General features: G+C 44.5%; 7 protein-coding genes across 7 annotated transcripts; 2 read left to right on the top strand and 5 right to left on the bottom strand.

Moving 5' to 3' along the window:
- Positions 1–3,219: 3,219 nt before the first annotated feature.
- On the bottom strand, positions 3,220–4,777 carry LOC128715636 (protein mothers against dpp). The gene is made up of 3 exons (XM_053810547.1): positions 4,508–4,777; positions 4,127–4,428; positions 3,220–4,009 (listed from the first exon to the last, which is right to left on the bottom strand). Exons 1-3 carry the CDS (start codon positions 4,775–4,777, stop codon positions 3,220–3,222), a joined length of 1,362 nt encoding a protein of 453 aa, XP_053666522.1.
- Positions 4,778–28,571: 23,794 nt separating this feature from the next.
- LOC128710734 (translation initiation factor IF-2-like) lies at positions 28,572–29,599 on the top strand. Its single transcript, XM_053805589.1, has 2 exons — positions 28,572–28,577; positions 28,652–29,599. Exons 1-2 carry the CDS (start codon positions 28,572–28,574, stop codon positions 29,597–29,599), a joined length of 954 nt encoding a protein of 317 aa, XP_053661564.1.
- Positions 29,600–32,975: 3,376 nt separating this feature from the next.
- LOC128715168 (polycomb protein eed) lies at positions 32,976–34,396 on the bottom strand. The gene is made up of 3 exons (XM_053810049.1): positions 34,322–34,396; positions 33,952–34,257; positions 32,976–33,875 (listed from the first exon to the last, which is right to left on the bottom strand). The coding sequence occupies exons 1-3, from the start codon at positions 34,394–34,396 to the stop codon at positions 32,976–32,978; spliced, it is 1,281 nt and encodes a 426-aa protein (XP_053666024.1).
- Positions 34,397–34,802: 406 nt separating this feature from the next.
- On the top strand, positions 34,803–37,948 carry LOC128715167 (U4/U6.U5 tri-snRNP-associated protein 1). Its single transcript, XM_053810048.1, has 2 exons — positions 34,803–37,741; positions 37,808–37,948. The coding sequence occupies exons 1-2, from the start codon at positions 34,865–34,867 to the stop codon at positions 37,946–37,948; spliced, it is 3,018 nt and encodes a 1,005-aa protein (XP_053666023.1). The 5' UTR covers positions 34,803–34,864.
- A 443-nt stretch (positions 37,949–38,391) lies between these two features.
- LOC128714767 (protein-glucosylgalactosylhydroxylysine glucosidase-like) lies at positions 38,392–41,010 on the bottom strand. Its single transcript, XM_053809648.1, has 4 exons — positions 40,925–41,010; positions 39,312–40,856; positions 38,754–39,241; positions 38,392–38,678 (listed from the first exon to the last, which is right to left on the bottom strand). Exons 1-4 carry the CDS (start codon positions 41,008–41,010, stop codon positions 38,392–38,394), a joined length of 2,406 nt encoding a protein of 801 aa, XP_053665623.1.
- Positions 41,011–41,748: 738 nt separating this feature from the next.
- Positions 41,749–44,258, bottom strand: LOC128714352 (protein-glucosylgalactosylhydroxylysine glucosidase-like). Its single transcript, XM_053809226.1, has 3 exons — positions 42,530–44,258; positions 41,991–42,466; positions 41,749–41,930 (listed from the first exon to the last, which is right to left on the bottom strand). The coding sequence occupies exons 1-3, from the start codon at positions 44,182–44,184 to the stop codon at positions 41,749–41,751; spliced, it is 2,313 nt and encodes a 770-aa protein (XP_053665201.1). The 5' UTR covers positions 44,185–44,258.
- A 611-nt stretch (positions 44,259–44,869) lies between these two features.
- On the bottom strand, positions 44,870–50,891 carry LOC128713981 (protein-glucosylgalactosylhydroxylysine glucosidase-like). Its single transcript, XM_053808855.1, has 8 exons — positions 50,701–50,891; positions 49,825–50,174; positions 48,283–48,618; positions 47,632–48,022; positions 47,322–47,566; positions 47,062–47,149; positions 45,052–45,734; positions 44,870–44,961 (listed from the first exon to the last, which is right to left on the bottom strand). Exons 1-8 carry the CDS (start codon positions 50,889–50,891, stop codon positions 44,870–44,872), a joined length of 2,376 nt encoding a protein of 791 aa, XP_053664830.1.
- Between the last annotated feature and the right edge of the window lie 19,972 nt (positions 50,892–70,863).

Here is a 70,863-nt window from a genome sequence, read left to right as displayed (position 1 = left end):
AGTTTTGCTTGTTTCATTATTAAGGGTGATTGTTTGTAAAGGTTTGCAATCTTTAATCTAACGGCAATGTTGAAGTTTTTGTTTCTGTATCTGTATACGTTAGTGAGTCCGCTTTTATGTGGAGGCCGGGTATATGTGTATGCTGCTTTAAATAACATCTTCTTTGCATTGTGTTTGTGTTTTCTTTTTATCTGCATGCAGCACGCATCTTTTTAAACATTTTCCTATCTTGGTAAATTTTTAGCGCAAGTCAATTTTAAAATATGAGTTATCATGTTTACATTTGAACCCTTGTCGGTTTGAATTGTTATCAGCGTTACAGGATACGTTATTCTCTAAGTGAGCAAAATATAGTTTAACATGTTCTGTTGCTTTAATGATTTGAGTAGATTTTATTTAATCTTCTTTTCACGCTTTCTATCATTTTTAATACAATTAGGGACCGTATTGCACGCATAGTGCCGAAGCATCACTGAGTGCTGGTCTATTATGTACAAGTTATTGTTTTGCGATTTAGTTTCCATATGCTTAGCCTGCTACATCATTTCTAATCGATCAAGATTTATGTGTTAAAGTTGATTGTTTCGCTTATGAGTTTAGTATACCTTCCTAAAGTTTATCAAATTATTCACACGTACAGACGCAAACACAATTCAAGGCACAAAGCACACACACACACACACACTTACGCTTGAGGAGAAACAATTCGCTAAAATACATTCGACACTCAATAGTTCGCCTAGTCCGAAAATATGTCGGTGCCAATGTTATGCTCTTACACTCCTTTTTTATTTTGCTAACCATCGTCTGTTTGCGTCTGTTTTTGCACAACTTTAAGCTTATGAAAATAAAAGTCTGTAAAGCGAAACAAACTACCTGTAGCGTGGAAGTTTAATGTTCCATCAATTTAGCTCTAAAACCGCTGGTATACGTTAAAAATATTGTTTTGTTTTTGTCGCAAAAATAAGGCGCATTTCTGTTACAAGTTGCTTGTTACTTTGCATGTACATCTGCATAATGTCTACAAAAAAGCACAAAGGCATTTATGCAAAAGGCCATTCTTTTCTAATATCTAACAACTTTTAACGCTTCTTACTCTCGTTGTCCTAACAAGGCATAGTTGTATCATTTTCTCTAAGCTTTTTCCAGTGGCACAATTGTTTATCGTAGACGAGCATCTTTTACTAGAAGCCTCTCGAAGTGATCGAATGGTTTTGTTTCAGGCGTCGTTTTGTGTTTAAAAAAATATAACTTTTGCTGATCATATAATATTAGTTCTTCCTGAAATTGTATAGGCACCTGCAACACGCATTATTTATAAGGCAAAACATCGCTCGCGATTAATCAAAAATTGAATCGACTCTTTCGAAGGCGTCATGGAGTGATTCCTAACAATTCATTAAACTTCACCCATTTCCATCGTGCCGATTACGTGTAGCAGCAAGAAAGGGGAACGAGGGAAAAAATTGTTTTGGTTCGGTGCCAAAATACTGAAAAAACCGAATGAAAAATTTTCAAAATAATTCAATTATTCCTGATTCTTTTTTCACTCTTCTCTGCCTTCGTGAGCGGTAAGATCTATTGGGATGTTAATTATTGCACTCATCCGATGGATTAAATCCCCAGTTGAGTTCAACCGGAAGCACAAGCAATAACGAAATATAACGACTGTCTGCATAAAAAAAAACATCAATTCTTACTCTGGTCTTACTTATGTATAATAAAACTTTATGAAAAGATTTATGATTAACCAAATATAAAATTGTTTAAATCGAACACATCAACTCTACTAGCAACTGAATAAACTTTGCTAACAACATAAAAAAGAAACATAACATAAAGACACACACACATACACACGGTAAGAGCATTTCTCGCTTACTTACATTTAAGCAAAACAAAATCAAAATTCAATGCTCGAAAGGTCGATTTCGATACGCCACTATAACCGATAAATTGCATCTTGCTATTCTTAAACATATTACTCAATGTAGTTGCACGATTGTTTGATGGCATCAGAATAATTATATCACGTCCTAAACTATCCTCCTTGTGGAACTCGTCTTTAAATAAATTGCACTCACATGACTTAACGCACATGTCGTTGAAGGTGTGGTAAGCAGGCACTTAACCATTGCGTGAATTCTGCATAGAGGCATACTCTTTCCTCTTTACAAGATCATACCGAGCGATTGATCATGTTTCCGGCTGTTAGCGGCACATGGTAAAAACATGCTTCACTTGCACACATGTTTCTCCTTTATTGTTCGTTCTTTTGGGACAAAATCACCCCACAGGTACTGCAGTCATTCTTCATTACTTCACAAACGAAGCTCATCATAATGACGTTGATCAGCATGTTTAAAAAATGTGTCTAAGTCCACAAAAATCACGATTCTTCTCGAGAGAAAAAAGGACAGCTTGTGCATCGCACAGCGCATCGTAAGTATACAGTAGCGTAACAACTGGACCATCACTTACACGCGATTTGAGTAATCCGGGTGTCTACATCATCTCCGTGGAACAAACCGGTAAAACGACGATGCGTCAATCTATTGTTATGTTCCCTACATACTACTTCTTTACTGTTCTAGTACAAAGAGCGGGCTAAAATGTATGCTTATCACGTATAAAACTAAACAGAATCTAACTTATCTATTCTGTCATCTGCTTAAAACTCAAGTTTAAAATAATGATTAAAACTTATAAAGACACTTATTAACACAATCCTAATCTAGCAGCGTTCGTTACATAGTATTCTCTCTAGCATTGAAATTACTCATCCTGTATCGAAATGATACACGTGAATGGTAGCGAACCCGTACTATACTAAACGAAACAAAGCGTCCACACGATTGATGTATCTAGCTTCTCGTAAAACAAATTGGATGCTTTTTGTGTAGTTTATAAGTTGCTCGGAAAACAATCACCCTTCTTTCTGAAGCTGCTGGTTTGCTCGCCCTAAGTCTGGTGAAATCTACTTGTTGCTTTTACCATGGCATTGACCAGCTGATTCATTTTCATTCATAATAACTACGATGCTATCAGTTATTACATATATCTAACGTATAATGGTACACGTTAGTAGACGGTATGTCGGTGTAAAGTGCGGCTTTGTTTCTTTCTCTGGAACCGAACTACTCACATATCTATCCGTTCCCAAACGATACCATCCTTAAATGTAGAGCAGGAGTTGATTTTGAGCCCCTTTCATCTTTCTTACGACACCGAGCTGATCGCGTTGTGCGGTGAACCCATTTGCATCAACACTTTATCGAGCCACTGCAGTGGCCCATGCAGGTGAATTTCGATCCAGCACGGTGTTGAAGTGACATCCTGTCGATGATATTCCGCTCCCCAACCCTTGACGAAGCTCATACGTATCGTGCACATCTTAGTCAGCTCGTACACCGCTTCGAAGCCGTGATTAACGGACTGTGACAGCAACTGTGCGAACTCCTGATTGTTGAAAATCTTTAGTGAGCAGCCGGGCGGAATTTTGCATACTGTGCTCGGATGGAACCCGTGATGATGGTTGCAGTTGCGGCTTTGTACAAAGATGGCCGAATCGGAGAGACACTCCGCATACACCTCACCACCAACGTAATACAGATGCACACCCTTGCCGATGTGGCGCCTTGTGTTTTCGATCGTGCTGTTACGATTCACATTACTCAGCTGTCCGAGGCAGAAGCGGTCCGAATTATTGGACGGATTTGTAAACCCGTCCACTATGATGGAAGTATTGGTGCAGTGGAATACTTCGCCAACACGGCAATTCAGCTCGTAGTAGGCTATGCTAGCCCAATAAGGTGGCTCCTGATAGCTAACCGGTGCGACCTCTCCATGCATTTGATTCGTGTCCATCTGGTTACCATCCTGCCCGCCGCTAACCGTATTTCCCTCCTCCGGTGGACTATAGGCTGGTGGTGGCGTCTCCGGTAGTGCACCGTACGGGCTCTGTGGATTGGAACTGATTGGTCCCGGGCTCGATACGGACGACATCGGACTGTTGGGGCCCATGTGCGAAGAAATAGGAGAATTAGGACCACCCCCTCCACCTCCACCACCACCGCCATTTCCTCCACCTCCTCCACCGCCGCCGGCGCCTCCACCGCTCATATGCGAGTTGTTGAAGCCCGTATTCGAGTAATTCACATTGTGCGGCATATTTGGCTCGTTCATCTGGTGGAATGGCAGAAGCGAATGACCCGGTGCGAACTCTGAATGGCGAGGCACCAATACAGGCGGCAGTACTGGGCTCTCGACGCGCTTGTAGTGATACGGATTTATGCAAACTTCTTTCTGCTTCGCGCTGAATGGATACTGACATGTTTCTAATGGTTTGAGCTCGTGATGGCTCTGTAGGTCGGGCCAACGCCATACCCGGCAATAGATCACGTGCGGCAATCCTTTTCGATGCGAAACCTACAATGCGATCGCGGGAATAATTAATATTCAATAAAAAAAAAATCTTGAGAAGAATCTACTACCGTTACGACCTTACCTGTAGTCGTCCATCGAGTGACCGCGGTATAGTGACACACTTGGATGGTTGTCCCGGGCAGGATAGGGCACGTTCGAGCTCCTCAATGGCGCCTTTTCGTTTCTTGAGCTTTTTTACCAAACTGTCCACTGCCTTTTCGGCCCATTTTTCCTCCTCATCGCCCTGCTTCCAACCGAGCAGTTTTTTCACTGCAGGGCTAGTGAAGGAAAACAGGCTGTTTAGGCTCGACATTGTGCTACTGCTCGAGGATTCCACATCGTCGGTGTCCATTGTGAAATAGTAATCTGGAATATATCGAACATATAATTAATTAACAATTTTTGTAATAATTGCATGATTTTATCAATTTAAAGTAGTTTGATTTCATTTCATTTTCATTCTATATAAGAACTTAAAATAAATTTGATAAATGGCGCCACCTTAGTAACACCAATCTTTAATCAACGGCTAATTAACATAAGAACGGGAGATCATTCGTAATGTGCAATCCATGTCAAAACATGCCACAGGGCACTGCGCGGCTGCACCCTTACATCAGTTGCATCAAAAATTAACGGCAAAGCGTCGGGAATCGCTTCCTATGCGATAAGAAAGTATCACTCATTCTGATTCGACACGGTGTGATTCGCGTAAACATCAACAAGCGAAAACGCTGTTTTTTTATTCTTCTTCTGATTATCATTGGCTTGGCGAAAGGAAAACACAACGCCAATTGCAAGCACTATGCAATAATCACAATCGTAAGTGCCCGCATATATATACATATTCATTCACAGCACACATAATCAACGGTACAAAAACTTTATCGATGATCCCGTGCCCAATAACGCTGGTCAATCAAAATGCACACATCCGCTGCGTGGATCGGTACCGTCCCGCTGCTGACGGAAACGCCGCATGTAACCATGATGGGCGAACGGAGTAAAACGGCGGCCTATAACAAGATTATTGTTTGTTTATTTGTTCCATGAAAAAGAAAACTAATTGAAAGCAAACAAATCGTTCACGAATGCGAAATGCACCCCGGCTCGCGGGTGAATGAGCGATGAAAGTGTGTTGGAGGTTGAAACTTACGCGACCGTTTTATTCGTTAAGCAAAATAAATAGTATTCGCTAGTCCGTGCTTAATGAGCGTCGGTGGCTATAAACGTAATTGGAAGATGTCTTTTTTTGCTATAGCGTCCTGTGTTGTTAACTAGTACGATGCATCTTCGATCTTTGCTCGCAAATCACCTTGACGATCCGTTCGAAATAAACCCAAAATTCTTATCTTTGCCCTTGAATTCAGCAACTCTTGTCACATTTTTCGTATCTCCGCCACAATTTCGCACGATCAGTCCCAATGTTTGCTATCAGCTTACTTGGCAAAAAAAAATCCTCACTTGTTGAACATTTCACCAGACCAAACATACTCTAAAAAAAACCAAAACAAAACCATATCGATCAAACACAAAAACCCTCCTTCCGTTCTGATGAACGCGATAATACATCGCTATCGTCACCAAAACGATCGCAGGCCAGAGGGGAAGCAAAAAGAAAATATTAAACATAAATTAGGTCGTAGCTCGTAACATCCCTTGTGGTGCAATTACGCAACACACGTACCGGGCGAGAAGAAAGCAGACACCTTTATTTATCTTATCGCAAATACGATGATGCCTTCGAAGCGTTGGTGCACGTATTTTGATTTTCTTTTTTTTCACAGAAAAAGGTGTGTTCACCTAATATGCGCATGGCGTGAGCAGGTCATGTAGAAGAGAAGTGAGAAAAAAAACCCATACACCATTATTCTACTGCATACAAGCACGTCACGAAATTACAAGCATGTCAAAAAACATCCTCCAGAAGGCTAACAGGAAAGAAGTCTTTGTGCTGCGATTCGAACTTAAATGATCATCGATCGAGCCCATGCTAACCTGCGTTTGAAAGCAGTTTAATTGCTGCACTAGATTCCAGGTGACAAATTTGTTGCAACTGAAATGCAATTGGTGCAACTAGTGCAGTCGCTGCGCGAGCCCCACACGCACGCGTTAGTTGAGTAATTATTGCCCTAAGAAGGTTGGTGTGCGCGCATGCTCTATTAACTGTTTTTTTTTTTTTTTGGTTCTTCTACAGCCGTTTCTAATTACATTTCATGTTGTCACGTTATGCTGTGATTAAACCGTTATTATCACAGTAATGGCAGGGTGGACTCACCATTAATAAAAAAGGACACACACCTAATTGTTGAGCATACACGTGGTAAATGACATTCGAAATTGAGCTACTTGTCTGGCAGAATTAGGTCCGGAATTCTGCAAGGTGTGTTAGAAGTATTTAAATATTTCAGTAAACCGAAACATCGGGGATTTAATCGATATTGTTTTGTTAAAAAAAAAATCTTACATTCACTATCCATAACCTTTAATTTATAGTCATGTTTAACTTGTTTCCACAGTACACACTCCCAGTAATTGCGGTGGGAAGGTTCCAATGCATCAAATCAAATCGTTGTACGCGCTAAAAAGCATTGCGCAGCTTACTCGCGAGGCGTGTGACGGGTTGTAAAATATCGATTAATAACTCGTTCGCAAACCTAGCGTAGCGCTTCGACCACTTCACTCATACGGGCAAAAAAAAAAGTTTGCAAACAGGTGTGCGGAACAAAACGCAATCTACCGTCCCACTTCCCGGGTTTAGCGGGCCCCGACCGGGTACACCAGGAGGTGGCAAACGAACAACCATTAATTCATGTTTATTGCTCTGACGGACAGATTAAGGCACCACTTTGTTTCTCACTAATCTGGGCGATCAGCAATAAAACACCCCAGAAGCAACGCACTGTTTACAGATGCAATTGATCGGCATTCGCAGAAATGCGTTAGACATTTTACGCAAATAGGTATAAGCCTTGCGATACACAAACTAGCTAAAAGCTTTGATAGGCAACAAGTTTTTTATGCATTGCAATTAACTCTAAAACTAAACTGTAACATTGTTTATACTAATCAAAAGAAGAAAATATTATTTACTTACTACTATTATTAAATTATTATTTAATTAAAAAAAACGTTGATATTTTTGATTGAAATTCATGAATATTCCACAATTGAATTGAGCAATTTGGGTGATATAAGCATTGTTTTGTTGTATGATTTGATGTCATTTTAATTGAAGTTTTATAAAGTCTCTTCCACAGAAGTCTAGTTGTCTAGCAAAGCGACTATTAAAAACTAAAATCGATCTCCAGAATATTCCCTTGATATCAATTTCCAATAACTTCGGCAAATTTTACCCAAAGAGAGCTTATAATAAACAATTTCAGATCCACCAGAGACCAAGTAAAGTCTTCGTGATTTCATTAGTCCTTGTCCATGTGTTCTTGTTAGTCCTTCGTTGTATTTTGTGTTAATTACCGTGGCGTTCAAACATACTGGTTCTTTACAAATTTAAGCTTGATTAAATGATTTAAAACTGTTTTATGGTTGAAGTTTAGTTCTTGGAAGATGCCTCGATTACCAACATGCCGGCCAACTTTAATTGCTCATCTGCTCTTGTGGTCAATGTACATACTAATATGTCGATGTATTAGAAATCTCAGAATAATCGTATACACCTAATACGTTTCCAAAAGATACCCATTGTCTTGAAACACCACCAACCAATCAATAAGTTTATGCAGAAAGAGATACCGATACATCAAGAAAATTTATGTTTGACACAGGCTGAAACATTAAACAATATAACGCATTCGCAGCTGAACGCAAACGACAACATACGTAGGCGCACGTTCGCCGAACGAGTAGTACTTGTTTTGTTGAGCATTTTGCAATTTTGTTATTCTGTGCGCCCTCTGGCAAGCATGATGTGGCACACATGTACAAGCTCAGCCATAAATATCAACACATCGGGACACACGTTCCTTCCAGCACTAGCCGATACATAAATACTGCCGAGAAAGGACACAAATCTGTTCATTTCCATGTGGGTTGGTGAAAGATCTCGCTGCAGATAGCACTGCTCTGGTTGTATTGCAAGAAGAAACATAAGCGCATACACATGTCCATACATTTTGCTGCGGAAGATAATGAATTTTGCACCAACATGATTTTATGATACGATTTTTGTTTTGCACTGTGCGTGGTACAAATGATAATGAACAAGGCATTCAAAAAAAAAAAGGAAAAATAAACTAGACTAACCATTTCCATAATTTGCCATCTCTGCCCCGGACGGTGTGTTGTAATCCAGTGAATGAAGCATTGATTTTTCTTCAATGTGGGACCGTTTTAACAAGCTCGAAATAATCTTCGTTTTTATATCAATTTATCTAAAGTACACTGTTTTAAGTCACATAGAATCGCACCACAAGTACACACAGATTAACGCTCCGTTTCTTCGAACAAATTTCGCCTTCCATCCAAAGCGTGCGATTTACTATAAAACGCCAACAAATGGCTCAAACTGTTTATACACACACTGTGCACCCGGTGGTCATCTGTTGGTAACACGCGAAAAATAAATCAGGAAAATTTAGATTGCCACTCGGTAGGATTATTATCACTTATAACAACCTTTACAGCCACGCTTCATCGAACCACCGAACCGAACGCAGTTCATTCACGTGATCGTGGTTCGTTTGATTTTCTTCCGAGTCTACCACGATCGGCAAAGATTTCCCACCCTGCGGGATACTTCTTCCGTGTTGCCTTAATCTCGCCTTAACAGAACAAGGCGAAACCATCACGATGATAATTGGATTTTACCTCGATCGGACACGGTGGGTCGCTTTTTTTTGTTAACCGTACGATACCGAACGCAAACGATGATGTGGACCTACGGTGATGATGATGGTGAAGATTATGCTAAGCATTTTTCTTTATTTATTTTTTTGTGAAGCGAAACCGGTAGCGGGAAAAATTCCACATTAGTTGCGCTCGTTAAATGAACGACAGGCGATAGGCTTTTGAAACGCAAACGTTTCAGAACATTTCATCCATTTGAACATTTATTGTAAACCTACAGCAAAACAAATCTGCACATAGTTGGTGGCCATTAGGGGACATTTTGTGACTAGCAAGCTTAGGCAACACCCTACAACCTTGGGTAAAACACAAGTAGATCGTATACAAAATAGCCATCTTGGAACAGATCCGGGGAGAAATGTCTAACTATCAAACTGTTAACAGATGATGATAAGCATATGAAATGACATGTTGTTTTGGTGGCCATTCGCACAGATTCATGGGAACCAAACCGGATATTGGGGGATGCAAAAACCCGAAGCCGGAATCATATTGGAAAAAAGGTCGTCTATCGCCCCGAGGCACTGGTTCAAAATCATAAACTTTATCGCTTCATTCGTTCAGGTTGTAAACATTCTATCTCAAGGATATAAAATTGGACGTTTCGAGCAAACGTAACACATCTTTGTTATTTCACATTTCACAACGTGTGCATGAGAGCTTAATTGATGTGCTGTACCGAACGATCATTCGTCCAACGTAATTAGATTTGTACCGCAATTAAAGGAGCACCACAACAACAGCATAACGATCTGTAAGCCACTTATTAACAGCGAACATAGGAAAGTTTTATTCTAAATAGGAACAAATTTTATTACCATCGCGGGTTATCATCTGTGGGAACGTTTGGATGGATCCATTTGCGTATTCGCAATAAATCAACTAGGTCAATAAGCTGCCAAACAAAGTGTGCCCAATCCGGGACTATTAGCGATGAGTGGTTATCATCAGCTGGTTCTCATTATGGAACAATATTGGAGCTACCGTACTCTTTCCATTCTGATCGTAAACCCCCAATGACCTTCCACATGAAGGATAAACATTGATAAGGTTTAACTTGTTGCAAGAAGAAAAAAAAAGTCAAAGCTGTTTACACAAAATAATAACAATAAATACATTAAATCAATTTTGGACATATTTTGCATCGTTGGTTGGGTTGCTTCTTCACTCCCATATTTGAATTACCGATTGAAATTTGCAATCCCAACACGCATAAAAAAAGTATACCAATTTGACTGATAATTTATGGCGCCACCCGAACGAGTCGGATTGACATTAGAACTCTTAAAAAGAGGATGTTCTGGGTAGAAAAAAAAAACCACACCACACGTTGCCACGCACTGCTGCAATTCGATTCCGCCCCACAAGTGTGATGATAAAGAACCAAGATTTGCGGTTTCCACCCCTAAAAAAAAAAAAATTCCGCCCGGTTGCCATTCGGAATGTGGAGCCCGCGAAGGGTGAAGATGATTTATGGCCGAGTTCGGAAATCATCGTCGTATCGCGTCGTGTATCACCAACCCCAAAATGCCCGGACGGCAGCAGTTCGCATTTTGCGCATATTGCTACCAATTAGCTAAACTGATCGTGATTTACTTTCCTAAATGCTCTGTTTGCCACTGGACTTGGTTGGAAGCCGCCCGAAAGCACCATGATTAGAGGGAAGGTAACGTGTCGAAAAATCGAATTAGAATTGAAGATAACTGGGGGCCGGGAGCAGCACATAAATTGGCACACATTTGCAACGGTATTCCGAAGAAATGATCGATGAGCAAAAGCATGATTTTACAAAAAAAAAAATGTAACAACAATTTTAACTTCGTTCCGCGATGATGGACAACAGGAAATTTCAAGTGCGAATATAACGAAAAGGTTAGAATTTATCAACTAGAATGGCTCAAACAAGAGGCCACGAATAAGTATAAAATAAGGAGTTTCAGTGTACTCTTTCGCCCGTTTTTTTTTTGCTACATCGCGAAACATACTTCTGTCCGCTTGGCACCCGTCGTTTTATGCACTTTTTTGCCCGTCCGTTTCTCTGCTGGCAACTTTAGCTTCGTTTCACTCGCCCTGATCGTACGAGAATATATCTAATGTCAATATGAAAGGCAATCAAAATAAACAAATCCGTTTCCACCACTAAGCGATCCACCAGGTCCAACAGTTACTTCATCACCTCCTTCTAGCGCAACGAAGCGCTGGATGTGATGGGGGGGAGGGAGGGACGGCGTTATGTTATGTTGTTGCTGCTGTTGCTCCGCGTTTACGATACACAAAGTAAACAAATATTCGGCTACGCAGCGAAGACGCTGACGCCGACGACTCACTACCAAGCGACCCTCGTGTGGCTCTGGTTCTTTACCCGTCGTCCCGCCCAAGATTGTTGCCGTTGTACTAGGTGAGACGCACTACAAACATGCACCGAAGTACGTACACAACTGAACTGATTGCTACCTTTCACACATCGGAATCGGAACGCGATCGGACGAAGGTGGACGAATGGTGGGGAGTTGCGGATAGAAATAGGCGCTCAAGAATCGAATATCTGTTCTAAATCACGTTTTGATGCGGTTCGAAGATGATCGCCTGGTTGGGGGAAACATGTTGGAGAAGCCCTGGAAAATCACGGAACGGGCGAGTTCTCGCAGTTGGCAGGGGGAACAGAGAAGCAGAGTGAACGTGTGGAACCGCAAGAACGGCATCAGAATCAAACATTGATGATCGATACCGCGCGTACAACCCCAACACGCCGACTGGCAGTGCGTTGGCGCCAGAGTTACACCACCACCGACCGAACGACACCCTCGGCCCCCCTCCTCCCCCCACCGAAAAGGCACACACCACGTACGTATCGAATTCAAGAAGCGAGAGAAGAAAATGAACGCTCATTCTTCACCGATCGACACCATCATCATCATCAGCCATGATCGTCATCATCGCTAAAGCATGCGTTATTCCGCTCTCTCCGAACCCCAGTTGCGGGTTATTACAACGCCGAAGGTGGAGAACCGCTAATCGATTTCGCAATATCGAACACCACAGCACGAGTTGGTTTTGTTTTTCGCATTGCTTTGATTCGCGAAACTAATCAGAGCGCATTTGGGTGTTTTCCGCTTCGATCCCTCTGCGATCAATTCGAAATATTCAGCCAAAACTTCACATGCAATTCCATTAGCGTAAAGGTTGGATTCTGGAATTTCACTTCACCATCACACCAGCACCGACACTAGACGCTCCCCCATCCATCGTCCATTGATTGAACTTCAATTGAAATCCATTTCTACGCAATTTATGTCGATGACTTGAGTGGCCAGATTTGCCCGTTCGCTTCTAGTTTTGCTCGATAAACGTAATGCACTTTAAAATCCGTTGATGTATTGGCATACAGGGAACGAAACGTGGATAGATTCGCTGTTGGCGGTAAAATTTTTACATTAACAAACGCAACACGGCACGGCACAACATCTAACAGCGAACAGAGAACGGCACACACGGCAAAAGCGACGTTTACGCAGCGCGATCGAATCGAGAACTGATTGGCGTTAAACGCTGCGCGCAGCCGAGAAACAAACATCGGTCGGCGCGCTCGTCTTAGTCGTCGTTCGATTTCTTCGCCATGCCGTAAACAACACACAACCGAACCGAACCCGCTTCGCCTTCGCGGGGTTCCCGTTCTTACCCCGTGCTTCTCCGCAGGGCGCGCTTTCTTTCGCGACTTTACTCTCACTCTTCGATTCGCCCATTTAAACGCGATCTACGCGGGTCGCGTACGATCGATCACGCGTGCGAGGAACGAAACAGCGTCAAGCAAACGGGAATCATGGGCAATGGAAGATCCCGTGAAGTTCTCCCCTGCGTTTGACGAGTCGCTTGGGAGTTACCTGTTTTAAGTTTGAGCGATCTTGAGGAGTCTCTGGTTTATAACGGAAAGCATCCACATCCGTCCATCGGTGGTTCCGAACGGACGCACAAAAAAGAAAATAAAATGCACACTTTACAAAAAGAGAGCTCTTTACTTCCATCCTCTCCCTCCGCAATCAGATCTTTCGGTCGTTTTTTTTACTACAGAAGAGTCATCGTTCGCATTGGTGTCACTCTCATATTTTGAATGGTTCGACGGTGGTATATGCTTTCCCGCGTCCAATGGTGTGTTGTATGGGTGTTGTGTACGATCCCAAAACAAGGCTTATAAAAGCGCGATACATGCTAGAATAAAACCGCTGCAATCCCGTTAAGATTTTCAAGCGCGTCAAGGTAAAGGAATTTCCGGTCCGATCAAAACACTCTTCGCGAAATCAATTATGATGGTATGCGCGTTGAAAATGTTTCTATTTTAGTACGCTGGCATTTGCACTTTTGAAGATTCTTTTCCAATGGAATAGTATAACAGATGCATTAGTATAACAGTAATATATTCAATTCTGATATCCAGATGTTAAGTTACTGAACACATTCGCCAAGCAGGAACAAGATAAATAAAGTGCCAAAATGACTTTTCCAGCGATTGAAGCTAATTTAAACACTTTTACTTCTCAAGCAATCAAGCATTATAACTCTCATTGGTTTCCTTAGGGCAAGTCGAATATATTATTTACATAATTGGACATAATTTAGTGAGTAGCTGGATAGTCTGGCATTCCTATTTTAGGGAAAAAAAGGATAAGAGCATATAATAATCCTCTTCTAGAACTCAAAAGAATCAAACAAAAAAACACTATCAAGTTGTGGTTTATCCATTGAACTTTAACTTATTTTTAGTGTTTTGCCAAAGCTATTCATGTGTATTTTTAGTGGAGAGTCTTTCAAATCATGATTCAATTCTCTGAATATTCGTGATTGCTCATGGATTTAGTTTAGAAATTGAGATATCCTCGAAGAACTATAAATTTCTGAAGATTCAAGTGCACTGAAATATTCATTAAACAATCATTCTTCTAATAGCAATTATACTAGTTTATAACAAACGTAGATTAATGTAGATAGAGATTCATGAATCTCTGACGAATCATAAATTTCTGAGGTCTCATGATAACCAGCATAATTAAAAATACGAATTTTTAGTTTTTTAAACATGGAAACGACTTTAAGGTTTCAAAAATATCCGATAAAAAGTTTAGATCAATATACCGACAAATGACGAAGTCCATGTTAAGTGCTCCATATTAAAACGTTTGCTAAAACGTTTCCGAAATTTCTCGGAGACCTGGGAAATGATTGACATTTTCACCAGATGCTTTACACACAATTTCCTAGTTCTTGTCAAAGGGTTTAATATTTAAATTTATATCTCTTTGTTTTATGATATTTTCCTAACTTTACTCGCGCGCCGTTCAGTTAATTATATAAAAAATATAAATAATAAATAATCTTCTTTCTACAAATGTTTCATGTTTTGAAGTTTAGCTGAAATGTTCTTGTAGATGTATCAAGTAGTTTTTCTCAGTAGTTTATCCCAAAAAGCCCTTGTTTGGAGGTTCTGATTTTCCTTCATCCCCTTAAGTAAATAAAATCCTAAAAACCTATACATCTACGAAGGATAATTCAAATTAACTAATCCAAATCCTATATGAGACACAAATAAGGCTCGTGACTCAAAAAAAAAACAATAATGAACCACAATATTCACAAAACGCTACCCTCAGAGAACACTTCCCCGCATCAAAATCAAAGCACGAACCGATTACGCTGATGTAACAGCAGATACTCCCTTTGCATTCAGAATCCTTCTCGCCGATGTACAAAATATGTATCAACAAAATCAGTTACGCCAATGCGCAAACCATAATATTTTGCAATTCGATTTGTTCTTCCCTCGGCGAAAAGCCACAGAAAGCAAAAGGTTGAAAAGTTGAAACGAATCTACACGATTGCGGCTGAAGGGGTTCGATTGTACACTACTGGCTGCTGTCCGCCTTCGCGTGTTTATCATACGCCATGTTGAATCGTTTTTGCACTTCGAGCATTCTCGCGTGGGCAGAGGGCCCCGCTGCACGCAAGAGCATAGACATAGAGCAATAATCATCATATTGCGAGCAGCTCCCAATCCCAGATCGCGGACTGGGGCTACCATCATGGTGCAAAAAAAAAAACACTCATACATAGCTAAACGCTACAGAACATAGGAAAGGCATAAGGCACCGCGTGCGCTAATGGTTGGTCGGATCTGTGTTAGAAAAACACCATTCTGTTTCACCTTTGCAGTGTGCACGATCGGCACAATGCCCATCAGCATATGTGCCAGAATACACACGAAACGATCGTTCTGTTTCGTCCCGGACAAACTTCGAAGCCACTTTATCTGTGCTTCATGATCGATTTGCACTCAATTGTGATCCCACCCCTCATGTGCGCGTGGGAAGAAGTAGGAAGAAAAAGTAGATCTAGGATCGTGATCGACTATGGAGCAGACGCGGCTTACGGTGCTATGGTTGCACAGCAGTTTCATTCTGGTGTTGTTTTAACTTTCGGCCTGCATGAAATGCATTTTCTTGCTATAGCATCTCTCAAGGGACTAAGCAGACGACGACTTTATAAAGACTATCTATTTTCATCTAAGTTTTAAATTCGATTATTGATCCGTTTACATTAATTTTCTTATAAATGGAATCATATAAACGTAAGTTCTTGTCTTTAAATTGGATTTTAGTTACTTTAAAACCAGTATTCTAGTAAATCGAAGCCTCAAAGACATGACACCGGGTATGAGGAATAAAAAGAAACTTTATTAAACAATTTTAATTTACTAAGGTAAATGAATTCATCGCACGTTTGTTAAACACCAAACGAAAGCATTAAAAAATGCCCAAAGCAGCAAAAAAAATTGTCAACTATGAACATATTCTGATCAGACGGAGAATAATTTGCTGTTATTCAATCTCGATACCACAGTTTGTCGATCAGTTTATCGATCCATCAACCTACGACACATGTTATTGTAGTGGTGATCTTCGGTTTAACAACGAGTAGCGTTGCATCCCAGACGACAACGCATCGAATTTGAGAGCTATTCTCGCGCTTGGTACCACGATCGCGACGTCGTCTACACACCTTTGCGTCACATAACGCATAAATCACAAACGCACATCCACAGCAGGTCCGCGCGCCCGGTCTAGCGGTGCCGTACGCGTCCGTGCATAAAACGTGCGTTCACATCACATTTGATGCACATCCTCTCCATTTTGTGCTGCCCCACAGCAGCATGCACGGGCAAATGACGAATGTTGTCGAAGCGAAAAATGGACAGCGCGCAGCGTAAAAACAGAACCATACAGAGAAAGCAACCAGACTGCCACGGAAGGGCAATCCCGATGTAATGGAAGAACGATCAGCAACACATCGTTGTAGATCGTGTGTAGAACGGACGGAGGGACGAGTGTGTGTCCCACCGGCAAACATATTGCTGGCGACACGGCCCGACCAACAAAAAAATCAACCACAGCGATGTCACAAACATTATGCGCGGGGCAACCAACCGAACCAGTCAGTCATAAACCGACAAGGCGCATGGCGCTAACGATGCAGCTCCGTTGCTCGCTGGCCAGCGTCCGCAAACGATGAGGTCAATGATATTGTTGGGGACCGCATGCAAGTGCACGTTTTCACACTAAAAAGGAGTCATCCTCGCCAGCAGACGGTCGACGATTTTTTTTATTTTCCTACAAGTTCAGCATACATATGCAAGCATGAATATATCGAAAATATTCGATAAATCAAACCCATCCCAATAGAAGCAAATAAGGTGGTGTTGTCAAAAAAGAAAGGATGCGGACCATTTCGAAACTACACGAAGCTTGCAAGTACGATGTGTGTTTTCACCCAAACGGACAGCATTAAATGCATTTTGGTAATAACTGACACCCTCCGCAGAATGTCAGAAGTTCCATAGGAGAAATTAATTTACCGGTACGTGATCGGCAAACAAACGCCTTCCTTGGGGTACGCAACATTACCTTGAAGGGTAAGAGATACTAAAAACTACCAACATTCACAATTCAGTACGATACTCAGGAGAGAATGCATCATGTAATTCGTTCACTCCGAGTATCCATGAGGTCTAATTTTTGTTCATTTTCACCTAAATTGGTTCTCATTTTTAAGAACCCGGCCTACTCTGGTAATGAACAAGTTGAACTGTTATACACAGAGTGAGATAGATCGTTCCTGCTTTGCACAGAAAGTGGCTTTTGTATAGCTGTGGAGTTGAGTTGAAATTTATTTTGTTATATTTTTTATATCGAAAATTGCGTACAGGGAGAAGAAATATTTGAAAAATATGAAGTAAATCTAATCTATCATTTTCCGTTTTTCTTTTCATTTGAGCATTCTCAACGACCATTTCAAAACTAATTAAATTTGACGAAATAAAAAACACTCATCATTAATCCGTAAGCTGCGCAGCCAGGAGCGAAGAGAATTCCCTCAAAACTCAAAACTTCAGACCATCAGTCTTGAGTGTATTGAGTGCTGAGAAAAACCTGGCTCATCTACAGAAGGCTCGAGAATTTTTGAGACTCCATTTGACAGCGTAGGCCAATTCATTTGAAATATAACCCATCAACGTATAATTTAATTTCGAAATTAACAATACTGAAATTTAGATTCTTTTAATACGAAAATGAACATAAATGAACTCAACTGTCAACCACTGAAAAAGTTACAAATTTTACCAACTCAATACAGAATCAGATATCTGAGCAGAGCCTCAACTTGGTTCTAATGCCAACCATTCTCCGTTAAATGGTGTTTGTTTTCGATCCTTATTAATCAACCCGTTCTTGTAACTTTGTTACTATTAATTCACCTTTCTTTCCCAACCGACCACCAGTGCGTGTGATGTTCCGATATTGCTTCCTAATCCGGCACAAATTAACTCCAGCTCAATTATCTGGCGCCGCTCCAGTGGCTCATTGAATCACGCACGCACCCTGGCGTACCATTTTTGTGCGACACCGAACACTTTTCTTGGGGTGAAAGATGCGGTTCCAACGAAATGGAACATCCACGATGATTGATCGTCTTTCCGCCCCCAAGGGGCTACCCGTTTTGACCGTTTAAAGCCTGCGAGTCGTACGTATGCATGAGCACCGCCGTACGCAGCGGCGCAGCAAGAAGGTGGACAAGCCCGGTTCGCGTCTTCCGAAGGCAGGAATGCATATCGAGAAGGTGGATTTATGCAGTTTGCTGTTTTTGGACCCGGCGCCAATAAAACAGGTCAGAGCGGGAATTCGCCCTGATATCAGGTACGCGCGCACGAAGCATGTTTCGTGATACAATTCTGGTTTCCTCGGATACAATCGCTTATGTTGGACACGCCTCCAAAACAACCAAATCGTTCGATATTTACAGGGCAGTTTACGAATGATCGATAAGTATAAAAATTGTAATAATCCGGATGATTGTATCTGATGAAAAAAATGTTTACCAAATTGCTAGTTTGATAAGTATGTCCAAAACTAAAACAATAATACAAAAAAGCATAAAATTTTGCTGTTCCTAACATCGCAAAAAAAAAAACGCATAATCTAATCCTCACTTCGTAAATTTCATCCATTTTACTCGCATGATCGTACATGTTATCATTAAAAAATCATCGCATCTTAAGCACCGACACTAAATGATGCCTTTATCGTGTCACGTAAGCGCATGGACAAATGGGAACATTAGACCACAAAACCCGCGCCTATCGCATCGTATCGCGGTCGCGTGGCACCACCGATGCATCCAACGGGACCACCGACCGACCGGGGTGTAGAAGCAGTGGGCATAATAATCGACCATAAACGATACGATCATGATGATCGCGCCATCGCAACTAGCTGGCTGCAGTGTGCAGTGGTGAATTGAAGGCAGCGCGTGAGGGGGAGGTGGAGAGCGTAAGGGTGGAAACGACAAATCATATGCTCGGCTTTCGTTCCGTTTTTCCACACTCCACAACTAGCGGAGTACTTGAGCACTGCGGAGCAAACATAAATGCACGCACCTAACGGATCGCGGGGCATAACACAGTTACTTCTGGCTGATAAACAGGTGTTGGGCGCGGAGATAAGAAAGATCGGAGCCCGCGGTAAGGGGTTGATGCAGCCCCAACCTGGACGCTACGCAGGCAGGCAGAACGAGGACACGCGCCCGAATTGCCGACATGCTGGCGACCACAACCATTCCAAGTCTTGAGGTTGTTCGTTCTCTCGTTTTTTTTGTTTGCCGGACTTGTTTCATCGATGTATACGCACATAGTCTCCTTTCACCTTATTCGAACGATCGTTTATTGCTTATTCTGGGCGCAAAAACACACCGTCTAAATGTGTTTCCCCTTTTTTAGACGCCTTTCCCGATACTTTAAGTATTCCTAGTGCCCCAAGAAGGAAAGATACCGCAACGAAACATTGAGAACTCGATACACGCACGGAACGTAATATAAACATACGGACGCATCTTCTTCTTCGCCCCGATGGACACATAACCGCCAGCTGGTGAAGCTATTCGAACACTTTCTAACTCCTCGTTGTTATGCCATAAAAATGACGCCAAGGTACGCAGAGACTGCAAACCTCTGTGGCTCTAAATGAAGCTTAAAGTGCATTGATGTCTAAAAAAACAAATCCGCGTTCCTCCGGTACAGACACGATAAGATCATCAACAATAAAGAGCAAATTAAAGTGAACTGCTTGGGGATTCCTGCTTCAGGCCGGCAATGCAACACGACGAAATGATCTTACGATGAAGCAATTTGCTGCGATTGCTTCCGGCAGTCAGCTTTCGATGCGGGCGGTGGGAGAATGTATAATGCGCTTCCTTCCGCAGATCAAAAAAAAAAAAGCTGTGCCAAGCGAATGGAGCGATATTTACGACCAATGCTTCCGTCCCGAAATGAGGGGAGTTATGGCGATGATGTGTCCGAGATTCCGAAACCACATCTTCAGACATAACCTAACGCAACATACACACACACACACACGTTCATCGCACCACCAGAGGAAGGAAAGGACAGAAAGAGTATAGCACACGCCACAGCATCACCAACTGCTGTGCTTAATATATTTATAAAGCACTTAAAGGAAACGGCTCCATCATAATCTTCTGCTCCTGACGAGCGCGTACGCCACCGTCAAGCGTCGCACCATACGCTGCACACCAGCGAGGACTGCATCCGTATGTGCAAGACCCAGAGGGAAGAAGCAAAGCAAATCGAAGAATAGACTGCATAAAACCGTGGGCAAAACCTACACGACAAACCATACACGTCCACAGACCGAACTCGTCTCTTGCCTTCCTCAGGGTACGCTTCTTGGTTTGCCTTTTTTTTTTGTTGCAAACAGTTTGCTGATGAAGTAACGGTAGCAGACAGTGGACAGACGACGTCCATCCAGGAAAAAGCGAAACGGTTGCCGAATGTACCGAAGAAGTCGCGCCGGGGGTAAACCCTTTACCATTCCTTTCGGGCCAGTTTGGTGCACAAAACGAGCGACTTCATAAATGTTGCTCGTTAGGCAAGGTTTTATGAGCGATTACCTGTCAAGCATAGTTTGTTTAGAAAACATATGATTTTATTGCTCAAGCGTGATTTAATCGCTCAGCATGCAGATGCATCGCGGATGAGCAATCGGGGCAGAAGAGAAATTAACTCGACAAAGATGTACATTTCTTTTCCGATGGTCAGAGTTGACTGTCGACAGTGAATTTGAAGTTCAAAAAGTAATATTACAAGGAAATAGTCTCAAGTCTGATTTATACTACTCTTAAATAACTCAAAACGCCTTCGACAACGACGTTTAGTGGTTTAACGTTCAGTCTGGATCGGGACAACATAGCCAACATTTGGTCAACACATGAGGAAAATTCTCAGTTCTGCCTATGTCAGGTTTGCACACTTCCCTTTCAGCCACTCAGGGGAGCTTCCACCTAAACATCATCAACAACGGTCGGACCGTGACGATAGCGGTGAAGGAATCGCGCTTCCACTTTGATTCCACGACGCGTGCCAAAGCCGGCGAAACTCCATTGCCGTGCTTACAGCGCAAACCGACGCCGTTATATGTCATTCTAATTTGTTCCACCTTCCTTCTACTGCTGGACAGACTTACAGACACACATGCACATGCAACGCATCATCATCATCATCATCAAACAACAAGCTGAGATTGCAACAACGCACGATGTATGCAAGGCCGTCTGTCCGGTGTGTTTGTACGCTGTGTGCACTTTAAAGTGCGGCAACCCGCAGCTGCTGAGTGATTGCACTGCTTACGACGGCTCTCTACATGGTTCGGCATGATAATTGGATGACGATTGACGTTGGTCGAGTTGTTCCGGAGTAAGTATGGGGGGGAGGAGGGTTGTTTGCTGTCCAAGAGAGTGATACAAATTTTATTAAAGTGCGGAGTTTACTCACAGTTATTGAATCAGCTCAAAATACTGTTTGATGTATTATAAGTTTTGAAGGCATTATCTAATACGGAATATAACATAATTCTTGAAATTCTTTGCAATCTATAAATACCTCTGGTTCTACGTTTCTAGTTCAATTTTATATCAGATCAAGTTTTCGATAATTTCTTTGCGTTCCGCATTGAAGGTGTTGTGATATCTTGTGCCACAATTCTACTATCAAGTGCTTCCATGTTTTTATGCCAGATGCTCTTGTCGTTTGCTCCTTGATGCGATTGTTTTCATAGTGGTTTGCATTGTTTTATCTTCTAAAAACACCCCTGTGCTACGAAAGAGTCTATCCAGAAGAGATTTTCATCCACGATCTCCAGTGGATTATACCGAATAGCCTAGGCACGAGACCGTGGGACCCCTACCGTGCCATGGACCTACCAATATTTGGCAAGATAAGACGAAATATTACTATATCATCAGTTACATTAAGATGATCAGCTTCGGGCATTCAAAATTTTGGAGAAAACAATACATTTACAATTATTTTTTTTTGTTTAATGATTGGACTAGGCAGGAAGTTCGTGACTTATTCGTGTGTGAAATTAAACTTGTATCAATATCTTATTATCCTATCTAATGAAGAATTACTCCTTATTTCCAAGAAACAGTACGCACAATAATACAGTAATGTAAACCTCCTCCCCTTCCAATGGCGTTTGGAACCATTTTTCCATGCACTGTTGCGTACCGTGGTGGAGCTCCCTTTTTGCCTCAGAACTACGCATTAAACTGCGCTGGAGGGAGGACTCGCATTGCACACTACAATTCCATTGACGTAATTGACCGTTCGAAACCGCACGTCCTGTTTCCCTGCCACCCGATGTGTGAGTGCCGTTTGCAAACATTCAAGGGGAAAATCGTTAACAAGTTTTAGCTTTTTATGCGTCACCTCCAATTCTCCTCCCCCCACACTTCGAGAACGCTCCACCACCCTTTTCATGTAGCGGTTGCCGCCATACTTCAGTGCTGCAGCAGTATGGAACACATGGAAACGTTATCCTTGACGAATTTCATCAATCTACGAAACGCGTTACAAGGAAGCATGGAATCATTATTGCATGATTGTGTATCGTGTACCAACAATTACAAACGCTTAATAATAGTTACACACTTTGCAACTCGCTCCCCTGATGTTGTGCTGCACCACAATCGTTCATTAGTGATGGTAGGGAAAATAATCCTCTGAGGAACCGACTGAGCTCCACAACTCATTATACCTGCATTCGTTGCAATCAAACAAGCAAAAAATGGCTTGTAATAAGCATACTCTCCCCCCCTTCAGTTTTTGGTTTATGTTAATGTCAATGGCATCAAAGCTTATCAATCACCCTCCTCGAAACGAGGGCAACATAATACACGAATGATATTACATCTGTAGTATGAACTCAAAAACATGATTTATTACGATTTTGAACTCATAACTACACAAAGGATATGTAAAAACCCTAGCATCCGCTATGGTAGAATTGTTTTACCCCGAAAATTAATGTAATTAAGAAGAAGCGTTCTAGTCAAAATGACTGATCCGGTGGTTCTTGTGTTATGAAATTGGTTGTGTAGTGATCGTCAATGAAACAACGATAGTGTTCTAATGTTAATAAGAGAGCTCACTCGATAACTCAGTCACAACCACAATGCAGGTGTGGATCAAGTTTCTCGGAACGGATCCAAATTTCGCTTGCTTCTCAATACACACATCCACCACTGCTACACCATTGGGAGCTGGAGGGGTGGGTGGGTTCGGCTAATTTACTAGCCAAACAGACGACAGCAGTTTCGCGAATCAAGCATGCGAAAGGAAAAGAAGGTTCACATCGTCGTACAGACGAGCAGATACACAATTTCATGCCGGCCGTACAAAAACGCAACTGACCGGCCGTCAGGTTCACGTGCGATAAAATTAGCGACCGACCACTGTCGGTGGTGTGGCAGTGTGATTTCCGTTCATTTCCACGACCCCCCCGAAACACCACTCAATTCACGCACGGTCGCCGCATATTCATCACACCGAACATTGTGTTTTGTCTTCCGCAGACAAACTGCTTCCTTTGCTCGGACGCGCTATTGTTGCGAAGAAAAAAAAAAGATTTGCGTAATTCGAGGTCAATTTTTATCAACTTAACGTTCCAAACATCAAACGAAACATTCCGCGGACAAAACAGAAAAAGGCGAACTCACACTCGCCGAGGGCCCGCAATGGTGCAATTATTTTTCCACCAAAACTAACAACAAAACAATCCCACTTCACTGAAGGTTGCGCCTCGAATTTATCTGTGCCTCGGAATGTGAGCGACTTGAGCGAAAAACCCCAAATGCTACGAGCACGCTCGTTTAATAATCTATCCCTCCCTCCCAGAGTACGCTAAAACATGAACCGACGCATCGCAAGACATACATAGGTGCTATTTTGGCAAACGGATGCTTCACCGGTGCTACCGAGAACGACGCGCATTCCTTCCTGCTGTCGTGTAATCGATGCTATTTTCACCGCCGAAGATACAATCATAGCACGGTCTACCCTTGCTTGTATTTCTTTTTTTTTTATTTACTTCAAACATTCCTTTACCAATACTTACACATCTTCGATCGTGCTGCCGCCTGCCATTGTGCTGTGCATGATGATTGAAGATCGTTCCAACATTGCAGATCACCACAAGATCAAATTATGAACCAGTTCAATGCATTGCAAAAGCAGAATGGAATCCTTAAGCGAACACCTTTTTTCTTGCCTCCTGGACCTGGGTGTCGTTCGCACTACCACACAAAGGTGCATCAGCGGGATGTCATTACATAATGATGATCGAAACAATCACCACTTTTGGTAGATCGTGGTTGAATAAACGGCACTTCTATAAAGATGAAGCAATTGCACCAAAACCAACGAAACATTCAGCTCATTTCGCACACTCTCTTTCCTGCAATTCGGCACATTCATTTACGATAGCAGTAAACTAATCCTGCTGCCCTGAACTAAGCGGAACGTTATGCACCTATAACACCACACAGCAGAGCAACGGGGCTACTAATCGACCGAACAAACGCAAACGATGCGATAGACTAGCCCCGTGGCTGTCACCGATTAGCGATTACAATTGGAACATCCCTCCCGATCGGGTGGGATCTGCCAGTGTGAAAAACGTCAAAAAATTCGGAGATGCATCCGGCGATTCGTGCGACGCGCGAGCAGGTAATTAAAGATCGGAAATTGTGTACGTCTAGTTTTTTTTTTTTTTTGTGTGTTTTGTTTTTGGTTCACCGTTTGTCATGGGCTGTACGTTTCCGCGCTTTGCGCGAGTGTTTGTGCAGTTGGTGTGCTTTTACACCGTGTTCGATCGATTTGGTTTCTGTATCTGCTAGAGCGATCGTGTTTTTTTTTTGAATGATCGTTTAGAAAACTCTCCCTACTTTTTGGGGGAAAACTCAGTTAGCAGTGGAAGCTAAATCCCAAATAACAATAACAAAAATTGAAGCGAAAAAACCATACGTATGATCACATTTGACTATGACTTTGGTATTGGTATCGCTTTCGATTAGGTTTCGCAGCTATTGTTTTGTACGGATAAGCTCTTGCGAATTACACACCCCTTCCGCCTCATGCTTGCTTGAGCCATTTTATCTTGCATGGCACCTTTACGCGGTAAGATGTGCGCGCAACCCAAACTCACGACGCTCCTACCCACCAGCGGCATATCACGGGGCGAGCCGTTGTCGGGCGAGCGCATCGCTGAGCAAAAAAAAATACCCCGACGTCCAAGTGTCTCTGGGGTCGATTAAGATGCAAATCTACGTTTTGCAAGCTGCAAGCCTTGCGCGCACGGAAAGTACACCTAGCGAGAGTGGAAAGCAGTGAGCCGTCGTAGCTCGGGATGCACGAGATAGGGTGGTGATGCTGTATGCGATCAACGACGCCACGGCACAAAGTCCACCATATGGTGGTGAACCCCTTTGCCAACCGACAACTGCACCGCATCGGTGGATGCACTCAATGCACACTACACACTAGCGATCGTGTGCGCGCGTTAAGAGGTTAATGGAGGTAGTTCTGCGCGTTTTTTTAATGATAATTTTTCACTGCAAAACCTCTCCGAAAGGACAGCACACTGAAACGCGTGTGAATTTTCGTTGAACATAACTAAACGAGAAAGCATTCAGATAGTCAACTTTTAACAATTTATAAAACAGGAACTACATAGGTTTTAACACTAGAACTACCGGACCTGTCATTTTGATAGGAAGGCTCCATTTTCATTACATTAACTTTTGCCGGCAAAACGATTCTACGATTCATTCAGAGATGAAAGAAACTCCAACGTTTCAAAGACTCTATTATTCTTTCAACAACAACAACTCCATCTCAATTTGGGCCTACCACACCCCCTCTGTCCATGTAGACGATCTAAAAGGACTTTACGGGCTGGATCGTACGGTGTTATTCTCATGACATGACCAGCCCACCGGAACCTGGCGAATCTAATAGAGCTCGTCATTGTGGCGGCTCCTCCATTGTCGTGCCACACATACGGGTCCATAAATCCTTCCGAGCATCTCTTCCTCTGGAACGCGACTAAGAAGGTTTCGTCAGTTTTGGACAAAGTCCATGTCTCAAAGGCGTATGTGAGTACTGGAACTATATAAGTTCTAAATAGTCCCAGCTTCGTTCGTCGCGACAGATGTTTCGAGTGCTAAAATTAACAATACAAATACAAACATTAAAACTGGAACAATGAAATCAATCAAACAATGAGAAGTGCTTAAAATGCTTGGTGGTTTTAGCGTTAAATTAAATTTTCAGTATTAATCTTAATAACAAAACAACACTATATATTCAAAATCTGTATATTCTACGACTCCCAACCACAAATATTATGCTTCTATCAACATCTACAAAGGCAGACGAATAAAACTTCATAGAATAGCAACATAATATCAAACATAATTGCTAAACAAATTGTTACACATTCGTCGAGGAGAGCGCAGAAAGCGTATCATTCTTTTGGGGAAATTTCACCAGCTGTATGTACAACACCACTTATTGACCACTACACCGAAATGACGGATTTTGACAGCAGCAAGATAGAGCAACCCAAACAGGTGGGTTCGTGGCGGTGTACAAAACCGTTCCAATTCACCTATCATGGCGCGGGGTGTGGTTCCCTGTTTTTTTTTTTTAGCCGATAATAATAGATTTTCCACCCCAAAAGCAATGGGCAAGTGCGTCGCAGCAATGCAACCCCTTACTACCCCGGCACGGTACACACACCGGTCGCACCATCCTTTACACAGACCACTACAAAGACAACAACAAAACCACGTTAATTGGGACTGTTGCGACAGTCTACAACGCGAACCTGCTTTACAGGGGAAGCGAGTACAGACGGTTTGAGTGCATGTGTTCCGTTCCCGAGCACCGAAAGATCTGTTCGTGCAAATAAAACAGAAACAAAACCCATTCGACCACTAATCGGTCCCAAAGCAGTGTGGCGCATCGTAAAGCTTCTAACGCACTGTCAGTGTTTTGTTGCGATGCATCACCGGTCAAGTATTTGTGGGCATCAGTCCGGCATCGGGACGGTTTGTGAGCTAATAGGTCGCGTGATTCTACGCCGACTTTACATTCCCTGCGTCGTTTTTTTTTGTAAGCGTCAGTGTTTGCTAAAATAATTTGAAACGTGTCGGGCAGGAATGAATCACAGTGCGGCCGTACATTGGGAGCGTTCTCCCAACAACAAACGCAATCATTAATACACGAAAGAACAATCCAATGCCGATAATGTACATTTGTTTGCAATTATATTTAGGAAGAAAAGGAGAATATCAAAAGATACTTTTGGCCACCGCGTGTCGCAAACTAATCGCCAATACGGGTCTGTTTCCCCTATCCGCCACATGCCACCCTCGCACGGTAGTGTGTTGGAGACCTTACGTTCCCAAACTCGTACACATAATGATAGCAATTTTTAACTTTTATCATTACATCAGTTTTTCATATGAATAATTATGCTCTTTTCCTTGCGCTATCAAAGAAACAACTGCCGACCGTTCCATTATTAGTGTTCCTGTCAGGGTGCAATAAAAAAAAAACACAGATAGAAAAAAACATGGTTCCAAAACTGCTGCAATGATTGCCGTCGCTACTGTGTACAGCGCGTCCACAAACATTCCGCGTTCCAACCCGAACCCCGTTCTGGTGCTGGTGAAATGGAAAACAAACGCAGAATCATATCCACAGCTCCCATAACCCACAAGGACGCCAACTTCACGTGGTATGCAATTTTGCACAATTATCTAACAACACCGGCCCCACGTATTCAGACCCCCCCTCCCTGCTGCTTGCACCCCGCCATTAGCCCGGAGTCGGGCGGTTTCCCCGCATTCAAGGGAACGACCAGCAGTCACGTCACTAGCGAGACCGGCCCGGGCCCTTTAGCGAGGTGTGTGGCAGACAGGTGATGACCGGGTCGATCGAATCGGAATCGTCATCGCCGGGATGGTTTTGCAACGATGCGCCTACCTAGCGCCCAAAGCGGAATGAAGATGGTCGCGAGATAGCTTGGCGATAGCGGCGATCGCCGAAATATGTCGACCCCTAGAGGTCATCGCGTAATGCACACCTTTTGGGCAGAAATCATATCAGGTTTCTCGACAGACGACATGCTTGGTGTGGCAGAGGTTGGGTGATGGGTGGGAGATAGACCCTTACGCATGATCCATTTAAATAGCGGCCGTCCGGGAATTATGGGACACATTAGACATTGAACTCTCCTATTGAATGCGTCTGCAATCAATAGCAGTAGAGATACGAAGAATAGTTGTTCTAGCCCGAAAGACCATCCATCGCCAGCATGAAGGTAAGTATGGCCAGCTTAGAAGCGAATCACCTCCACCGTGAAGAACCATCACTCACCAACTCCGTACTTCGCAGATCGCATTTAGCCTCGTGATGTCCGTGGCATTGGTGGCCTCGCTCTGCACGGCGAGCCCACTCTTGGTCACAAAGCATGTGGTGAAAAAGCTGGTCGCAAAGCATCAGCAACCCAAGACAGTGACGCACGCCGTCGTCTACACGCCCGTCGTGGCACCGCACCCGGTGGTTGCCGCACCATCCCTTCACGCAAAGCTCGCTAGCACTTTCGGTGCGCTGCTGAAGCACCCTCTGCTGCAACATCCCTGGCTGGCCAAACTTACGCCGGGTGGTGTCGTCGAGGTGTACCGCAAACATGTGCCTTCTGCCGCACCGTACCCTGCCGCCGTTGCTCCTCCCGTTGCCGTGCTGGATCTACCGCATGAAGTGGAAGAACATCATACGGTGACCACCGTGGTAGCTCCACCGGCACCTGTACACGTCCCGGAACCTGTGCACGTCCCAGAACCTGCACCCCTCCCAACACCAGTCCCCGTTGTTGTTCCGGCCCCGGTATACGGTGTCCCGGCACCGACCTACGGTCTGCCAGCTACCTCCGAGCTTTCATCGTCAGCATCTTCCAGCAGCACCTCGGAAACATCCGGTGCCGATAGTGCGGCGAAATATGTTGCCGTCAATCTGGGCGCACGGCACGAGGCTCCCCTGCCCGGTTACGATCATTCGGTTGTGCTCGAAAATCTAGAACCTGCCCCAGGCACCGAGGGCTTGACGATGTTGGTGCCACCGGTCGTTTCTAACGAGCTGCACAACTGGAACGCTGAACCGGTAGTGCTCAGAGGGGAGGATCTGCTATCATCCGGCTATCTGCGAATGGCCGACGGGCCGACGGTGGAAGGTTCCAGTGATGGGGAGGCACGGTACATCGCCATCAACAACGGCGTACGCCACGAAGCACCACTGCCCGGATACGATCATTCGATCGTGATCGAAAATCTCGACACCGTTTAGAACAGCCATCGTTCCAAAGAAAACGCATCGCTCCGAACGGGCCGGTTAGGTTCTGGTTGTAAATCTCAGCTGTCCGTGTGTAATAAAGTATAAAGCGATTGTCTTCGAAATGGCAACGTGGGAGGTCTTTTTTTCATGCAGATTCTACATTCTTTTCCGAACAAAAAAAAAACGTACACAAAACATGCTAATTGGACGGCGCAGACGAGCGGAGGTTCCCCCGCGTGAACAGATAAACAGTTTCGATAAGGTCACAAAATTTCGAACACAATTCACGGCAAACAGACACAACAACTGCCGAATGCGTGAATCATCCATTTCCTGTGCTCATGATGAAACAATTCAACCCTCTCAGCTGATTGATATATTAGGCATATTACAGGCTAAAACGAAAACATTAGCCACCGTTATACGTATCAGGCTTGATCGCACGCCTGCCCGCAAAAAAAACCACACCCAAATGGGAATTAGTTTTTAGCAACTAGGAAAAGGAATGTGTGATAGATTGTTCACGAAGGAAACAAAAAAAACAGACACACACACACACGAAAGCAAAGGAAGATTAAAATTGATTGCGGATTAACTCTTCATTCGTTTGTCCGCGTTTATCTAGGCTGGTACTATTAGCACACGTACGTGAAAGTGACAACTTGGGAAAGAATGTAAGTGTAAATGAAGTCTCCCAATCTTTGGACACAAATGATTACTACTGCACACTTACTACATCAGCGATGTTTTCTTTGCCAGTAAAACTTAATTCTATTGCAGTGTTTCCTAATTGTTGGTTCTGCGAATTATGATTTATTTTTTTTACTTTTTTTGAAAAAAGGCATGACCAGAGGAATAAATTCTGTGATTTCCTTTTGCAAACATATTAAATATTCATGTTTTCTTATTTGTGACGCCAACCCAACTCAACGATCCAACGTTCTGGTGCAGATAACCGAGCCATTTTCTGGATAAGGCCAAACGGCCAGGAGGATATTCGTGAATATTCTAAACTCTTCATCCAATATGTGGGATGACTATACGGCGAAGAGTCTTAATTCTCAATAATAAGAAAATAAATGAATAATTCCGTATAGTTAATCCAGAACATTTTACTTATCTATATTCTACAGTGTGAACTAGACAAATATATTTAAACGTATTGCAGCATGATAAACATTTCCGACACTACACTCGTCCGTATAATTATCGTGGTTTTCCTTTAATTTTATTAAAACATTACTTGGATAGTCGGTCTTGGACATGAGGACACGATTCGGGTTGCGATTGGTACCGATCCTGTCCTGCTCTAACCGGTACCAATGACATGGGATGCAGGACTGAATATCCAACTACGGGTAAATAAAGTCACAGAAATCCAGAAACGGCAGGCCTAGATCGCTTGAGGTTGTTGTGCCAATAAAGAAGAGCAAGAAGTAGAAGAATCGCTTGGGATAAAGATTGTCCAGCCTGAGTCATTAAACAGATGAACCGACCACATATGAGGACTATTATTTAAAATTCCAAGTTAAAATTCATTGCGGCCTAGAGACACAGTGGTGATGTTATGAAATCCCATCCCGATCGTTCAGCTGACTGACTAACTGTGTAACTGGTGATTGGTAACTGACCAACGATGGTCAGAAATGACAGACTTGGACCTCCGAGCTTGTGGTCCCATAATCAAGAAAAAGATTTTCTATCTCCTATGCTTTTTACAACATGAAGCATGTTGCCGCATTTGGTCTTTAAAATGTTGCCACCCACACGAAAAAAGAGGATCAGTCAGGACGAACGAGATCGGTGCTCCGGGTTTGATCCGTACGCAAAAGTTGGACGACCCCTGTACTAAAGCTAGATCCTAGAGCAGGCGCAAGGCAAGGCCGAACATTACTGGCCCGTTTCTTGCTGACACACTTCTCGGCTGAAGTGTACACACACGCACACACAACAGCTGTTGGTAACAAGTGCCTCGGCGTGATCCAACGGAAGCCAGAAGTTTCATTGATAGTGAAAGCCGCGCAGAAAACATCCGCATCATCATCAGCATCATCATCCCCAACACCACCGTCATGACACTGTACGGGGCACCGCGCGGCCACGGCGATGAATCACAAACCCAGCCAATGAATAATAAACAAGCGCAAACCAGTGGCAGTACCGCAGCAGCAGAAACAGTAGCACCCAAATGCAAACACTTCCGCTTCAACGATTGGCCAATATGAGCCTTTTGCCTATACGGAGGTTTTTCTTTTCGCATCCTCAGTCCCCCTCCCCGGGGTGTTGGTGGTGAAATGCCTTTCTTCGTCCGCAATGGCGTCCCGCAAGTAACGCTTTCGCACGATTAATAAAACGCAACCCATCGCAGCTGCGCAGGTTTTTGTTTTGTGCGGTATCTCATGTGCGACCTTTCTACGGTGGACGTTTACAAGGCATTCGAAGCTAGGAAAACCTTTAACCGATGGAAATCAGCCCCGATGGATGGCTTTTTTGTCGTATACGCTTACCCCCCCACCCGCATCCGCCTTCTGCCGAGAGGCACTACACCCTCTCTCTTGCTTTCTCGCTCTATTTACTTACCGAGTTTCCTCTTCTTGCGCCCAGGCGTTGCGTTCCTTTCCAAGCGTTTGCCGTACTGGCAACAAACCAACCAAAAACGACAGCTCCTATTTTACCTTCCTCAGACGCTAGCAAGGCCACCAAACAGCATTGCTGCAATTGTGGCCACTTTCCCGACCCAGCAGCTGCACTTTCACGGTCACAAAACCAACACACAGATTGCGGTCGCGGGCGTGTAGGGCAGCGAGAAAAATCACAAGCACACCGCGTTAGGGGACGCTGGACGGGTTTACCGCTTCACTTCCGGATTGCAAATCACGGAATATTTGCACTTTTTGCAGCACCCACGCGAATTTCGGACGGGCAAAATACGGGGAACGCCAGCAGCGGAATCAATTTCAAGCACACAACTTAGAACGCACACGCACAATCACACGCACACAAGCCACAAATGTCAAATAACCGGCGCACTTTTTGACACATTGTTCTGGCCAAATTGTGACCGATCCCATAGTTTGCTGTGCTGCTTGAAGCTTGCCGCGAAGCTACGCCCATAGTTGCGAAAGCGAGATGAAATTCAACTAGAAAGAAGTAGCAGGTGGTCAGCATACGCGCATGACAACCGAACTCCAAAAGCGGGCTACATAAACGGACGCATCGATCGAACCACTGCACGCATTATTCGTGAGTTTTAAAACGGCAGTTATTTCAACCTTCCGAAGTTACATATTATTCGTATTACTGTAAATGGTTTTATTAAAATGGTTTTGATTCATGTGCACAATTGATTATTCTGTCCGGCGACACACTACTGTACCATGAAAGAAGGCTAGTTATTATTTATCTTATCCCACCGCCAAACGGTTCCATCGTCGCAGACGCAAATAAGTATGTTTCCAGATCGGGAAAATGCCGTTTGCCGGATGGGTGTAGTACATTTCGGGTGAAACAATGTGCTACAGCGTGGATGCACCGGATCGTCGGTGTCTAACTCCCAGATGTAAATCCGCCCAGTTTGGTTACCCAGCGCGAGATACTTTTGCCAGTAGTCCAGCGAGAACCGTACGAACCAGATAATGCACTCGCTGTACTCGAGCGTAGTGATCACGGTGGTGTTCGTTTCGTTATTTTTCACCTCCACATCTTCCAGCCGGCCCGGTTTCCAACAGACAATCGTGTTCTGGCACGACTTGGAAAGCACAAAATCGCCCATCCATCTCACACAATCGACGTAGTTCCGGTGGATGTCCCTAGTTGAAAATACCGGAAAGTGTTCGTTCACCGACGGGAAACGGGAGAGATTTTTCGCCTCGTTAAAGGTGTAACTGTTTTGGATGGCTTTTTTCATCGTTTCCGTATCGAGACGCCACATCTTCAACGAATGGTCCATCCCGCAAGACATGATCCGCGTTCCCAGGATGTCGAAATCGAAACTCAGCACCTCATCGCGATGTCCCTCGACGCCACCGAACACGGCAATGCAAATATCCGTCTTGGTGTTCCACAGCCGTAACGAGTGGTCCTTGCTAGCGGACATCAGCAGGTACGGTTCCTTGGGATGGAACTTTACTTCGTTGATGGCGTGCCCGTGCCCAATGTAGTATTTATGTCCCTCAAGCGATGCCGTGTTGAATACTCTTAGTACACCCCGTAGGCCACCAGCGGCTAGCAATGGGTTGCCCGTTTCCACATCATGAGACCATGCGCAGGTGTAAAACACTTCCTCCGTCTAAAACATAACAGTAACTGTATTAAAAACCTAAATCATCATCATTCCTTCTTGCACCAAGAGATCTGAATCGTACATCCGGATCTGCGTAGCATTGTTTCAGCGTTATTTTCCCATCGTGTTCGCATTGGTAAATCGTGACACGATTGCTTCCAACGGTCGCAAACGTAGGTAGCTCTCCGTTCTTGAGATTGTAGTTGAAAAGGCATCCGAAGAGCGACTGGCCGTGGTCTTCCTTAACGAAGCAACTAAATTTAAAGATCGGCTTCATCACCTTGGCCGATTTTTTCTTCGATCGTTTCCGCTTCTTGCGGTTGATCTGACTTTCACTCCCGTTCGAAGTATTGTCGGTGCAGGTGCTTCCCATGCTGGAAGTTTCATGCTAGGACGGGCGTAGAACACATTCAGTTATTTATTCTTAGTTGGATGTGTCCTATTATACTTACAATATCGTCATCTTCCTCGTCGGAAACATCGCCCTGGGTATTGTTTGCCGCTTCGTCCTTCCGAGCGAGTTTCATGTTGTCGTTTATTGTGCTGTTTTCTTCCCCCAGGATCAAACAAACAAAGCGCCAAAATGTCGGCAGAGTTTGGACCGTTTTTTAAACACAAAATCGTTATTCCAGCTCACTAGCACTACGCCCGGGGCTGTTTGATGTATTTCACACGTGTGTGATAGGGAGAAATGTAAAACAAACAGATTTTTCATACAAATTATCGAAAATTATGTTTCCCCAAGCCAAACACTGCTTTTTTTGCTGCGGTTTTTTTACTCGACTTGCCAGGTGACGTTTTCATCGATTATTGTGACGTTTTGAAATCGACGAACGCGAGCCATCTGTCAATCGTGCGAAAGAAGAAGCAAACGAAAAAGTCCTGTGTTTGGGAAAAGTGTGAAAAGTGTGAAAATCGAGGCTTTCTTTTGCTGAGAAAATACGGATACTTTGCTTCCTACATTTCGTGCTAACTTGAAACAGGTAAAAACAACCATGGGTTCATCAAAAAAGCATAAACGAGATTCTAAAAAGCATAAACGTCGTTCGCGTTCACGTAGCCGCTCACCACGGTTCGAGCGTCCGGAACGTGACCATCGTCGTCGTTCTGATTCCTACTCCGAGGATAACGATACCTACAGCCAAGATGCGGCCCGCAGGCACAAGAAACACAAGCGTGAGCACAGCGAGCATAGACATCATCACAGTCGGAACTATGAGCGCGAACATCGCACCCAGCGTGACAATCCGGAGGTGAATGCGGTCGCTGATGATTCCGATAGTTCGGATTGTGTGGAAGTACCTCTGGATGATGCGAGTGCACCGCCACCGCCTCCCTCCATCAGCCGTAAGTCTCCGGGATCGGATGCAGTGCCGTCGCCTCCTCCGCCCCCGCAGGTACAGAAGCGAAGGCGCTCACCGACGCCTCCGCCCGCCCCGAAGACATCATCAACCTCCCGGAAACGATCCGTCTCGCCGATTCCGTCCAACGGAGCTGGTGATGTGTTGTCCGTAGAAGAAACAAACAAACTGCGAGCGAAGCTTGGACTTCGGCCGCTAGAAGTTGGACCATCGAAATCCCAACCGGAACCATCCTCGAGAAGGCGTCAACGATCCCCTTCACCTCCGCCTCCACCGAAAGCGTCCTCTTCCTCTCGAAAGCGATCAGTTTCCCCTATCCCTGACAATGGCGCTGGTGATGTTCTGTCCGTTGACGGTACTAATAAACTGCGGGCCAAATTGGGACTTCGCCCGTTGGAAACGTCATCCAAAAAGCGCACACGGTCGCCGACCCCGCCACCTCCACCCAAGGCATCTTCTACTTCTACCAGCAAACGGTCCGCTTCACCCATACCCGAAAATGGTGCCGGTGATGCATTGTCAATTGAAGAAACTAACAAATTGCGAGCAAAATTAGGTCTTCGACCTTTGGAGGTTGGTACTGGGAGCAAATCGGCGGACAGTTCGAGTGCGAAAGGAAGCGAACAAGAAAACAACGAAAAGTTGAAAGATGACTGGGGTGAATTCTATCACAAGCCGGCAAAGAACTTGTCGGAGAAAACGCAGGAAGAAAAGATACGCGACAAGCTGAAGGAACGAAGAGAAAAGCGGGCGATCGAGGAAAAACTGAAGCGTTTGAAGACGCTCGGTGAAGAAGACGATGTAGACGATCTGAAAAATTGGGTTGCAAAGACGCGCGATAAGGACCGGCTCAAGAAAGAGGCCGAAGAACGTGCCCGACTTTTGGACCAGATGGATGAAGAATTAGTGTCTGGTGGTCCGGATATGGATTCCTCCGGACGTGCGGGATCTTCACGAAAACGTGCCACCAATAAAGGGCCGTATCGCGATCGCGATCTGGAAGGGCTTCGCGTAGAGCACGACGTGGAAGCGTTCAAAGAGGGACGGCAGGTCATTCTAACACTGAAAGACGCTAACGTGCTGGACGAGGAAGCGGGCGACACACTCGTGAACGTTAATATGATGGATGACGAGCGGTACAAACGCAACGTCGAGAACCGTAAGGCAAATCCGCAACACTACGGATACGATGTGTACTGTCAAGACGATGTAGATGAGTACGGTATGCCGAAACAACGCGAAGTTCTTGGAAAGTACAACGAGGAAATTGAAGGACAACGTAAAAGCAGCTTTGTCATCGGCACGAACGCCGAACAGGAAGCACAAGAAAAGCGTCGCCTGCTGGAGATCAAAACGAAGCTGGAGAAGAAAAAGCTCGATTCGTTAGAGACAACACCACTGACGCTAGTGTCGGATTACTTCACCGAAACGGAGCTGTCCTCGTTTAAAAAGCCCAAGAAGAAGGTTCGCAAAATACGACAGAAGCTACGGGCGGATGATTTGCTCGCATCGCTACCGGTCGAAGAAAGCATGGCCGATTTGGGATCGCGCTCGAGACGAAACGAGCGATCCGGTGCGCGGACCGTTACGACAGAAGATCGTAAAAATATACGGGCCCGGGCAGCCGAAATACTGGATACGGATGACACACCGACCATACCAGAAGATTTGAGCTCGGTAAAGCTAGAGGATGCGGTAGAGGATGATGAAGATTTGCAGGCGGCATTGCAGAAAGCACGTCGTCTAAAACAGAAGGAGGCGATCATTTCGAAAGCCCTACCGATTGATCCGGAGCGGATCAAGAGCGAGGTGAAAGAGGAGCCGGATAGTGGCGGTGAGCTCGATCATCATGGAGCAATGTTACTCAATTCGACGGCAGAGTTTTGCCGTACACTTGGTGACATTCCAACGTACGGAACGGCCGGCAATCGGGAGGAAGATCCGAACGAAATGATGGACTTTGAGCGGGACAGTGCAAGCGACCGTGATGGGATGGAATCGGATCCGGAGGAGGGCCCGTCACGGCGACATAATCATAGCTCACAGCACAGTGGCACCTGGAACTCGGTCAACACCGAACAGGAGCAAGAAGACAACCGTGAGCTAAAGGTGGAGGAGGTTGCAATTCTGGATGAGGAACCGGACGTTGCGCTCAGTGTCGCGGGAGCACTAAAGTTGGCCCAATCGAAGGGTTACCTTGAGCGGGAGGAAAGTAATCGCCCGAGCAATGCGCGATTCGCCCACTTGCAAGCTCAGAACTACTCCATCGAGGACAAGAATTATGGGGAAGAGAACGACAAGTATTCGAGGCGTGATCGTTACGCCGGTCCTATTACGGAGTTTAAGGAGAAGGAAACGTTCAAACCGAACGTAAAGCTCGAGTACATCGACGACAACGGACATCTGCTGACACCGAAGGAAGCGTTCCGCTATCTGTCGCATAAGTTCCACGGTAAAGGCCCGGGCAAGAATAAAGTTGAGAAGCGGTTGAAGAAAAGCGAACAGGAGGGGGTAAGTTGGGAGCATCCTTTGCGTGATGAAATAGCGTCCTTCTAATGCATATTTTTTCTGTTTTAGCTGATGAAAAAGATGAGCTCCACAGACACACCACTCGGAACGCTCAACATGCTGCAGGCAAAACAGAAGGAAACACAGTCACCTTTCATTGTGCTGAGTGGAACCAAGCAGAACACAAGCATCATCAAACAGAAGCGCTAGGAAAGCGTCTTATAGTCATAGTTCCTTCGCAAGGACCGCGAGTGAGTTTGCGTTTCAACAGGTTTTTTCTTTCTTCAAATCCATCTTCTCACGTTGGAGATTTTAAGCAATTCCATAGGAGAACCAAAAAAAGTGAATCAATAAAACATCCCGAATTAGGGCACGTAGAGGAAATGGTGCCATCCGCAACTCGGCGGTGTGAACTTCTGGTACTTAAAAGTCTATACCGATCCTGGCATAAGCTGATGACATAGATAACATTGGTTTACGGCGCTCCAACGTAGGGGATGTGTCTTTGTCGTATTCCTAAATAGTGATGGAGTGATAGCGATCATGCGTCCATCAGAAAGGCCGGAATATATAATCGTAAGCGAACGTCCAATATTTCGGGAAAAACATGTAAAAAGGTTCGCCTAATTATCCCATCGTAAAACGTTTACTTCTTATTTGGTTGATTTATTTTTTTGTTTCTTTCGAAGTCTTTTGCTTATGATTTCCTTTTCAGTCACTTTACCGCGGGTACGCTTGCTGCGGAGCGCTACGTAAATGCTGTACAGCACGCCAAGCAATCCAATGACCAGTGACACTACGATTAACTGCGTCGCCGTAAACAGTCGTCCGTTCTGATCGGCTAATTGCATTCCTAGGACGGTATCATGCAACATGCAAGTAGTAGCAGTGGTATCACGTTTTTGGCGTAACAAAAGTACACCAGTTTTGCTTCCCGTGTCTGAAAGTACAATAGAAAAAGAAACTCATGTAAACAAAGGCATTATAAGGTGGTGTATACAACAACTGATCATACATTCACACCCTTCGAAAAGATCACGCTCGAGATCGTCTACGAGCAGGCTGAGAGCTTCAAAGGCAGCTTGCGTGCCAGTTCCGAACGTAATACGGAAACTGTTTTGTCCTATGTCGAGTGAGAACTGTACTCCACCGTAGTTGAGCTGTGGTAGAAAGAGTCTCGTTGTTCCCGGTGGCAACCGAGGGTTATTAATAACCAACTTGCCGTGTCTTAACCGAACTCCTGCATATCCGTTGATGAGCGATTGAAGGAAACCTCCCGCACCGGTAATAAAGTTTCCGGCACCGTCGGCACCTTCACCATTTTCGCTCCACACATGGAACGGTGCGCGCAGGTACTGTTTGTAGCTCTTGCGGAACATCGCCGCGGCATGGTCCAGTTCGTTCAGATCGAGATGACCAATCGTGTGAATTGCCCACGTCATGGCTGGACCATCGGGGCGCGTTACCATCGAGTAGAGCCGGAGATTATTTGCTTTCGTTGACCTGTACAATAGGGATAAGCAATATAGACACAGTTGTTAACGGAAAACGGCAATCACGATCAAGAACTTACTCTTTCATCGGAAACTCTAATGGGTAACCTAAAAGCACAACGTCCGCTTGCTTGATTTGTGTACCGAACGTGTACTCCTTATACTCCGGATGCACATCGTACTGCGCGTTGTATGGCAGTGTGATACTTTTAGCTACCCTTAGGAACTCGGCAAACTCTTCCTCGGAAGCATCCGGAAGCGACGCTCGACAGTGACAACCCACGAACGCACCGAAGAACAAGTTGTGTGCCGCAATCACATTCGTGTAGATACTGTTCGTGACGTTGTGATGGTCCTCATCCGGGCCCATTATTCTTCCAATGTCGAACGTGTCCGTGTCAGCATTGTAATCTACTCTACTTTTCCAAAACCGTGCCGTTTCGTACGCCAAACGGCACGCATCCGTACGCAACCAGTCAAGATCGCCCGTCGCGTAATAGTATAGCCGGGCCGCGTATGCAACGTCAGCGGTTATGTGGTGCTGATACTCCGGTACCTGTGGACAAAAGTCCGGCGTCACTTCGCGCCCTGTAAAAGCCGACTCCCAAGCGTACTGCCAACCCTCGTAACCATTAGCACGAGCATAATCGGCGGCCGCTTCCGTGACCAGTGTTCGGTAATGTAGAAGTTTACGCGCATTCAACGGATCGAGCAGCAGGATCGGAGGAAACATCCACATTTCCGTATCCCAGAAGCTGTGTCCCTGATACTCGGTCAGCTCCTTGCCCCCACGACCTAACCCTGATGGAGAAAGTCCGTAGAACGGATAGCTGCCCGGTTGGAATGACGACTGGGAAGGAAGTGAGCTCGACAAGTAGAACGCGCTTGCTTTAATAACTCGATCTAATCGCTCGTTTCCTTCTACACGGATACCATATTTTTGCCACATTCGATCCATCTCCACCCGATGCATCCTTTCGTGATCGTTCGTTTTGAGACCACGAAGTTCCTTTTCGACTTCTTCCCGTGAGTGCGAGAAAACGGTCAAGTATACATATTCACGATCCGTTTCCTCAGGAGTGAGCGTTAATGTACGCGGAACTTGCTTGTATGCAACGCACACCTGATGTCCTTCGGTTTGGAACTTCAGATCTTCCACTTGCTTAGTCCTGCCGCACAACAGCAGGTATCCGTCACCGTCAACATTCAGATTCTCCAATGGATTTACTTGCAGATCCACACTCTTAGATCCCATCAGCTGGCGGGTTTCTATTTCCAACAGTTGTTTCGATTTCATCCTTCGAACGTGTATCCGGTTTACGATCGTTTGATCGAAATATCTATTCGGATAGACTTCGTGATGCACCCTGTAACCGCCGGCAGGATCTTCCAACGTGGTCCGGAACTTGCCACTCCTCATATCCAACTGATAGCGGCAGTTTTTCGGTTGCGTTTGCATTGACGAACAGTTTGCAAGCTGAATGTTGGCGAAGTTTGGAATTCGTGCACGGTGGCTTACTCCTTTCAAACCATTGTAAACACCGTTCAGATGGACGGAGTCCCCGTACACTACGAATCCGAGATGTCCATTTGCTAACGTTGGTGTTACAGCCTTGTTCGGCAATCTGACCAGGGGAAAAATCATTTATACACAAGAGCATAGAGAACGTAGACAAAATCGAATTATAATTACTTGGTAGCGTTGAAGAGGAAGTTGTAATCATTTCCACGTACAGTCAGGAAAGACAGGCCGAAGGCAAACAATGTTAAATACCACATTTTGCACTGATAACAGATAACATTTTCTGGTGCCGGTTTGAATGGTTGAAGCACCTATTTACGTCGCTGAACCACCAGAAACAGATCGAACTGACAGATGACGTGTATTTGTTTATTATATTTAGTTCGTACAATTTCCAGCAGAGAGGTTTAAAGGCGCTGCTATCGGCTGGAGGAACTCGGGTGGTCCACTGTGGGCAGTTTGCTTTTTTTTAATTTTATCCATTTTAAATATCATTGTAACGCATTTTTAGAGTCAGAGAATTTTCAGCAGGAAAAATATAATTTAGTGCCCAAATAATGAGACGTTCATCAACAGTTGAAAGGTATTACATCACCCGGTCAGAAAGGATACTGGAATTCATTAAAACTTGGGATAAATATGAAAAAGTCGTGATGTTGTTTTTAAATCAATTCGGGTGATATAAACACAGGCGGACATTTCAAGAACAACCATACTTCTACAATGTTACAGTGTAAAAGCATATAATTTCCTTAATATCTGCTTTTTAGCTTACAATTATGACCAAGAATATTAATCAACAATACAATAATCTTCTTTTATCTTCATTGAAAACCATTAAATGCTTAAACATTATTTGAATGCTTCTTCTTCTTGGTGTAACGACTTGCTACGGAGGATTGGTCTGGATGGGGTTTTGGAATAGTGAAGACCGGCGTCGCTACCAATACACCACCGGCTGCCCCACTTTCGATGCTAGTTTCCTCGAATGTCGGTTAGAACATCTTGCTCAAAAGGAAACAAACGATAAGAGATAGGAAAGCCATCCACGTAGTACGGAGCGTCGATGCACCATCTGTTTGATCAGCAACCTTCACTCCGAGGGTAGTTGGTTTCAATGTGCAACCTCCAAATGTTTGACCCGTCGTCATTTGAAAGCTAGCAACCGTTCCATTATCTGCGAAGATAGGTAACTCAATATTAATTGCAACTCATGTCGGGCCCATCTATAACTTACATTCACAACCCGTGCAGATATGCTCTTCTTTTTGATCGACTAGCAGCCTTACATCGTTGGCCGTCGATCTGATCTTGATGGTAAACGCATTTGTTCGCACGGTCAACGAAAACAGTGCGCCCCTGTACTCTATAGTTGGGATGTGCAGAGTTCCAGTGCTGGGAGTTAGGCGGGCATTTGTAATTTCCAACCGATCCTGATGAAGTCGAACACCCGCGTACCCGTTGATGATGGACTGCAGGAAGCCACCGGCACCGGTTATGAAGTTGCCCGCCCCGGGCTCATTGTTGCCGTTTTCACTCCACACGTTAAACGGTGCCCGAAGGTACTGGCGATAGCTCTTATCAAACATAGCGTCTGCTTCTATCAGCTGATTAAGCTCCAGGTGACCAATCGTGTGAATGGCCCATGTCATTGCTGGACCATTCTCACGCGTTACCTCCGAGTATTTGCGCAGATTATTTGCCTTCGTCGATCTGAAGAATTATACAAGCGTAAATTGTTAAGCTGTTACATTAAACTGAGTGCCAACCACTTACACATTCATTGGATACTGCAGAGGATAGATCAAGAGCACCGTGTCAGCTTGCTTGATCGGGGTACCGGTCTGGTACCCTTCATACTGTGGATGAAAATCACCTTCCGCATCGTACAGCAGCGTAAGACCCCTGCCAACCTTCAGGAGTTCCTTACGGACACTCTCGTTTACAACAGTGTCTTGGCAGTAGCAGGACGCAAATTCACCGAAGAACAGATTATGCGCGGCCATCACATTGGTAAAGGCGTTATTCGAAACGTTCGGATGATCCTCGTCGGGTCCCATCGCATTACGGATTTCGTACAAGTCGGTAGCATTGTTATACACTGCCCGACTAAGCCAGAAAAGTGCCGTGTCTGCAGCCAGCCGACACCCTTGTGACCTTAGCCAACTAAAATCACCGGTGGCGTAGAAATACTGACGTGCGGCAAACACAATGTCGGCCGTGATGTGATGCTGATAATCGGCCACTTCCGGGCAACAATCCGGTGTCACCTCGGTTCCGGTAAATGCCGACTCCCAGGGAAACTGTATGCCATTGTAGTTGTTGTGCAGCGCCTTAAGGCGTGCACCACCACCGACAGTGGTGCGATAGCTCAACACTTTTGCAGCATTGATCGGATCCATTAGTAAAATCGCTGGGTACATCCAAATTTCCGTATCCCAGAAACTGTGACCCTGATATTCCTGCTCGACGATCCCACCACGACCCAGTCCAGCGGGAGCAAGTCCATAGAAGGGATATCTTCCCGCGGATGATGCTACCTGGTGTGCTGGTAGAGAGCTGAACAGATAGAACGCACTGGCCTTGATAACTCGATCAAGTTCGTTGTTTCCTTCCACCGTAATACCGTAACGCTCCCAAAGACTCTCCATTTGTCTTATGTGAAGGCTTTCTTGCGCATTGCTCAACATGGTAACTTCTGAAATTTGTCGCGTACCATCCTCAGCGGTCATGGTGAAAGCAGTAAAGAATAGGAATTCCTTAGCCATCACGTCCGGTTCAATCTCCACATATTCCGGGATTGTCGGATAAGTTACGCAAACATTATGGCCAAACGCTTGCACACTCGGTTCCTCCACCTGCACTGTAGTCCCGCACTGCACCTTGTACACCTGTCCGGACATTACGAATTCGGTGGTCGGTAACCAGGAGAAATCTTCACTTTGTCCTGGAATTTGCAGCAAGCGTGCCTGAATCACGGTCTCCGAGCTGAGTCGCTGTACTCGGACACGATTCACCAGAACCGTGTCATAGTATCGATGTGGGTACATCTCATGCACCACCCGATAAGCACCATTTTCATCGACAGTCACAAACTTGCCCTCCTTCATGTCGAGCTGATAGGTGCAGCTCGGGGATACACTGGCACTTTCGGGCGAACATGTCATCAGTTGAATGTTGCCATAGTTGGGAATGCGCGCCCGATGCGATTTGCCTCCCAAACCATTGTACACACCGTTCAGGTGCACATATGAACCGTACGCCACGAACCCGATGTTGCCGTTGGCCAACGTTGGCATCACTGCGGCTGCCGGCAACGGTGGCCGGGTTTGGAATTTGTAGTTTGCATCACTTGTATCACCTTGGGCCGCAACGAAGGCGCCCAGCACGGTTAGTGCCAAACCTACGGATATTACTGAACGAAGTGACATTCTGTGGTGACTTGCACCGACCGCAAATGAACTATTACTGAGCCTGGGGTCGATCGTAAGTGATGGCTTATAGCGCACGAGATACTGTCCCGAACGAGTCCCCTATTGAATAGATGATAAGATAACAAGCCAATGTCGGATAAAGCGATAACAACGATGGGGAACCGTTGCGCAAGGGTCAATAGATTCATGATCCATATTGTTTGTCACCCCCGAAATACCCATGTGTAATGTCGAAAGCTTTCAATGTATGTGTTCCTTGAAGACTCGATGGTTATGTGAATTCTTCCACGAACAACAGCTTGTCGTTTGTAGGATTCCACATTACAAATAAGTAATATTAAATCTTTTCCCAATAATTTCACACGATCGATACAGCTGCAATGTGCCAAACACTGTGTTTTTATCACGGCTTGATAAGAAAGAAGTCGGCAATGTTGTTGTCCAATTGCTTTTTTTTTGGTCGTTTGTTTTACTCGTTGTACAAATACGATAGACAAGCTTGTTTACAAAACCCCAAATCAATCGATAATTCTTTTTTTTCTACTCATGGTGCACATTACATTTTGCAACGAAGTACGAATGATCGGAACGGCACTCATAACGCCTCCTAGATTTGGGTGGAATTTTTTGACATGATAGAGACATTTGATGTTAAAATAAACACGAACATCCGTGCGAATTATTAGTATCCAATGACATCCTTTGGTAAATCACAGTCCCGGTATGGATAAGATTTAGCCCGTATTTTCGCTGTCGCACCTCTCTCCAGTGGATCTATAACAAAGCAGCAAGATTATAACGCTTTTAGCATCACTTGTATACACGCGTTACACGGCTTATCTGTCCCGGTGTGAAAATACTTACAGACTTGATTGAGAACGATATCGGTTGCGGCATTCCCATCATCAAATTCTATCGTCAACTCTTCGTCCAGGTGAGTCACCGCAATTTCCGCTCTGTCAACCGATTGTGTTACCGTGATAAGCGCCCCAAGATACTGCACTCCTTTCGCAGTACCACTAACGCCAGCGACTGATAGTTCCAGCGGATCACGGCTTCGCACCTCCAGCCGATCCAGATACACCCGAAATCCGGTGTAACCGAAGAGCACGGCCTGTAGAAATCCGCCCGCACCGGTAAGGAAGTTTTCCGCTCCGGTGGCTGGTGTCTGCAGCTCATACCACACGTTGAACGTTCCACGGATGTACGGTTGGTAGCTGCGGTTGAAGTTTGTGGCCGCTTCCCGCGATTGCATTATATCGAGGTGATTTATGGCATGCATGGACCAGGACATTGCCGGTCCGGTGGGTCGCGTTACCGGTTCGTACATGAACAGATCGTTTTTGAGCGTGTACGGTTTCATCACGGGGTATAGCAACGGGTATCCGAGAAGAATTGCATCCGCCTGCTTGATCCTGGTGGAAGCTTTGTAGCCTTCGTACTGCAGATGAAAATTGCCTATTTCGTCGTATGTGAGTTTGATCCGTTTGGCGATGGCACTCCAATTCCTGGAGGTGACGTCATCGCCGCAAATACAGCTGACGAAACTGCAGATAAGCAAATAATGAAACACATCAAATCAATGTAGTAGATAAGATAAGGATAAGCTTTTCGAAATGGGAAGTAAACTGATGGGTTACAGAAATTCATCCCAGCATCAAGAGGTTCTCTCTTTCCCTCTTCTTGACGTAAAGACCTACTAGGACATGCCTGCTATTTCTGGCTTACTGGACTTAAAAGCTCCAAGATTATAGAGCTCCAAGAGGTTACACCATACGAATAATCAGAATAATCATTTCGTGAGGTTTGTTTCTTGTACTTTTAGTGTGAACCCAATATACCAGGAGTCTCCTAACTTCAGTTCGCTGACTTCTTTATTGGTTGAAACTACCGTAGCTGGGGGCCAATTGCTCAGTAACTTTCATGTCATTTACACAGAAATAGCGCTCCAGATTTGCGAGATATGTCCACAATGTATGCCTTAGAATTTATTTAACTCAAACCACAATTCTTAGTTTAAAGAGTGCAAAAAATATAAATTTGATTGAATATGCCTGTTTTATATGTTCTAATATCATACATCGCAAAAAACGTCACGCGAACATGTAGAATTGATTGATACTCAGGTCTTCGAAATTAGGTTTGAGACATCGTATATTAATTTTGTCGCTATGCTCACCAGACATCACTCGCCAACCCTCGGTTGGTCAAGGCCATTGTCTCGAGTTATCCATATTCTCGATCATATCCATAGGCTTGGAAGCTAGTAAACACTCGTCCGGAAGCGATAGAAGGCAGTCATTTAGACCTATGCGGGGAAATCTTCTCATTGGGTTATAATTTTAATCAGATTATCCACATGATCGCCACTTGGTTTCCATGGCGCCCGAAAGATGTCGTAGCCCAATCGTTCCTAGACTATGGGTTTGAAAAACTGGACGTCACTCTGTACCGTTACATGGAATCATTGCCCAGCGTATACGCTTTTCAGGTGTCTTTTCAGGTGATAGCTTTGCTCCATGAGCAAGAACTTTTTCTTCCTGCATTCGTTTGTTTCTTATTGCTCAGAATAGCGTGATGATTTGCTAGTTCCCCCACGGTACCGGATCTTCCGACGGAAAACAAACATAATCAACGATATATCAAGGAGATCCGCCGACTACAGCCACATGCCTGCCCGCCCTCCATTATATGACTTGTCCGTTGGGTTTTTTTTTGTTTTTCAATCTAATTAATCGCGAAAATCTCCACCTTGTGTGTTTTGTCCGGCACCACTTGAGGGAGGAGAAGGTATCTGTCGGTTGTCTGTTTTTTTTTTCGTTATACATGAACGTATGGGAAAGTTTCGTTCCGTTTGAAGGATTGTTTACTTACTCGCCAAAATACAAAGCATAGCCGGCGACCACGTTTGTGTACGCGTTGTTGGTTACATTTTCATGATCCTCATCCGGTCCCATTACCGCTAGGAGTTAGGATTTAAGAGAGCAGAGATCATAAAAACGAAAACATTGTAACCGGTCCAATGGAAGTGTTTGTGTGTGGAAAGAGGGGGTTTTGGGGGGGGGGGGGGAATATAAAAAAGCATGACTCATGCGAGGTGGCGCTATGATGACCGTCTTCTGTTCGGTTCTTACCCACTATGTCGTAGTTCTCCGTGCCGGTGTAGTTGAACTTCACGCGACTGCTCCAGAACTCCGCTATTGACTGTACCATTCCACATCCGCCTCGGTTCCGGAGCCATTCGAGATCATGCGTAGTGGCGAGGTACTGCCGAAGGGCGAAGCTTATGTCGCCGGTGATATGATGCGCATACTTTGCCACCGCTGGACAACAGGGTTGCGTAACCTCCACTCCTGTGAATGCACTTTCCCAGGGAAATCTGTACAAGATATTTGCAGATGAGTTTACCCGATGCGAGTTAGTTTCGTCACTGCCCGAACCTACCGGACACCGTCGTAGCCAGCCTCGACTGCGAGACGTCTCGCCGTCGGTAGCATCTTGACCCGGTATGTTATCAATAACCGCGAGTACCATGGATCGATCAGATTCAGTACGGGAAACATCCAAATTTCCGTGTCCCAGAACGAGTGGCCCTCGTAGTCGTCTAGGTTCGTACCACCGCGTCCCAGCCCGGTCGGGCCGAGACCCCAAAACGGTCCCGGTGATCTGGTGAAGCTTGCCTCGAACGGTAGATTGCTGACCAGATAGAAGACGCTTGCCCGTACGACATACTGTAACGGTTCGTTTCCGGTCATTAGGATGTCGAAACGGTCCCAGAAGGAACCCCACAGTGATGTATGCGCCTGCAGTAACTCTTCACCGGTTTGTGCCAGCGCTGTGAATTATGTAATTTTGGTGCGATAGCGATCAGTAGCCGGGGCCCTATCTTCTGTGGGCTCAAAGAAGGCCAAACGCTTCCAGCTATTGCGATTGAGCGTGCAGATATCGTGAAGCGTGAAGTTTCACGCCAAGCGCAGGCAAATGGGGAGACAAACAATCTTTGAGAGTTTGAAAAAGGGGCAAACGGAAAAAAATCTCGTACGAACAAATCGCGAAGAAGCGTTTGACGATTCGTACGATGCGTATGTAACTAACCTACTTTAAGTTCCTTTTCTGCAACGGCCACACTTTCATCAACGGCCATTAGGAAGGTGAACGCAGTAATCGTCTCATTCTCGGGCAGTACCAACCGTTCTGGGATGTGATTCCATAGCACACACACTGGTCTTCCCTGGGTTTGATAGGTGGAATTTTCCACCTCCCGCGTTGTGCCGCAGCTTTGATAAATACGATCCATACCGTCATCATGCTGTGGAACGGTTCCAGAAGTTGGGCTGCTCGGCTGCACACTGGTTGGTGCACTAATGGGTTGAAAATGAATGTCCTCGCTGGTGAAAGCCGTCCCCGGCACAAGCGGTAAACTGATGTCTCCTAAAAGCGGGTAGAAAACGTTTGCCCAAAAAAAAAACCCTTAATGAAGACCGTTGAAGTGGTTTTAATTGCTGCTGAGCTGAGGGTGTGCTTTCATGCGGTGAGATTGTCACGGTGAGTGACTTGATTGGGAGCCTCAGAAATTGTAGTCCAATCAGGGATATTTCTAACAAAATAGTATTACTTAGCTGTTGAAAATCGTCGTCGGAAGATGATTGGTCGTGTTTTAATATGCGGTTGTTCATCGTTCGATACTGAATATGATTTTGTAACAAAATATTCTAATCAAATGTCGAGTTTCCTTAACTTCATGGAGACTCTTACTTCAAACAGGTGAAGGTCCCGATCGCAATGATTGGTTGTCCGTTAGTTTGATGGTATGGACGCTGATCTTCACACAACACGATCGGTACTAAAACCCATTTGACTTGAGATCTTCAAAGCCAGTACTGGTTAAAAAGGTAGAATTTGGATCATCTAACTGGTCAAATAATATTAATAGGATAAGTTATATTTTTTCCTCCTTCGCTGGCTCTATCCTGCCTTATTCAAATTATCCACTGTTCTTGGTATATAGTACAGCATACTACTAAGCATTACGTTTACGATTATATTACAGAAACTACTTCTACTTGTTGGAATTACAACTCCAGCAACTCCAAGATATTCTTGACGTACGTATTGCAAAATAGTTCTCATGATATTTGGAATCAATAGTGAGAAGATCGACCCCTCTACCATCAAACCATCATGTGCACCATGAACATAATATATCAGTAAACTGGACTTACAAAGCTATTTAGCAAATTTTGCATGCGCGATGTCAAACAATTTAGTCACAACAAGAACACATTCGCAGGTAACCCGTGATCTTCGCCCTCTTTCTGTTTTTTACTCTTCTTCGCACCAACAGGTGCACTGTGCTGATCATACTACCGAGAAAAAGGGGTCATATTTTAATGTACACCGCGACCGTTGAAAAGACCATGAGAAACTGGCGTTGTCCCCTTCGAAAAGCTGCTAGTTCTAACCGTGTGGAGCTCGCTGTAGGTAAGGTTATGAATATGGGAAACGTTCGTTGTCTCGGTGTGCATTAATTTGCATACATTGTTTACGCCTCTTCGGTGTACGTTATGCGTTAAATGCTGTACCTTTCGTTTGTTTGTCACTGCAATACACTACGGTGATAACAGTTTGAATCCTTACCAGCTTCCGGTGTGAGCCGTTCGAACAAAAGCTGATTAACGATCAAGCGCCGGTACAGGGCGTGCGGATAGAGTAGGTGCGTCATCCGAAAGGAGTGGTTGGCGTTTTCGTAGCTTACGCGAAAATATCCACTGCGAAGATCGAGCGTAACGCTGCACGAACGATCCTTTCCGCGGTAGCAGTCGTTGTCCAACCGTACGTTGGCCATGTTCGGTATGCGTGCGCGATGACTTAGACCACCTGCACCGTTGTACAGGCCGGCCATGTACACCGCGTCTTGAAACACGGTGAAGCCCAGATGACCGTTGGCAAGGGTTGGCAGCGGTGTCAAGGGATCGTTCAAGATCCCACTGTAATGACGATGATGAAGAATTATTGAAAGCATCCGTCCCAACACCTGTCCGCGTTCGTTTTGGGGAGCATTCTTTTAATCGTAATCCCTGTGCCGGTTACGGTTATCCCATGATTAAAAATGTGCATGTCCGATGAGGTGACTTGGTTCCCGAATTCCCTGCCAGCTTACGCCGGTGCGGAATGTTTCAGTTTTCCACAGTGTAATTACCGGCCCTTCTTTATAAGCAGGGGTGGAGAACCAGCTCTAATTTCTTTTGGGCTGGAGGGGCGAGGACGTCCACGTTCATGGGAGTGTGCGAACGTAACCGATGTTGGATGTGGGAAAATGTTTCATTTACTCGAGCAGGGGGGGGGGGAAAAACGGAACAGCGTTCCAGCCTGACTCGTGCTGATAACGGGCGACGTAGGCTACACGAGCAGTTAAGACTAAAGTTATGCTAATGAAATAAGCATTACCCAGGTTTGGGGTTGTGTGCTGGCAGGAGAAATTAGGAAAATACATCAGTAATAAGCCAGCTTTACCCAGAAGCGACGAGCTCGTAGTGCAGTTTGTCAACGGTCGTTATTGATTCGTTCGTGACTGATGATGGACGGACGGCGGTGCATTGTGCAGTTGCAGTGTTGCAATCGTTGCTTACAGCGCCCTGGCCGATTCTCACCAAGCACAGCCCTACGATGCTCAGCAAACTGTACACGAACATGGTGAGTCTCATGGGTACGAAGGTTCGTAAAAAAACATCACACACACACACACTCGTAGCTTCAATTATTTCTCAGGCACTGAAGAACTCCAGCGCTTGACCAGGAATTAAGCTCATTCACTCATTGCTCAATCGCTACTAAGCTGCTTTCGAGAAACGGACGGCCACAACTAGATCACTGCAAAACCGATCATGGGAATTGGTTGATCCGCTTCCGTCCACACCCTTGTCGGTGGGTTGCTGTTTATTATTGCGCGGTTATTCGAGCACTACCGTACCGTGCCTTCCGACCTACAGGGTGTCTAGTTTCACCCAACGGTAGGCTATTTGCTACCAGATCCCGCCGGGACGATCGGCCCAGGTCGTGATGTGTATTCCGGGCACTGTTTTTTTTTTTTGGCGGATCCGACCAACGATGAAACCGTGACGGTGACGATCGTAAGAATGATGTTGTAAATCGAACATGAGCGGAATCGAGCTCGCCTGGTGGTGCGCTTGTTTTGTAAACAGCAGTCGACGTAAGTGCGATAACCAGCAGCCTACGGGAAGCGTGAACTTGGAACTCTCCCTGATTTGAAGTCCGTCAGGAAATGGCAATCATGAAGAATTTGTTTTGTGTGTCAATAAGTTAAGCCAATAAGACACAGCCTTGTCTTGAGTAATTCTTTCATAGGGTAGAGTTATTTATGGAAGAGATACCGTAAACAGACTAAACTAAAACATGTAAATAATTCCAGACAAAGAAAAAGTTGTTATTGTATTGTTTAATTGATCTGTAATTCTGTATTTTCCATATTTAATTGTTAATACTTTTAATTTATGTAAAGTAATTGAAATTATCAAACTCTCTTTCAGATTCCACATCGAATTGGACTGGAATGTGCATCATCGGTTAAGCATGTTATCAGCTTTGATGTTTTTCCTTGCAAAACACACATCAACAATGCTTGCTAGTGTCACCCAGCTGACTGATACGAGTTCCGACCGTGCACGCGTATGACACATTGCGGTGTAGTATTGCGGCAATTAAAACGATCGATGGAAGCAGTCAGATTTCGCTATCGACTAAAGTGCTGCTAATCGATTACGATTACGATTATCTTCGCACGTTCGCCGGCTTGCCGAGTGACAGACCGGGGCGTCCGGTGTTTGCAGTGGCTTCGTACACACAACCACCCTACATTGCCACCTGTCGTATGGGTTACCGTCCGATGCCCAGCACATGGATCAGCTACCGGCTCCCACGGATTCGGACCGGTAGTCAACCGGTTTTACCCCGACACGGCCATGTTTTGACAGGTCTCGTGGTCAGGAAAGGCCCTCGACGCAATGAAGTCTCACGAATGATAAGTAGCATGCTGCTTCCAGCAGTGGCTACAGAGATATGTACACGCTTGCCGAGCAAAGCTGCCACAAGCGAAATTATTCAATTACCAGTGATTGATTTTAGGATGCTTACTGGACACTTTACCATTGATAAAGTAATAACTCATTCGTGCCAGGCAAGTGGTGCCTCCCATAAGGCTACGGAAGGAACGGTTTTGCTAATGTTGTGCCCAAAATGAAGAAAGATACAATTGAAGTAATGCATAACAAACCGGGAAGCTACCAAGCCGAGTGAAAAAACGACAAGAAAGTGGTGCTGTGAATGTGATCAACCATTAAGCATTGCGCCATGAATGCGAAAAAGCCTTGAAAACGGTAGGCGAAATCACAATAATTTATTTTAATTATTTCACGCAAAGCACACGATGTACGAGCTCGTCAAAAAAAAAAAATGAGTCCTCCTCGAGCCACCCAACCTCCATCATCAGCAGACGTTTGCCCATTAATCTTGCCCTGCCTGGAGCACAATCGGCTCCGCCACTTTTGCGTTCACGCGATAAGACATCGGCTGGGATTCGCAACGATAGCCGGCACGGTGCTGACAGGACCTGAATTGAAGACGGAAGTCAGACCCGGGCGAGAAAAGAAATCAATAAAGGGTGAGAGTGACGGTGGTTTGGTGTGTGTGTGTGTGTGTGTGTTTTTTTCTTTCACAACCGACGGCTCATCTCGTCTAAAGATTGATAAAAATCACTAATCACAAAGCGGCGCCAATCAATGACGTTCCAGCGCCCCGGCCAAGTGCCCGGCGCCGACAATCAATCTTGTCGGTTGTGGCAATTGGAACTGATGCTGTCGGTGCTTTCTTTCGTGAAATGCCTAAAAGCGGACATTTGAATCTGATAAAAATCGTCGGAAAGTTGTCCACGGGCTGACAACTTCATGCGGGTTTTAGCATTGAGCACTTAATTATTTCCATCGGTAAAGCTTATTTTCACCATTCAGTGTTGTGCTGTTGTGTTTTAGCGCTGTTCGAAAATGCGTCCAACACAATTTGCGTGGAGTTTACTAAAGCCCATTGCTTAGTACATCTCCTGTAAACACCGATAATCTTCTCTACGACTGCACCGCCATGGCTATGGCAACCTTTCACAAACACAAGCAAAAGTGCTGCCCAACGTGCCACCCCGCTATCAAACCATCCACAAACAGCCAAATGCCGGACAGGTTGTGTCCGGAATGGATCAACCTGCTCCTCCCGGCAGTGGGGCGGCGAGGCAAACAGCAACAGGGCGCAGGAAAAACCTTGAACCGACAATGGTGCGCTGACGGCGACGGATATGTATTTTTTGGTGCCGCGTCGCTGCTTCCGTTCCGGTTGGTGGATTTCACCCTTCGGCTTTTCAAAACCCATCTCTCCGCTGCCGCCGGCGCTTTCCTTCACCTTGGGCCAGGGAACTTGGGCGCTTGTTGTTCCCCTACCGGCAGGAAAAGGCACAGACGGATAATGGAGTGGAGTAGGGGGAGGAGGGGGGGGGGGGAAATGAGGTAAAAGCCATCGAAATGGCGAAGAACTGGCCTGGAAAATGAAAATTATGTACGAACTTTGCAACAAGGTTAATACGCAGTACTAATATTTCTCGCTTCAAGCGGTTGGTTGAGGATATGACGATAAAAAAATATAATGCATTTGTCGAAGGGGCTACAACTGCGCTTAAGTGCATAGTAAATTTTATAATGAATAAATTTAATACTCAATATTAAACTGCTGGGCACTTCCGTTAAACAACTGATCATTTGAAATGGGCCAGAGTTGATAGATTTTTTACGTAAATTTAAGTTGCAACAGAAAACCTAAACACATATTGCCTAATATTGTATTTAATTCGGAGTTTAAACTGTTATAGCCTCAACATTTAATGTCTCAAATGCCTCAGACAAATATTTCCGTAAACCGTAAAGAAAATTCTTAGCTATTCTCAGTCTAAACGCTGAAAAATCAACAGTATGAGGAAGAAGTACATTTCCAAATTGTTTCAAATTTCGAACACTTATTTAAAAACTCTTATAGCACCCTCTTTGAAAAGTTATTCATTCTATCGTAGGTTCGCACCCCTGCCAGCGTGCGGTCCATTCGCTTTTTACACACGACAAAAGCCTTCATCGTTCGTAATGATCGATGGACAGAATGGCTGTCCCGAGCGGGCTTGTTGGACGATTTTTATGAATGAAATTTCATTTTCGTTCCCAGGTCCAGCCGGTGCGGCGGATGTCGCTGGAAAATAAAAGCAAAATGGAAGCGGCCCAATGCCACCCGAAACCAGCCATTCGGCCATTCATCGATCCAAGGCGGCTTCAGTTTCAGATCAAATTCTTTTGCTAGTGGAAAATGCGAGTAAAGGAAAGAGAAAGAGAGCGAGAGAGAGATAAAGCAAGAGAGTTTTTTTTTTGTTAGTTCAGTAAATTGTGTTTTGATTCGTGAAGGTGTCGTTGGCTTACGTGTTGCAACTAAGCTACACAAGAGTGCCATACAAACAGACACTTCCTGAGGTTTCGGTGTGGCTCCGGCGGCAACGGCTAATGATTTTTCAATTAACCAAAAATGATCCCTTCGATCGATTTCCGAACCGCCGTGATACCACCACACTGCCAGGCAGATGGCGCCGGCAAGATCAAAGTGACCACCGAAGGCCACCGGAAAAAGGGTTCCTCGCTTGTGGGTTAGTAGGTGGATAGATTGAAATGAAGTTTATTGTTTTTTTTGTTTGCTTTGGCTTGTGTGGGGTGTGGCTGTGCTGGGCGGAATTGAAGCCATTTTCACGTGATTGATGCCAATGCGTTATCGAACGGGGGTTTGCGATCGCGACCGTTGCCTAGTGAAATTTCGATGGCCCGAAAAGTTAATTACACATCCCCCTGTTGGCCAGGAAGCAGCACGTTGATAACGCAACACAGTGGTTAAGCCGGGGAGAAATTTCAGCCCCGGCATTGAATGGATTGAAACCTTCGGCACAATTTCTAGCGGGTGAGCGTGTTCGCATTCCCTTTGTGAGGTGAAAATCAACGTGAAAAATGAAACTAACAAAACACCTTTAAAAAGAAAGAAATCATCGTCCGTCCGAGAATCTTCATTGCCTTCCGGTGGGAAGCGTTCTTGGCTGGAGAATAGCTCATAAAAAAACAACAACAGACAGCGCAACCTGAACGAGCGGGTCCCAATATCGGTGGCGGCCACTTTCCCTCCCCTACTTCCCCCCTCCCCCTGTAACGGAGTGTCATCGTATCTTGGGCGGATATTGCGGTAAGGTTAACCAGAGTACAAGGCTCGACACCATTAGCTGGACGCACCGCAAGCGACCCTTTCACAGAAACCGGGGACTTGCGAAAGAATTCAGCCACCCTTTCGTGCTGGGAAACGGTTGAACCCACCGGACACGGTACACGGCAGTGGTGGAGGCGTCCGTGTGTGTGTGTGCGTTTGTTTTAACCGTAAAAGCGGTCAGCATTGGTCACAGGTGCAGAAGAACCCGGGCAACAGGAGCAGAAATCGGATTGTGAATTGTGTGAACCCTTGAATCCGGCTAATTGTATCCCCACGGCGGGAGAGTTGCCTTTTGGGCTCTGTCTCTTTTGCTCGTTGTAGATGATCGGTGTGTGTTTGTGTGTGTGCGAAACCATTCGACATTGACACCCGGACCATAATGCTGTGCCGTGTCCACGGGAAAAGCGCATCCGAGCGTGACGTTCCGAATGCGTTCACGCCGTTAGTCGTTGGCATGTTTTTTTCTTTTGAGTTTTGAGTTTTGCAGTTGAATATTTTGGAGAGTATATTTTTTTTTGCTTCATGCGTTAATTTACTACGCTTTTATGTTGTTTTTAAACGCTTCCCCTTTGCACGGCGCCACACCCGGCCCCATCTTCATCAATCGAAATTGTGGTACGCAATTTGAAAAACCGTTCCCTCCCCGTAAGGTAAACTTTGATTCGAGAAGCTTTTTCGGTTGGACACAGATTGAAATGAGAGGATTTTTTTTCCGTAAGGGTGGATTATGTTGGATCGTAGTAGCATCTGCGAAATGAAAAATGAATTGGTCGGCAGTGTTGGGAGTGGATCTAAGATACTACTTTGCAAAAATGGTGGCTCGGTTTCGAGGCACTGGGGGTGGGCATTGGACGTTGTTTGTGTAGCTTTTAATTATTTCTTTTGGTCATAAGTTCTAGCTGCGATTTAATCTTCATCATTTGGCATTCCTAGATGAGCTTAAGCGGATCAAAAGCAATAATTAATGATGAATTTTATTAGCTAATTACGTTGGAAAACTGTTTAATTCTAGTCCTTCTATCATCACATTTATGAATCAGCATCTACAGCTTGTACATTATTATGAAAAATTTCATTAAAAATATTATAAAAATAAAGTATAATTTTTATTTTGATTTATTAACTAGTTTCGATTAAAACTTCGAATTAAAACTTAAGTCTTGCCCTGCTAAAGGATTTCTCTAAACCGTCCACGGTCAAGCGTGATCGTCAGCCAATCTATTACCCTGGCCTTTCTGTCTATGCGAACGACCTAAAAGGACTTTATGGGATTGGTTGTCCGGTGTCATCCTCATGACATACCCAGCCAATCGAAGCCTGCCGAGTCTAATCCACAGTGAGCTCGTCGAATTGGCTCGTACAGCTCGTATAGCACGTCATTGAAGCGACTCCTTCAATGTGCATCTGAGCATCTTCCTCTTAAAAGTTACTAAGAGCGCTTTCGTTAGTTTTCGAAATAAAGTAGGTCGTATGAAAGTAATGTAATCTCTGCGTTAGTTGGGATTTGTTATCAGGACCCCTTGTGATGGAACCCATCAATATGATTTTTGCCCCGTTAATCTCGAACCCAAGGAGTTCGCCGACCTGCTCTCTCCTTTGGTAAGCATCCGCAACGTAGGAGAACTGTAAACCAATGATGTTTATGTCATCAGCCTATGCCAAGATCTGGATTGACATGTAAAAGATGATCCCCGAAGTGCCTCTTCCGAGTTGCGGCCCTCTCTATCGCCAAGTTGAAGAGTAGACAAGCTAGTCCATCTCCTCAGCGTAGACCATTTTTGGTAGCAAAAGGCCCCAACAGTTTTCCATTCACTATCACCTGGCTGCTCAGCCATTTTCTCCTAGATCAGTCTCATGGTAAAGATTTGAATTTGAATTTCAACTACTTTTTCTAAGAATGGGACAAAATGATCTTGTCCACCTTATAATTCTTGACTCAACCGATGGGCTTTCGTGTTTTGTCTATGCTGGGTGGATGTCGTCTCTAGCTGCTCGTTGATTCAAACTACTTTATTTTATTTAACATAATCATTTTAAAAATTCCACTACAAATAAACCACAACCTCAAACAAAATAAAATGTCTTGCTACACAATACCATCCATTTTATCTGTAAGCCTATTTATCGGGCCTTCATCCAAACATCTTTCTACATCAACAACAGTAGCGACTGCAATCAAACAGGAACCATTAGACCGTGTTCAATAGCTTGGAACGAGGCAATACACGTGGCCCGGGACCGATGATCAAACAGCTACCAATCATCATCAGTCCGCACAACAAGCACCAACACCGGCCGGAATGAGTGAGTTTTTACGAATAGCTTACATGTGTATTTGATTTCGAACAAAAATCGGTGCCAAGATAAGAAGAAATCCCCTGTTCGATTCAAGCTAAACCACTCATCCTGCCCACGTAGGACGGCCGGACGGGCCGGTGCTGCTTGACCGTAGTAGACCTGGAAAAGGGAAATTAAAATTGACTCGCTCGGACCGATCGAACGAAACTAATCGCGAAGCAAGATCGAACCAGGAACGCAGAGAGCGACGTGATCACTCCGAACTGCAGCAGCATCCCGGCCAGCGGTTGTTTCATCACAGTTTTCATATTGCCGTCCATCGTTTCCGACCTTCGCGATCGTCGTCGTTCGGTAGTGGGGCACGAACGGTGGGCAGGAAAATAAATGCTATTATAAACGAAGCGAAAGATGGTTCGTTGCTACTGAATTGAATGTTGTTTTAATTGATATTGATATAATTAAGGTCCGTATTGCCGTAGCTTCGGTTCGGTTGTAGAGGTGCGATCCACGTTTTAGGTGCTGCAACTTGCGTAGAATGAAGAGGATATGAAGAGATGAAATCAAGGAAGCGCGTTGGAAGAGAATAGGAATTTAATAAGCACCGCTCTGAGCAATCTTTAAACATGGGCATGATCGTTGGGATATATTGCGTTTGCTATTTAGTGGTTAGTTTCTAAAGCAAAAATACATCCTTACAAATAGGTCCATCTAAACATTCTCTATGAAATGAGAGAGAGAAAAAAAGCAATTTCAGTTACATCAAACAATATGACCACTAAAAAAAGCAACAATAAAAAAAGGTTCGTGGCTTGTTGTCCGTCCAAGTCATTCGTTATTTGTTTTGCGGTTTGAGTAGATTAGAAATGATTTTTCTGCTTCATACAGAGAATGGTCGTAGTTCATGGACCGTTTGTGTTTCGAGGTCACGCTGTGGATTGAGCTGGACTAAAACGGGGCCAGACAGATAATTACTCGTGGCGGATTAATGATATTCAATTCTGATTCGAAACGATTTGCAGCTTTCTTCGCTGTGGTTGTATTCGTTTGCTTCCGCTCGATAACATTAAGTTCCATGTGTATCTGATCGATTGAAATGCGGACCGTTGAATAGTGTGCCGTATCTATCAAATCGTTTTCCATCTCTTTACGAAGCACGCGTGACGTAGTTGAAGTGCTTCTACATGTTTTACATGGTTCCTTTTCACTTCCTCTAGGCGGAGACCATTTGCAGGTGTAAAAACAACCGACCAAGCAGCAAGAAAAAAGCATTCCTTTCCGTTCGGTCTTCGCTTCGCGTTGTTGCTTTTTGCATGCGCGACGTAATCGTCACTGCGTCGTCATGCGATTAGCTGCGGACGATTAACAGTTAACAGACTCTGAGGCTCAATTAAACGTCACACCGAGGATGGTTTCCTACACAATAAAAGCATTATGCTACACCAGCCTGTGCTGCGATCGAGCAAATCTGTACCGAATAAAAACGAATCAATTTTGAGGTCCACCTTAAGGTAGCTCATTTACGGCACAAGGGAACGAGCTGCATTCCTTCGCCATCCGCTTTGGGTGGTGTGATGGAATCAAACGCTGAAGCATGTTAAATATATCCTGCTCCACGAAGCAGGAAACGGACCCTTTCGTGCCTTTTCGCCGGGGAGCTTTCGCGAGTGTGATGAAAAGTGTCCGCAAACGAGGACGCAAACATGTGACCCGTTTGCCTGTAACAATCACATTCGTTTTTATGCGTTAAATTCATCGTAGGGGCTGTTTTTTATTCGTGTTGAATGTTTGGCTTGCGGTCATGGTCGTTGCTTTTTTGACTGACCAGCACGCGATAAAAGCTTGACGTCGCGCAAAAATAAAAGAAGAGGAGAATTTCTTTTGCATTTGATGATCAAGTGAAAGGTACAAGTAGTGAGTGTTTAACATAATATTGCAAGTAATCTCTATGATCGTAATATATTTTTTGCTATGAGCTATCTTATGGTGAATAGCGATAATGAAGTATAAGAAATATTAACATAGTCAACGCATTTTCTTTCGTTTTGTAATATTCTTATAATGAGTCAGAACCATACAAAAAATCGATTTCCTTTTATTCTACTCCTCCCGTTCCAGTTCCAGCATCTAGCCTATTATGTTACGCGCTCTTCCCACAACATGGACATCCACCGGGACCTGGATGCATACTCAAGCAGGCTCTTAGTTTGTTCATCATCCGTTTCGTTCACTGCCTCAAATGCGTTTTTTTTTGCTTCCTAAAACCATTTCTCATCTATTCTCTCTTTTGGTGAAGCTACTCGCAGTCACCAATTCAAATTCAATTTCCTGTTAATCTGTGCTGTCTGCCCATAAATAGTCTTAGGATCGCGTTAAACGATTTCTTGCGTGGAGTTTAGTCTGCGAAGTCAGCCACAGTCTCGAGGTGTTTTTAGGTGGATGGATACAAAGTACTTCATTATGTTGACTAGTGCCCAACTACGGTGGTGGGACAGCAATTTTACCACCCACAGGCACAGACGCCTGGTGTTATGTGGCGTAATTGGGGATATTTGATGTAAAGTGTCTGGCTGGCGGGAGTGAGCTATTCATTTGTTGCTACAATCTGGAAGCACCACTTTTAGCACAATGTAAGAAATTTCTACTGATTTTCTTTTTTTTGCGAAGGAATGAAGCTTTCATAATGTTCACAGTGATCTTAATAAAGTTCGACACAATATAAGAGATTAAAAATGTATTAACTTCATACGATAAGACTCGCTCCAGTAGGGCTTACGGGCAGCTATATCAGATATCATATTTAGCTTATTGGACATCTCCATATTAATCGCATTTATGCTCGTTTACGTATTGTGGCTCCGGTCAAAGACTGTTTGTAGTATTGTGGATTTGAAACCCTGCATTGCCATGAATTCCAGACTTGACATCATTCGTTTATCACTTCTTTCGACTGATGGGAAAAATTCTTATCGTAATACGGAATCACACATAGCTTGTTGCATGTTGGTCACGGTTGAATTCAACTGATAAGAATCCATTTTGGACAGTAAACTTCATAAATAAGGTGAACAAAAACACTATAACAATGTTTAACGGTTAAGGCACAAAGTAAGTCTGAATCTACTACAGCCTTCTGTTAAAACGTATATCAGTCAAAGCTATCCTGGCTAGCTCATTACGATCATAATCATGGCCATCAGCGCCACCGTTGGCCGTATCATATCTCCCCATCTGCATCTTTGCACTTTGCTTTCCGTACCCTTTTTTTTTTTTTTCTTTCCACATCAACATTCCCACCTAGCACATTCTCTACGCTCAGCGAGCTCCAGACTCCCGACCTATTATTGAGGTGGGTCTGGAAGGAAGGCGCTACAGGGCCGTGCTGTGCATTGCGCCATTTCATTTCGTTGCCAATTGACCGGGGCTGCGGGTTTGCTTCTAGCGTGGCGAACCTTGGCAGAACGCAAGCATGCATGGAAATTGTTTGCTACACCTGAACGAGCAGATGAGTCTCGAGCGAGCGATGGGCCCCTCGGTATGGCGTCGGTTTGTTTGCACCGAGGCAAACAGACCGGCGGCAGTGGTGGGCATCGCATCGAGAAAGTTTGCGGTAGGGCACACCGAGGCCACGACGAAAGTGTGAGTTGTGCAGTGCAGTGAAGAACACAGAAGGTAAAAAGTGAAACGCGTTTTTTTGCGCATGCACTTTTCGTATTTCCGTTTCGCCCTGTGCGACGACCCTGACGATGCAGCGAGGGTGAAGAGCGGTGAAATCGGCTAGCTAATTTCAGTCGACCACCGAAGAACCATTCTGATGTTGTGAGGCGGCAAATATTTTTCCATGTTTTTTTTTGTTCCCCCCACACCCCCTACCCGCCCCAATTGCTGTTCCGTAAGGACGCCTCCAAGCGAACTGTCTGCCGAGGGATAGCACGAAGTGCAGTGCAAAAATAGCGAAAAAGTGTATATAACAGCACACGGCTTTGGCCTGCCAGCAAAGCAGCTCTTTTTATACATTTTCCACGCTCATTTGCACCCTTGGCAGTGTATGCAGCCACCTGTGCAGCTTCAGGGCGGCCGCCATATAGGTGTTGCATTGCGGTTTGCGAATGCCTGAAGACGCATGGTTAACAATGCAGCGTGTAGAGAATGCTTAATGGTAATAAATATTTTAAAACGATACGCATTTGGTGTGAAATTGATCAAGCATATGAAGGGTGTGGATAGGGAACTTGTTATGGAGGAGCTCGTTTTAACTAGTTTCGTCATATTGCTCACTCACTGCTTACTTTCATTGTCTTCTAGCATGCTTAGTACACATATCGTTCTCTTTGCTTGATTCATTTAATATCTTGCTGGAGGAAATTCTACTGGAAAGTTGTTATTTTTTGCTATATTATATGAGGCACCCTGCCAATTAACACAAATAGTTTGTAATTTAAAAAAAATAGAATATTAAATGCCAATAGCAATAACAGATAAGTGCAAAACGAAATAAAATTCAACGCGAAGATTCGATTTTAATAATAATCATGAAGATAAACCTAGGGTAGCTCGATTTCAATCTTTGCACCATTCTGTAATATAACTAACCTGTTGTGACTATTTATTCTTCATCGTGATCATTCAGCCACCAAACCTCAGCTCGAATGGATCGAATTTATGCATTTCCTACTTTCATCTCATTACGCTTTGTAAGACAGCTGGAAATGCACTGGGTAATGGGCCATGCGGTTGAAAGAGCCATTGAAAGCCAAACAGTTCGTTCCATGCTTCGGCACCGGGCCATCGTACGCTTTGCTTCATTACCGTGTGCACGGCGAGGGGTTTGGTAAAATCTATATGCCTGAATTAATAACTTTCCAAGCACGAGTGGGCCTTGGTGCATTCCGCAGTAGTTTGACCCGCTCGGAGATCAATTGACCAGCAAGCGCTCGGAACTGTACAGAAAGGATCAATCTATCCTTCCGAGACTAATGAGAAACCACCAGTTAATAGTCCCGCTTCGGTCCGCACCGCTCGACAATGTAGGCGAACCGCCGTACACGAATGCTGACAATTTGGTGACCAGTTTCGAACGGTAACTGGTGTGCCAAACCCTTGTATCGAACTTCACGTCCGTCGGTAGCAAAGCTCCCGCCATCATTAGCGAGAGTGACCGATTGAATGGAGAAATTCCTTGAGACCAGATTGCTCGGTAGCAGCAAAAAGCGTTCCACACCGCAGCAAATATGTCGGATGAATATCAATAATTTGACATGAATTTTATTGACTTCAGGGTTGGCAGATATCGATGTGTGTCCCTTTTTGTGCACGATGGAAGTGTTGAAAATACAAAAAAAAAAACAACCAAAACTCTCCCTTTTTCTAATAGGAAATCCAAGACTTTGCCCTCACCCAGAGCGCGAGCCGAAGGTAAATTAATGATACACCATGACAGGGAGGAAATCCGGTGACAAACGGCAAGTGCATGTGGACGAAATGTCACACATATGATGCAGTTGTTTGGCGGGAAGCTCGAAAGCGGGTGTAGCAGTTTGGTATGTCGTTAGTGAACGTCCAATCCGTCCAGGTTCGCTTATGATTGGTAGTGAGTTTTTCTTCTCCTTACATCTCGTTTCGCCACCACCACTGTCCACCATTTGTGACGGTGGTTTTTGCCATATTGGACAGTAGCCAGTTTGCTTCTAGCGGGACACTTTGTTGTTTTGCCACAGCCATACGCGAGAGAATGGTGATCGAAGGTACCAACTTACTATTCACTCTTAAAGATAAGTGTGTGGATATAAGGAGATTGCAGTATATTAAATCCTGTGCATACAGGCGTGTTAGTGGGGAGAAGTTTACACCGAGCTAACGACACCAACATTAACAGCTTGAAAGCGTCAAACATGACCCTTCTTCAGTTTCGCGAACTGTAGCCCGAACTAATCGGTATTCGATACGTCCGGCGTCAGCCCTTCAAAGACGACTGCTAAATTATTCATTTGGCGGTGCTCTCAAGCCTTTGTTTGTGTTGTTTTTTTTTCACTCTCTAAATATTTTCTTACACCGGTATATCTGCACACAACTTCCACGCGGTTTTCCTTTGCATCACGCGTGGAAATCGAAGGGTGGCTTACATTTACTGCGCATCGGTTGCATTGGCCGTGGGTAGTGATGCTGGTAAATTGTTTTAACCATCATCTTCTGCACTAACGAATTGCGTGTTGACAAATGGTTATTGATTGACGATGTACAACACTTGTTGCAAGTGCAAGCGTTTGGCGCCGCACGATCGCCCTAGAGGTGAGAGAACTTTCTACTGAGAAATATTTTGCCAACTGATTTGTTTGTAATGTTGAAGAATTGCAACATTTTTAAGCGTTTTATTTACTTGATGAACTGTTTATTGTTTATGTGTACACTTTTTTTTATTTTGAAAAATTTTACGAATCAACCATCGAATCACGTGATTTATCTAATGAAATAAATCACACTGATGTTCAGAGGAAAATTCTACTGCAGTTTTCAAAAATACAAAGAAAAAAACAAGCTTATTCCAGGAATTCTTGAAAAAAATCCTATTCTGATCTTTTATTTTTTTATTCACGAAGGATGGCCATGGCGTATTACTCTTTAAAATCTCCAAATCGACCAATAAACCATAAACAAAATATTTCAATTTTGTAATTCATAGTTACTAAAATTTTAAAACTGAGTAAAATATGGAGAATGACTGTCGAGCGCTACAATATAATCCTAAAAATCGCCATTTGTACTAGAGCAACTTAAATAACTTCGTGATTTGTGCAAGTTTTCCGACCCAGATCCGATCGGCTCGCCACAAACTGCAATTGGTCAAAGAGATGCTGCCTTCCCTTGGGGAAATAGCTGACGACGATCCGTCAATTCTCGTTTGACATGATTCAACTCACCAACCGGTGCGAGCGGCTTGTGGACCATCTGTTAGCTGCACCGATCCACCGCGGAGGTTTCGATCGGGCGCGAAACACGTTGTTGTCGATACCGTTTATTTATTTATTTTTCTTCGCTTCGCTGTATCCCTGTAAAACATGTTTCCCACCGTCACGGTGATGTCGATGATCATCATTTGCGGCACGTACGATGGCACGGTTTTGTGGGATAGAGAACCAGATAAAATTGCGCCAGAGAAAGCGAATCCTTCCCGCGCAACGAAAGGTCACCCTTTCCTGGTACGTGCTGGTAAGTGCATGCAGCGCGAAACAGTGCGACGATGGCGTAGATGTAGATTCGCTCGGCTTGAAGTTTTGAGCAAATATTTGATACCATCAGGCCGATCACGCCATACAATTCCGAGCTTGGTTGGACCGTAAACGGTCCGAAGTCCCGGTCCCGGTTCGCAACGGGTTGCTAGATGCGTGCGCGCACTCGCGAAGTGAACGTCCCCTGCCGCGGTAGATGCTGCTGGATGGTAATGAGAGTGAGAAAAGATACCTTTACACATCGGCAAACAAGGAAGGCTCCTCCGGATGCCCGAAGAACGGTGCGTGAAAGATTGTCTTTTATACGAATGTAACGATTTCCCTATCGGGGCAGAGAAATGAGCCTCGAATCAATCGAGAACCGATTTTACGCCTGTTCGATTTTAAATAGATACAGTGCGGTTCGGTTTCCCAGCTCCGATTGGGCCTTACGCCCGAAGCCTTACGATTGTTACGACGGCAGCTACGCAGGACGGTCATGTCCATGACACGGTGTGGATGACGGTGGCGATGAGGATGATGAAATATCGAAGGCTTCGGCGTGGGGTGAATAACAGTCAAAATGGTGAGCTGTTTATTGGCCACGGAATTCCGGTGGGAAATCGTGGGCGACCGAAGCGAAAACGAACTCCGGACAGGTTGCACGCATTCCGGAAGATTACCCCGTCCTCGTTTGTGGGCTGCTAACGAGAGCTTTAGTTCAGCAGCTAAAACTCCTTACTTTTATTTCCCTGCAAGCGAGATATCGAAGCTATTACAATTTTTGTGTTTTAGATTTCGTGGGAGTTTGAAAGGAAGCTAAGCGATAGCATGGGCGTGCGATTCGTTGGTTGGTTAGCAAATACCTGGAACGAACCTAACGAAGGCGTTTAAGAAGGTTTTGTGTTGCGTGAAAAATAAAAGCGTGCCTCATGAATGTGGCATTCCAGCATGGGACGAGTGTTCTGAAGGAAAATTCATTCCTTTATCGCTATCCGGCTGGCCACGCTCGGCCTGCCATGAAATCAGTAAATATAAATGTGTATCTTTGCAAGTGCCAGATACCGTCCTAACCCTAACCCGTCCCGGTTGTTTGCCCAGGGCCGGCTTGAATCACTGTAAAACAACACACTCGGCGTGGAATACATTCTGGCAAGGGCGATCCTTCTGCTTGAGTGGGGAATAATAGTGCCTTTATTTTAACACTGCGACGATGCAACTTTCATCACGTCCCGGCTTAATCGCTACATTGTACGTGTATACCACTCGAACATTATAATAATGTGTACGCAAAACTGCAACTTAAGCAATCGGATTTTTTTCTCCCCTGTTTGGAGTTTTGTTTTCTTTTGGCAAGCGTACCCTTCAATATTCATCCCAGGCTTGTTGATTTGCTTGTCTCTTGGGCTCTTAGCAGCGCCAGGCAACAGCAGCAAACGCTCAGCCAGAAGAAGCTCTCAGCGAGAAGTCGTTGATCAAAAGTAACATTTAATCGTCTTGGCATTGCTTTCTTTCATTCACACGGGCGAGAACAAAAGATGGATGTCTCATCAGTACAGCTTCCCTTTTCTGCCGTCGCACACGGACAGATACAGAAAGGCATACACACACACACGCACATACACACACACAAAATCCTGTCCCGACCATCCCGAAACAACAATCTCCGGGTGAACCCGCTAACCCGATCGTTGTTCGACAAAATCTGTCCAGTTTTCGGAGACCTTTTGGGAGGCATCGCACCAGAAGAAATCGTGCCTGCGAGGGGTTTGAGGGTGCATGAAGCGAATGAAATTCTTGCCCAACTGGTTTTACGGTTGAAGATGAGGACTGACCGATGACGCGAGTGTACGACGACGACGTCGACAACGACGATGATGATGAACCTCGGGTGGTGACCGATGGTGATCTTGCCCTTGATCCCTCGTTGTTTCTCCCACCGTTGTGCTTTTACGGTGAAATGGTAGGATCGTTGCAGCATGCAACGGGAAGCAGGAAGGTAGGGAGGGATATATCCAAATGAAGATGCCGCACTTTCCTTTTCCTCACTCATCCAATCGGATCGGTTGAATTCGAGCGGGTTCGTCGCTTTGCTCATGCACGTGCAGTCGAAGTCTTTTGATCGTACTTGCGCTCGGTTGGTAATGAAGCAGCACAGCGTGGACGAAGAACTGTACTTCAAACAAGCATTTCTGAGCGTTCTTTCATTCCCAGCGAACACATCGATTTCCTCACAGAGAACCTGTTTCTTCGTTTAGCAAGAAAAATTAAATATTTCGTTATATATTTTTTCCATTAAAACAGTATCACTCTATAGCAACTAAAATAAAAATGAACCTAACAATCAGGGTGGTATTTAAGTCATGTAGGCCAAATTAAACTCTATGTGGCAATATATGTATTTAAAAAAAATAAACGGTTCAAGAGATGGATGAATGAAAAATATATTATTAAATGATTACCAAAGGCTACGAATACAACCCAATTTATTAAGCTGCAACCGCAATATCTACTATACAATCATCAGTCAATCTTTAAAATGTGATCAACTTGTCTAAATATTATTCGTGTTAACATTTTTATTGTTTTACTTAAATTTATCCGAAGAAAGTGGCAACCTATTTAAATGGCAAACTATAACTTAACATTCATGCATTAAATACGCATAGTGTCTATATATTGTCTGCATTATTACATTATTATATTACTTTATGCCTAATGATGCCGCGTAATAATGGTTTGGTATAAAATAATTGAATTATTTAATTTATTGTTATTTATCCTGTGCCCATCGTAATAGTCAATTCTTTTTTTAACAATCTCATTAAAAAAAACAAACTTATGTTTGTGATCATTCATTGCATGAAATCGATCACTTTATGTACCGAACCACTGTGGTTTAAGCTTCGACAAACAAATTTTATGATCTTCAGCATACTGTTTTATGGTGAATAAAATTCGCTACAAAATTAGCAATTGAGCTTAAGAACCCCGCAGTCGTAATCTTCAGCCATGTAGGACGTTCACATGAATATGTGAAAAGTATAAGGTAAAACAAAAATAAAGCAGCAGCTTCGAACCCGGTTCTCTTCATCTGACATGTGTTTACAGATGTCAATGAACGTTAAGCGTCATCTTTGCTGATGGAAAGGACTGTAGAGCATCCTTCGTTGTTCGGTTGATCGCGTTGGTACCATTGCTTCTAACCAAACCTAGAATAAATTATGTTGTTTCCAGCAAGGCAAGAAAAAAAAACCCAGATAATCGTTGAGGCAGTGCGATAATCTTAATATATTCAGATGCTCAGTCATTTTTCTCAATCAATTGGCAGCTAATGTTTAACGCAACGGCACAGTGGTGGTTTATGGTCCGGTGGCCCGTAGCAACTCATCTCGCTGCTGACATCTTCAACATCCGATCGCACCACATCGACTTCGGCAGTGTCTCATGATTATTCATTTGCGATGTCATTCTGCGGGCGCCATCCAACCGGATTCGAATGTAACCGTAGTTGAGGTCTGACTCGTTTGAAGCTGCCCATCGTTAAACGCATCAATTTTCACCTTCGAATGCTGCCTCCCCATCCGGGAAGGGAAATTGATTGATACAATCAGTGTGAACCGATGGCGATGAATTCGGAATTTCCCAATTCCGGAGAAAAGAACCATAAAAGATGATTTGAAATCCACTGCCATGCGGAGCTTAAGCTTCTGATTCTGATTCCAGCACGGACTGGAGGAATATGTTTTCGGTCGTTAGTTAAAGGGCGTTAAAATTGAGTCGTCGATTGAACCGGGACACGGGCACGAACGGATAACGAGTTAAATAATCAATTCGATCCATAATTTGTCTCCCCGAGAATTGACACATCACCGAGCCAATGATAGATCGCGCCTGGGAAAGCAATAAAATGTATCGTTCCAAATGCAAACAGTGCAGCCTTTTACCGATAGCGACACCGATTGATCAGGATAAGCTAATTTTTATTTGATTCTGATTGAACCGGTTCGACAGCTTTCACCGTGATGGGTTCATTTGTCTCATTATCAGAACGTGTGTTTCTCCAGTCGGTAATGTGGTGGAGATCGTTATGATATCTTAATTAATACTTTTTCTACCGATAAACCAGGAACCCAACAGGTGAGGGTTGGATCGTTAAACGATATGTGTCTGTGGATGTAATTCGAAATTCGTGTACCGTTCAATCGGTTGCTGCAACCCGCAGGAGAAAAGGGCGATTCCGCCGTACGTCATGCCGAGTCAAAGGCGCCCGTGCTATAAAAATCGGGCTAATAAACACTTGCATCTGGTTCAGGGTAGCCTGGCGACGGTTTAAATTATAGTTGCTTGTTTCAAACGCTAACAATCTGTCGCTTACGGGATAGTTGCCAGCAAACGCACTTTTACTGACATTCATAGTATGCAAAAACGTGCTACCACCGGGATATGCAGCATGAGGCAAGATAACGAGAAGCTTCTCGAGAGCCCTCGGCCTCGATCGTCTGTCTCCTCACCGTTCGCTATTGCAGCTAATGCGCAAGATGGACGTGATGGACGTAAGCTCCCACGGAGCCATGGACGACTGGTCGGCCGAAGTGCTGGCGCCTCCAACCTCAACCGTTCGTCACTCCCGGAGAGAATTTCATGGTACGATAATAATAATTTCACCTGTACGCTTCCCATCTGGCGTGATCGTGTTGTTTTTTTTGGTCTGTAGTGACGATGGTCGTCCGGCACCCGGCAGGCAATGGTGTTAGATGGATTAGGATGCGAAAGCTCCCCAAAGGAATGTGTCTACCGTCCCGGTGAGGATTGTTGGTGTTTCGCTGGCGCTCTTAGAGGCTATTTATGATTGCGTTTGTGATGCTTTAGATGATGGAGGTGTTGTTAATGAAAACTAACTGTATGGGCGATTCAGTATGTCCACTCACCGAACCTTGTGCATAAATAGCTTCTTCCAACCGTCACGAGTTGTGTCTGTTACTTTGTCTAACTTTAATTAAGTTCTTTAATAAATAAATACACTGATTAACTATGATCCTAATGTGGTTGCAAATATGTTTGATGAATGACATTGATGGCATTGGAAGATGCATTGTGGCTAGTAGACATTAAAATATATTTACATATTTCCATTAATTGATTATTGATTTCAGACACAATTAATATATTTAATACTGAAAATTTCCTTCATATTTCTCCTTTTGTCAATACATAAAACTTCTAAAGAATTCGATCGGAATTTCAAAAAAAAAAAGATCGTACCCATAGCGATCTACGATACGCACCTTCAAGTACCACGTGCGAGTATCTTGAGTGAGGAATAATATTGCTGCTCACCGACTCGCCTGATGCTTGCGCACGAACAAACAAGCACATTGATTAGCACTTTGGCCATCGGAAGAGATTTAGCTGCCGGCGCGTCGAACATTCCAATTCTAGGGACCCTAGTAGACGAGCGAGATAATATTCGTGGCGAGGTGTCGATGAGCAGATCTGTGGGAACTCCGGCCACATGCGCCTACCACGATGAGTTGAGGTTCTTGGTGCTTGGGGCATCCCAACATGGGCAACAGATGGTACAATCATTAGAAAAAAAAACATCTGAGATCGACAGGGGAGCACCAGTGTACAGATGGAATGTGGGTAAGAGCAAACGGTTCCACAAAGTCACAATGGGTGCTTCAGATACGAGCCAGCGGTTCACAATTTTATATACCGTAACTGCTCGTTTGATTAATTTTATGACACCTCGAAGCGAGGACGCAAATAAGGATGTGCGACACATGACAGTCTCAGAAGCGGTGCGTCTTCGATGTAGCGTTGTCCACTTTAC

This window comes from Anopheles marshallii, chromosome 3, assembly GCF_943734725.1.
Source record: "Anopheles marshallii chromosome 3, idAnoMarsDA_429_01, whole genome shotgun sequence".
Taxonomy (NCBI): Eukaryota; Metazoa; Arthropoda; class Insecta; order Diptera; family Culicidae; genus Anopheles; species Anopheles marshallii.
This window is presented reverse-complemented; position numbering and strand designations above follow the sequence as displayed.

Bases quoted from the DNA above. Each gene is read 5' to 3' on its own strand.
- LOC128715636 (XM_053810547.1), bottom strand. From the start codon at position 4,777: ATGGACACCGACGATGTGGAATCCTCGAGCAGTAGCACAATGTCGAGC. The intron at 4,429-4,507 runs GTAAGGTCGTAA...ATCGCATTGTAG, and splicing joins CACTCGATGGACGACTACAG to GTTTCGCATCGAAAAGGATT. The intron at 4,010-4,126 runs GCATATGAGCGG...GGGCCCCAACAG, and splicing joins AATACGGGCTTCAACAACTC to TCCGATGTCGTCCGTATCGA.
- LOC128715168 (XM_053810049.1), bottom strand. From the start codon at position 34,396: ATGAAACTCGCTCGGAAGGACGAAGCGGCAAACAATACCCAGGGCGAT. The intron at 34,258-34,321 runs GTAAGTATAATA...CGCCCGTCCTAG, and splicing joins ACGAGGAAGATGACGATATT to CATGAAACTTCCAGCATGGG. The intron at 33,876-33,951 runs GTACGATTCAGA...GTTATGTTTTAG, and splicing joins AATGCTACGCAGATCCGGAT to ACGGAGGAAGTGTTTTACAC.
- LOC128715167 (XM_053810048.1), top strand. From the start codon at position 34,865: ATGGGTTCATCAAAAAAGCATAAACGAGATTCTAAAAAGCATAAACGT. The intron at 37,742-37,807 runs GTAAGTTGGGAG...TTTCTGTTTTAG, and splicing joins AGAAAAGCGAACAGGAGGGG to CTGATGAAAAAGATGAGCTC.
- LOC128714767 (XM_053809648.1), bottom strand. From the start codon at position 41,010: ATGTGGTATTTAACATTGTTTGCCTTCGGCCTGTCTTTCCTGACTGTA. The intron at 40,857-40,924 runs GTAATTATAATT...TCCCCTGGTCAG, and splicing joins TTCCTCTTCAACGCTACCAA to ATTGCCGAACAAGGCTGTAA. The intron at 39,242-39,311 runs GTAAGTTCTTGA...CCTATTGTACAG, and splicing joins TTAGAGTTTCCGATGAAAGA to GTCAACGAAAGCAAATAATC.
- LOC128714352 (XM_053809226.1), bottom strand. From the start codon at position 44,184: ATGTCACTTCGTTCAGTAATATCCGTAGGTTTGGCACTAACCGTGCTG. The intron at 42,467-42,529 runs GTAAGTGGTTGG...ATAATTCTTCAG, and splicing joins CTGCAGTATCCAATGAATGT to ATCGACGAAGGCAAATAATC. The intron at 41,931-41,990 runs GTAAGTTATAGA...CTATCTTCGCAG, and splicing joins TATCTGCACGGGTTGTGAAT to ATAATGGAACGGTTGCTAGC.
- LOC128713981 (XM_053808855.1), bottom strand. From the start codon at position 50,891: ATGAGACTCACCATGTTCGTGTACAGTTTGCTGAGCATCGTAGGGCTG. The intron at 50,175-50,700 runs GTAAAGCTGGCT...TCGTCATTACAG, and splicing joins TACGAGCTCGTCGCTTCTGG to TGGGATCTTGAACGATCCCT. The intron at 48,023-48,282 runs GTTAGTTACATA...CATAATTCACAG, and splicing joins AGAAAAGGAACTTAAAGTAG to CGCTGGCACAAACCGGTGAA.